The sequence below is a fragment of the Tamandua tetradactyla genome, chromosome 3 (assembly GCF_023851605.1).
Source record: "Tamandua tetradactyla isolate mTamTet1 chromosome 3, mTamTet1.pri, whole genome shotgun sequence".
NCBI classification, from domain to species: domain Eukaryota; kingdom Metazoa; phylum Chordata; class Mammalia; order Pilosa; family Myrmecophagidae; genus Tamandua; species Tamandua tetradactyla.
This window is the reverse complement of record NC_135329.1, coordinates 97,707,473-97,779,561: the sequence shown is the minus strand read 5'-3', so window position 1 is coordinate 97,779,561 and position 72,089 is coordinate 97,707,473. Positions and strand designations below refer to the sequence as shown.

Sequence of the window (72,089 nt, the reverse complement as noted above, 5' to 3'; positions counted from 1 at the left end):
GGTTGTCAGCTTTACATGATAACCTCTACAATTAAATATAATTAATACTAACCACCATTCCTTTCGCTGAAGCTTTCCTAGTTATCTCTTGGTTTGATGCAGTTTCTCCTGTATATATCCCTCCATAAAATCTGGGGAGCACAGTATTCTCCACATTTTTACAGGTTCAAAACTTTTCTTCTATAGCCTTGATACAGAAAAATCTCCCAGGAGAGGAAAGTCCATGTCTTTTTGTGATTCGCATATCCCCAGAACATTATATGGAGCCTTACACAAAGTAGACAATCAACAAATATGAGCTGAATGAAAGTTTGAATGATGGCATAGATCACTGCAGTACAGTCATTATTATAACTTCTGCAATGCATATTTTCTTCAGCATTCAGGATCCTGAAATATAGAAAGTTGAACACTGTACATTACTAGTTTTCTTTTTAAATCATAATGTCATCATGGCATGTGCCTTCATCCTTGCAGGCAACTAATATCTCTGAAATTCCCACATGAATCATAATGCAACAATTATCCTTTGTTATTGCAGAGGCCTTAACTAAGTGCATGTCCTTGATCATAGCTATCTTCCTCTTACAAGAAGGGTGGTTTTCCTGTTTTAGTGTATTCTCTCATTTAAGAAAAAGAGATAAAGCAGTACAAAATAGACCCACAGGTGAAATATTTGTCACCTCATGGCATTTGGATTTTCATTTCTCACCAAAGACATGCCCAACTCCCAGCTACAATGCTTTGGAGTTGTTTTCAAGGGAACTTGAGTATTGCACATGAGGAACAAGAAATATGGGAGCAAGTGCTGACACATAAAAATAGTGGGTCAGGAGGAAGTTCAGGGAAAAGAAAGTATGGCACACAATTGACTTTTCTGTTGGATCCAAATTGAAGAGAAGTCTAAAGAAACAGCAGTAATATCTCGCTTACTCAGAAGACTGGAAGGAGGGCCAGGAAAATTAGAAAGATTAGTCTATCAGATCGTCCCATCAATTACAGACCCCACCCTGGCTCACTGAGGAAACAAATCTTATGGCACAGAATTTCCTCTGTAAGAGGTCACGGAAAGAGAAAAATATTTATTAAGCATCTGTGGTGTTTTGGACACTGTGTTGGAGCTTTCATATGAATTTGATTTCTTGTGATTTCAAAAACTTATTTCCATTTTCTACATGAGGAAACCGAGATGCACAAAAAGTAATTAACCTGCCTAAGATCACACAGCTATCAACTGCTGGCAAAGCTGAGACTTAAACTCGTTTTGTGTGATAAAAAAAACAACACTTTCACTGCTCCCCATTTCCAATGAGATAATTGAGCCCAATAAAATTAGGAGGTTAGAACTGAGGATGAATACTATAATATAGAGATGTTCATGCACTAGAGAGGAGGAACAATGCTCCAGTGTAAGGAGACCATGGCTACCTCTTCAGGGTCCCAGCACTTCCATCATAGCCGAGCCAGGGCAGAAATTTCTAAGGCAATGTATCAACAGCTGAGTCAGCACAATTTAAAGCACAGAACCTAGAGATTTTAATATTTACATGTGTTTTACATCTGAGCTGTGAGGCCCTTTGCTCAAGATAAATCTGATAAGGAAAATATGCAGTACAGCTGTCCTAACTATCAAATTTTTACGTGCTTCCTCAGCATACATCTTCCTTTGGCTCAGTCACTTGCCTCTACACTGACTTTTGGCCAAGTCAATAAGCAGCTTTCTAGACTTGGGACATAAACTCCCCCAGAGCCCAAACCTGCCTTACAGCCACCATTCCATACCTCATCCAAAGTCCACAGTTGCCCCCAAATGTTAAGCCAGCCATCCCCACCATCCTCAGACACCCAGTCCCTTTCTCTTTTCACACATTTTTGCTTTCAACCTTGAAACCTGTGAGAAATTTACTAACTTTTACCCTAGGACCGCAATAAAGGCACAAACCCATGAGCTCCTCTTGCTCTGCATGTCTGCTTCCCACCCTCCAATTGAGCCTCCCCCACCACACCCAATGTACTTCCTGTGGACCCTTCATGCCCCACTCACCATCTCTGACGGTGAGTTACTCTATGAGTAACAAACTATCTCTTCTCTTGCATTGTGGTCTGGGTTTCTCATTGTGTTGCACCTGACCTCCACTGGGACCCACATTTTAAAAACAACTTAACTAACTGGAAACAACAGAATAAGATTGGAGATTGGAGATCCCGGAGCAAGGCCACCTAGATCCACCATTCATTAGCTATGTGACTTTAGCAAGCAAGTTAAGGTCTTTGCCCCTTACTTTCTTCTTATGTAAGTTTTGGACTACTATATTACCTAAATATAGGGTTGTGAAGATTAAACTAAATTAAATGAAATTAACACCAATGAAATAGGCAGATCTGATCTTGGCACATATTAAGTACCTAATAAGTGTTATCTGTTATTTTTGAAAGAAAGTTGGATAGGCCCAGGATCCTGAACAATGACAATTCCTGGGCACACTTTACAGAACCCGTTAAGGCTCCACAAAGCACAATGATATTGCAACTGAGACGTTAGGATTTAACAAATGATTAGGACTACTGAATCATTACATAAGTATTTCATTTTACCTTCTAGTAAATTGGAATAGCTACAAGGAAATATGTGAGCTTATTGAACTGTAATCCAGTTGCTTTGATCTTTGATAGTGACTGTGTAACTATATAGCTTTCATCTTGTGACCTTGTGATTATAAAAACCTGGTGACCAACCCTCACTTGTAGACCTCCTTTTTTTTTTCACTTTAGAAACTTCTAATCACAAGGACAACCCCCCTAATGCTAATAGAGGAAATTAAATCAACTCAGAAGTAAACATTGACTTCCATCACTGACCTAGTCTTCTGTATTTGTAAATTGTTTCTGCCCATATTTATTATTGAGATAGAAATAACCCCATCTCTCCTTGTTTGAATCCATAAAAACCTTGAACTCTTTAGACTGAAAAAGACAGATTTTTAGTTCAATAAGCCATCTGCTCTCCTGCTTTGCACCTAGCAATACATTCTTTCTCTCTTTGAAACCCTGGTGTCTTAGGAACTGGTCATTTGAGCATATTAGGCAAAGAACCTACCACTTTTGACTGGTATCAATATAACATTGTTTTCCATCTTCTCATTTACAGAGGACGAAACCAAGTAAAGAGGATGAATACTTATACAGAAGCATATTGCAATTTATTCACAAACTACAGTAGAATCCAGTTCTCTGGACTTCATATCAAGAATGTCCCTCTGTTTCATATTTTTATCTCCTACTATTATACTTTTCATATTACATTTTCTAAACATAGTTTATGCACACATTTACTATAGTAGCATACCATATGCAAACTGTCCTACAATATTTTAATTGTTAATTTCACATATTAGAAAAAAGAAAACCAATTTATAGAAATAGAATTCCAATCAATATGAGTTTGATAAGTCAGAAAAGCCCAAGAATTTACAGTAACAGAAACAACCTAACCCAACTTGACACCTCGCTGCTATCAGGCTGTTTATCATCATTTATTCTATGTATTAAACTCTGGAACATACATCAAATTCCTGAAACAGTCAGGCATAACAGCAACAGAATAGTAAAAGCTCTATCTATATTCATGTGTCCAAACTGAGAGAGTTTCTTAAATACTTAGTGGAAAGATCCAGGGCACTAGGGTCAGGTCATTTTACTAGTAAATTTTTATCAAACCATAAAACAACAAAATGATCTCTCATGTTAAAAATTATTGTCAAAGGTATAAAAATATGAGATTAAGAAGAAATAGAATAAAAAGATTAAAACAAGAAAAATATGTCAACTGCTACAGCATAAATAAAATCATTACCATATAATCTTAGCTTTCATTAAATTTATTCAGGTATTCTTTGATGCTCTTAAAAAAAAGTTCTGTACTTTCTTCTTAAATGGCCTACACAAATTTGTAAGATTTATTCTGAACATCTGTGTATTTTTATGAGATTCTAAGATTAATATCCTAATTAAAATACTACTAAACATAATGCAGCATACTAAAATTCATGACCAAGTAGAGCATACCTCAGAGTGTCAGTGATGGTTCAACATCAGAAAAATCTATTAGCGATTACAAATTCAGAGAGTAAAGGGGGAAAATCATGTAATCTTCTCAATAGACACAGGTAAAAGCATTTGATAAAATGCAACAGTCATTCATGGTACAAATCTAAATAAATTAAGAATGAAATAGTTATTCTTTATCTTGGCAAGAGACATCAAAATCATTTAGTAGCTATTATACTTAATAGTGAAACTCCAAAACAAACCCATTAAAGTTAGGAAAGAAATAAACATATGCTCTACCGTACTGCAAATCAATATTATACCAGAGGTCTTGGCCAATGCATAAGTCAAAAGAAAGGAAGAGGGAGACAAAGCAATTTAAAAGGAAGAATAAAAGTATCAATATTTGCAAATTTATGATTATTGCTGTAACAAATCCAAGGGAATCTACAGATTAAACATTAATAACAATTTAGCACAATTGCTAGATGCACAAAAACCAATAACATCCTTATATTACTATCAAATAAGATTAATTAGATGTAATTTATACTAACCATGTATTAAAAAATAATATTAAACAACACCTTAAGTTGCAGAGTGGCAAACATAATAGCCTATGATTCTAAAAGGATTGAAAACACATATTTTATTGGGGTCATATACATAGAAAGTTTAAAGTATAAAAGCATCCATGGATATGATGGCCAACAAAATAGGCAAGTGCTGACCCACAGAATAGAAAGATGGGAAGGAAATAGAAGCAGAGAGCAATTGTTTCTGTAAAATTTTTGTTAAAAAATGGAATTTCTGGGAAGATTGTGGTGTAGGGGAAGCTAGATTCAACCCTGTTCAATAGAACAAGATAGGGGATGGGGAAAAAATGACTGGGACTGCAGCCCTGTGTGTGAGTGACTAAAGAGGGTCTTCAATATTTCATAGGGAGCAGAGAAGCAGGGAGATTGGGATGGGGAGAGCAGGGTGGGTCTGATTGTCCATGACCCACTCCAGGTCAGGTGGTGGCATGTGGAGAAGTACAGATCTGAGGGAGCAGCTGTCCCTCTGTTCTAGCCTACCCAGCTACTACTGGCTAGTGAAACTTCCCTGTACAACTCCCAAACAGCAGTGCGCTTCGAAAGCCTAGAGGCGGGCCTCGCCATTCACCGTGAAAATGACCTCAGGCCCTGGGATCAGTTGTCCAGCCAGATGGCATGAATAGCCATCCTGTCAGGCAGGGTGAACAGCAGATCCCCTGGATGCTGGGCACTGCAATCAGCTGCTGTGCCAGGCATGGCAGTTGCCTCCCAATCCCGCACACCAAGACAAGATGTCTCACCACTGTGCACCAGGAGTTAGCCCTCCTGCCACATATGCCATCTTCCCAACCTGGCAAATTCCCTATACCTCAGTTTAAAAATATATTTATTTTTTCTACATTTATTATTATCATTATTTTATTCACCTATTTTATATTTTTTAATTTACTTTTATTTTTTTAATTTTCTCTCTTCTGTGGGCACGAGTCAGAGTTTATTCCCAATATATCTTGGGGTGTCTTCTTCTGACATGGGGGCCTACTACTAATGAGGTGGGGTTTTTTTAATTTTTATTTTTTGGATGCCTGGGTAGGGAGTTGAACCTGGGTCTCCCACATGGAGGGTGGGCATTCTGCCACTGAATTACCAGTGTAACCCTGCCTAGATTTTAATAGACCCTCAAAAAGAATTGTACCACCTACTTGAGATCCGGGCCTTTATTTGGTGCAGAATTACTGACAAGCCAAGTGCAAAAGGAACCTTCAACACAAAATTAAATAATACAAAACTTCGTATGAGTAAAGGTAACCAACTTGCAAAACAACCTTATTAATATAATCATATGCCCCAAACACAAGAAAATACCACAAAGCACAAGGAGATCCAGGCAGAAATGGCCAAGCCAGATGACCAAGTCAAAACAACAGAGGGGGCACAGAATATAGAACTACTCAAGGATATTTACAATGAAATAAAGGATATCAGGAAGATACTAGAAGGGCATAAACAAGAATTCAAAAGATTAAATAGAAAACTGGCAGTGCTCAAGGAGATGAAAGATAAAGTACATCAAATTAGAAATATACTACAGACACATGAAGGCAGATTTGAAGAAGCAGAAGGAAGAATAAGTGAGCTGGAAGACAGAATGTTTGAATTAGAGCGTACAAAAGAACAAATGACAAGAAAAATGGAAAAATGGAACTGGATCTCAGGGAAATCATGGACAATAAAAGTATCCAAATACAAGAAAAATCAGTGGCCAATAAATAGTAGAGAAGAGTAAAGGACTGGACAGATTAGTTGAAGATACAATTGGAGAAAGCTCAATCTTTATAAAAGATATAAATATGCAAATCAAAGATTCACAACAAATCTTAAAGAGAATAAATCCAAATAGACAAGACAAATACTAAATAAAATGTCAAGTTTTGAAGAGATGCAGAAAGTCCTGAAAGCTGCATGAGAAAAGCAATCTGCTACATACAAGGAAAAACAGGTAAGACTGAGTTCAGACTGCTCATCAGGCACCATGAAGGCAAGAAGGCAGTCATATGATATATTTGAGATCCTGAACAAGAAAAGCTTCTAGCCATGAATTCTTTATCCAGCCAAGTTGTCATTCAAAACAGAAGGGGAAATTAAAATTTTCAAACACAAACAAAGACTGAGAGAACTAGTAAACAAGAAACCTTCCTCATAAGAAATACTAAAGGGAGTCCTGTGAGGTGGAAAAATAAACAAAAAAAACACAGAAGAGGAAGGTCTGGAGGAGGGCATAGACTTGGAGAGCACTAGTAAGGGTAATTTAAAGGATAAAAAGAGAAAGTGAGAAAGGAATATGTAAATAAGACAGATTAAAAACTAAAGGATAAGATGGTAGATTCAAGAACTGCTTTTCCAGTAATCACTTTGAACATTAATGAACTAAACTCACCAAATAAAAGATAGATTGACAGAATGAATTTAAAAATATGCTCCATCTATACACTGTTTACAATAGATGCATCTTTGACACAAGGGCACAAATAGATTGAAAATGAAAGGATGGAAAAAGATGTCCTATGCAAGCTGTAATCAAAAGAAAGCAGGAGTAGCTATACTCCTATCAGACAAAATAGACTTTAAATGTAAAGAGACCATAAGAGAAAAAGAAGGACAACACATATTAAAAAAGGGACAATTCACCAAGATGAAATAACAATCATAAATATTTATGCCCCCAATCAAGCAGTTCCAAACTACATGAGGCAAACACTGACAAAACTGAAGGGAGCTAAAGAAGTTTCAACAATAACAGTGTGAGACTTCAATACACCACTCTCTTCTACAGATACCACAATCATGCAGAGGATCAACCAGAACTAGAGAATCTAAACAATGTGATAAATGAATTAAACCTAATGGATACCTGTAGATCATTATACTCCAAAACACCAGGTTATACATTCATCTCTAGTGCACATGGACTATTCTCAAGGATAGATCATATACTGGGACATACAACAGGTCTTTGTGAATTTAAAATGATTGAAATTATTCAAAGCACTTTCTCTGACCACAATGGAATGAAATTGGAAATTAATGATTACCAAAGAACCATGGCTTTCACAAATATTGAAAATTAAGCAGCACACTCTTAATCAGTGGGTCAAAGAAGAAACTACTAGAGAAATTGGTAAATATGTGGAGATGAATGATAATGAGAATATAACACATCAGAACTTATGGGATGCAGGAAAAGTAGTGTTGAGAGGGAAATTTATTGCCCTAAATACCCATACAGAAAAAAACAAGAGGGCAGTGCGATGGTGGCTCTGTGGCAGAATTCTCGCCTGTCATGCTGGAGATCCAGGTTAGATTCCCAGTGCCTGCACATGCAAAAAAAAAAAAACAAAAAAAAAACCACAAGATGGAGCAAAAATTGAGGATTTTACCTCTCATCTGGAGAAATTAGAGAAAGAACATCAAACTAACCCTAAAGCAAATAGAAAAAAACAAAGAGCAAAGATTAAAGTAGAAATAAATGAACTAGAGAATAACAAAATAATGGAAAGAATCAACAAAACCAAAAGTTGGCTCTTTGAAAAAATCTATAAAATTGATGGACCCTGTGGAAGTTAGATTTAGGTGTCAACTTGGCCAGGTGACAGTGCCTAGTTCTATTGTTGTGGACATGAGCCAATGATACATGAACCTCACCTGTTGCTGATTACATCTGCAGTCGGCTAGGAGGCGTGCCTGCTGCTGTGAATGATGTTTGACTTAATTGGCTGGTGATTAAAGGAGAGAGCAGACCATAGCACAGCCCAAGCAGCTCAGCATACCTCATCTCAGCACTCACAGCTAAAGCCCAGGCCTTTGGAGATGCAGAAAGGAATCACCATGGGGACAGTTGTTGGAACCCAGAGGCCTGGAGAGAAGGCCAGCAGAGATTACCCTGAGCCTTCTGACATAAGAAAGAACCTCAGATGAAAGTTAGCTTCCTTTCCTCTGAAGAACTAGCAAAATAAATCCCCTTTTATTAAAAGCCAATCCATCTCTGATGTGTTGCATTCTGGCAGCTAGCAAACTAGAACAGATTTAGTACTGAGAGTGGGGTGCTGCTGTGGTTTGCAAATACCAGCTGGTTGGAACGTTTTTGTTTTTGAATAGCTAAGGGGAAAATTTTGGAGGAACTGTGAAGAGAATGATGCAGAAGTCCTGGAGTGTTTGAAGAGACTGTTGGTGTAAATGGAACCACTGCCAATCTGGATAAAGGGGGACACCAAGGGACAAATTGGAGTTTGCAGAGTGAAAACCATGGAAGCTCAGGTCTGAAGCCAAGAAACCTCAGCCAGGAGAGGGGACCCACCCATATACATGGAGTGGGTAAGTTTACACTGAAGCGTGAGGATGAGTCTCCCACCTTGTTGCAGTGGAAGAGTTATGCAGCCTCAGGCCTTGGAGAAGGTAGAGCATGCCCCTTGGGGACTGGGGAGACCCTGACTGACACCACATGGAGGGGTTCAGCGTGTGCCCTGGAAATGGCAGAGAGCCCGGGGTGGCCCTAATGCTTGAAGAGAGTGGAGCTGAGAAAAAGGTGGTCTCTTCAATGTTCCCCGAGGTTGATTTGGAAAGAGGCAGGCCACTGCATAGGCCCTTGGAAAGGGTGGAACTGCCTCTTTCTAAAGCTGAAGGATAAATGACTTTCAGACTTTGAAATCCAATGGTGTTTGCCCTGCAGGTTTTCTTTCCAATTTCTCCCTATGGATCCTGTGACTGTCCCTCCTTTGCATATTGGCACCAGGCAACTTGTTTTGAGATTCACAGGTCCACAGCCAGAAGAGAATTTTTTTTTCACCTTAATATTGTGTGTAGTTGCCAAGTTGACAAGGGGTGGACATGTGGTAGTTAGATTCAGGTGTCAACTTGGCTAGGTGAAGGTACCTAGTTCTATTGCTGTGAACATGAGCCAATGGTACATGAACCTCATCTGTTGCTGATTACCTCTGCAGTTGGCTAGGAGGTGTGCCTGCTGCTATGAATGATGTTTGACTTAATTGGCTGATGAGTAAAGGAGAGAGCAGACCATAGCACAGCCCAAGCAGCTCAGCATATCTCATCTCAGCACTCACAGCTCAGCCAGGCCTTTGGAGATGCAGAAAGAAATCACCGCGGGGACAACTGTTAGAACCCAGAGGCCTGGAGAGAAGGCCAGCAGAGATTACCCTGAGCCTTCTGACATAAGAAAGAACCTCAGATGAAAGTTAGCTGCCTTTCCTCTGAAGAACTAACAAAATAAATCCCTTTTTATTAAAAGCCAATCCATCTCTGATGTGTTACATTCCAGCAGCTAGCAAACTAGAACAGACCTCTAGCTAGATTGACAAAGAAAAGAGAGAGAATGCAAATAAACAAAATAAAAAATGAGAGGGGTATTGTTAGTATGAATCCTAAAGGAACAAAAAAAATTCTAAGAGGACACTGAACAACTATATGTGAACAAATGAGACAACTTAGAGGGAATGGAAAAATTCCTAGAAACACACAAATTACCTATATTAATTCAAGTAAAAATAGAAGATCTTAAAAAAATAATCAGTCATAAAGAATCTTTCCACAAAGAAAAGCCCAGGATGAGACAGTTTCACATGGGGAATCTTATTAAACATTTCAAAAAGGCTAGCATCAATGCTGCTCAAACGCTTCCAAAAACTTTGAGGAAAGAGAAATGCTACTGTGTTGGTTTGAATCTTGTGTACCCCTAAAAATGCAAGTTCTTAAGTCCTCATTCAATATTGCTGGGTGGGAGCTTTTGTATTGTTTCCATGGAGATATGACTCACCCAACTGTGGATGATAAGTTTTGATTAGATGGTTTCTGTGGACATGTGTCTCCAGCCATTCAAGGTGGGATTGCTTATTGGAGCCCTTTAAAAGGGAACCATTTTGGAAAAAACCTGAGAGCCAGAAGAGCCCACACAGCCAAAGACCTTTGGAGATGAAGACGGAAAATACCCCCAGGGGAGCTTCATGAAACAAAAAGCCAGGAGAGAAAGCTAGCAGACATTGCCATATTCCCATGTGCCCTTCCAGGTGAGAGAGAAACCTTGAGTTTCATCGGCCTTCCTTAAGTGAAGGTAATCTCTTGTTGGTGCCTTAATTTGGGCATTTTCATAGCCTTGCCTTAGTTTCGACATTTTCACAGCCTTGGAACTTGCAACTTAATAAATTCCCGTTTTTAAAAGGTTTTCCATTTCTGGTATATCACATTCCAGCAGCTTGCAAACTAGAACAGCTACCAAACTCATTTTATGAAGCTAATATCACTTTAATACCAATACCAGAAAAAGATGCTACAAGAAAGGAAAACCACAGACCAATCTCCCTAATGAACATAGATGTAAAAATTATCAACAAAATGGTAGCAAATTGAATCCAATGACACAAGAAAGAATTGTACATCACAAACAAATGAGGCTTATACCAAAAATGCAAAGGTACTTCAACACAAGAACATTAATCAATGTAATGAAGCACATTAACAAATTGAAAAAGAAAAATCTCATGATCATATTGATTGATGCTGAAAAAGCTTTTGGTAAAATCAGCAACCTTTCCTGATAAAAACATTTCAAAAGGGGTGCAGGGGTGGTTCAGCAGTAGAATGCTCGTGTTCCACACAGAAGACCCAGGTTCAATTCCCAGACCATGCACCTCCTCCCACAGGAAAAAAAAAAACATTTCAAAAGCTAGGAATCAAAGGAAATTTCCTCAGTATCATCAAAGGCATATGTGAAAAACCCATAGCCAACATCATGTTTATCAGTGAGAGACTGAACACATTCCCCCTAAGATGGGGAATGAGACAAGGATGCTCATTGTCATCACTATATTCAACATTGTACTAAAAGTCCTAGCTGATGCAATTAGACAGGAGAAATTAATAAAAGGTATCCAAAGTGGAAAGGAAGAAGCAAAATTTCATTATTTTCAGATGCTAGGATCCTATACTTGGAAAATCCTGAGAAATCTATGGCAGAGCTACTTGAGCTAGTAAACAAGTTGAACAAAGTGGTAAACACAAGATTAATGTAAAAATCATTAATGTTTCTATATACAGTAATGAACTATCTGAGGAGACAATTAAAGAAAGAATTTCATTCAAAATAGCGACCAAATGAATCATGTATCTAAGAATAACCCTAACCAGGGAAGTCAAGGATTTGTACATAGAAAACTACAAGGCATTGTTAAAAGAAATGTAAAATGACCTAAATAGATGGAAAACATTTCATGCTCATGGATGGGAAGGTTAATGTCATTAATAAAGTCAATTTTACTCAAATTGATCTACTGCTTTAATGCAATACCAATCAAAATCACAACAACCTACTTTGAAAACTTGGAAAAGCTAGTCACAAAATTTTTTGGAAGGGAAAGAGACCCATAATAGCTAAAAATATCATAAAAATGAAGAGTGAAGTGGGAGGACTATCACTTCCTGACTTCAAAGTTTATCATAAAGACACAGTGGTCAAAACAGCATGGTACTGGTACAAAGAAGTAGTGACCAATAAAATAGAATGCAGGGTGGGCCACGGTGGTTCAGCAGGCAAGAATGCTCACCTGCCATGCCAGAGGACCTGGGTTCAATTCCCGGTGACTGCCCATGTTAAAAAAAAAGAGAAGTAAAATAGAATGCAGAGTGTGAAGATAGACCACCAATTCTACAATTGATCTTTCAAAATGCCTCCAAATCCAATGAACTGGGACAGAATGGTTTTTTCAATAAATGGGATGGGAGAATTGGATATCAGTAGCCAAGAGAATGAAAGAGAACGCTACTTTACACACTATAAAAGAAAACTAATTCAAAATGGATTAAAGACCTAAATGTAAGAGCCAGTACCATAAAAATTCTAGAAGAAAATGCAGAGAAACATCTTCAAGATCTAGTAATAGGAGGTAGATTCTTAAAATTTACACCTAAAGCACAAGCAGCAAAAGAAAAAATAGACAAATGGGAATTCCTTAAGATTAAGAATTGTGTCTTAAAGGATTTTGCCAAAAAAGGGGAAGAGGCAGCCAGCTCAATAGGAGATATATGGAAACCGCATATTGGGTAAAGGCTTGATATCCTACCTACATAAGGAAATTATACAACTCAACAAGAAAAGAACAAACAACCCAATTATAAAATGGGCAGAGAATATGAATAGACACTTTTCTGAAGACAAAATATAGATGGCTAAGAAGCACATGAAAAGATCCTCATCTTCATCAGCTATCAGCTATAAGAGAAATGTAAATTAAGACAACAATGGGTGATCACTGCAGACCTATAAGAATGGCTGCTATTAAACAAAGAGAAAACTACACATGTTGGAGAGGATGTGGAGAAATTGGAACACTTACTCATTTTTTATGGCAATGTGTAATGGTGCAGCCACTGTGGAAGACAGATTGTGGTTCCTCAGAAACAAATATTCAGTTTCCCTATGACCTGGCAATACCAATACTCAGTATATACTCAGAAGAGCTAAGGGCAGTAACACAAAAAAACAGACATTTGCACACCGATGTTCATACCGATGATATTCACAACTGCCAAAAGACAGAACCATTCCAAGTGCCCATCAATAGAAGAGTAGATAAACAAAATATGGTATATACACATGATGGAATATCATGCAGCAGTAAGATGAAATGAGGTCCCAAAGCAATGACAACATGGATGACCCCTGAGGACATAATGCTGAATGAAATAAATCAGACACAAAGTGACAGTTACTGTATTTTTGCTATTATGACTCTAATAAAGGTAATCTCACAGATTACACTGTACAGTAGAGCAGACTTAGAGGTACACAGAAGCCAGAGTTGGGAGAAAGGCTACCCAATGAGGTTGAACTTAAATACAAGGAAACAAAGAGAAGTGATGGTAACTAATCAGTGAGGTTATAAGTAACATTGCCATATTGAAGGTGAATATAACTGAAAGGGAATGTATAGTGCCATGTATCCCACTGATTAAATCTACAATTATAAATAAGTTCTCACATGAACTATTTCAAAGGTTTGATATTGGACAAAAAGTGAACAGTTAAGGGGTACAGGGGGAAACTAAAATTGATGCTGTTTTAGTTTGTTAAAGCTGCCAGAATGCAGTATATCAGGAATAGAATGTCTTTTAAAAAGGGAATTCGTTAAGTTGCAAGTTTACCATTCTAAGACCATGGAAATGTCCAGATTAAGACACCAACAAGAGGTTACTTTCACTCAGGAAAAGCTGATGCTGTCCTGAACACCTCCGTCAGTTGGGAAGGCAGTTGGCTGACATCTGCTGGGGTCTTTGCCTTCTGGACACCTCTTGTAATTTGGGAAAGCACATGGCAGTATCTGCTAGCTTTCTCTCCCAGTTTCTTGTTTCATGAGGCTTCCCCAGGGGCATTTTCCTTCTTCATCTCCAAAAGTCTCTGACTGTGTGGGCTCTGTTGGCACTAAAGTTTTTTCCAAAATGGCTCTCTCTGAAAGGACTTCAGTAAGCAACCCCACCTTGAATAGGTGGAGACACATCTCCATGGAAACCATGGCAAGTGCTGGCCTATCTGTTGCTGTGAGGACATTTCATAGAATTAAATCATGATCATGTTGGCTACAGCCACAGCTGATTCCATCTGTAGTCAGCCAAGAGGAGTGTCTTCTGCAATGAGTGATGTTTAATCTAATCACTGGGAGCCTTTTATGGAGGATTCAGAAGAGACAGGCTCTCTTCCTGCTTTGGTCAGTGAGCCTCTCCTGAGGAGTTCATCCAGACCCTCCGTTGGAATCATCAGTTTCACAGCCTGCCCTATGGATTTTGGACTCTATGTTCCCATAGTTATGTGAGACACTTTTATAAATTTTATATTTGCGAGTGTTTCCTGTGGACTCTGTTTTTCTAGAGAACCCTAACTAATATAAAAAGCATGGTTTTTCTGTAACTACCTGTTGAAGTATATTTTGAAAATTACTACTTTTTCTTTCTTTTCCTTGCATATAAGCTGGGAAGCAGAATTGCAAACTGTGATACATTTTTGTGATGGAATATGGTGCAGCTACAAAAAGGAAGGATGTCAACAGGCAGGCAATGAATTGACTAAACCTTGGGGACAATGTGTTGTGTTAAATAAGCCAGAAACAAAATGTTAAGGTCTTTTTCAGAAAAATACTTATAAGAAAATTGGAGCCTAGATTGTAAGCCTTAGTAGTAGCCACATGTAGTCTGAAGATGTAAATGTATTTCTATATTCTGAGACACTGAGCTATATGTATCAGCTGGTATTCCCCTGGAACTTTGAGTAGCTCTGTGACATCTAAATGGAGTGCTACAACCCTGAAAGCTAGCACAGCTATATATAATAACAGTTAAATTAACCAAAAAAGAGATCAGGCCCCAATTAGAGATAAAAATGAAGCCAATCTGGCTGGGACTAAGGTAAATCAGAGTACAGGTAGAAGATGATAATGTATATACTCTAGACCTTCACCTACTATATGAAACCAAAGGCAAAGAGGTTCATTGTGTCTAGAACCTAAATTTTCTAAAGCACATAATCTAAAGCATCCTGTCTAGATAGCTCATTTAAGCAATGAACTTAAATGAATGGGATTGAGGCCTTGTAATGCTGTATAGCTTAATGTAATACCCCGATACAACCCAGAGTACTTTGAGTAGATAATTAAAAAGTATTGGCAGAGTCCCTTGAGGGTCCAAGGAAAAAAAAATATGGAACTATTGAACTTTCCCATGTGGGAAACCTTCATACCCTCTCAACCATTGGGGACTCCCAAGAAAATAGACCAAGCCCTTGATTTTGAGGCTTGTTCTTATGAAATTTATTTCTGTAGAGGAGAAGTTAAGACTACCTATAATAAGGCCTAAGAGTTGCTTCCAGGAAACCCCTTTTGTTGCTCAGATGTGGCCTCTCTCTCTCTCTAAGCCAAACTCTGCAAGGAAAATCAATACTATCCCCCCATAGGGAACATGACATTCAGGGGTGAAAATCTCCTTGAAGACATGTGACATGACTCCCAGGGATGAGTCTGGCCCTGGAACCCTGAGATCGAGAACACCTTCATGACCAAAAGGAAAAGTGTAATCAAATAAGGCCTCAGTGGTTAAAAGGGATCAAATAGAGTCAAAAGACTATTCTGGAAGCTGCTCTAATGCAACCTTCAGTTAGATAGTACTAATTGCCATTGTTTGCTAACCCCCAACCAACATCACTCTTGTTAATTCTTAAGAACACCTAGGGCTCAAACTGAGACTATAAAAGTTTCATAAACTAAGTTTGCTTCCCTGGAACCTATAATTTTCAGAGTCCCTAGGCCAGGTTATCCTGAAACTCAGAGAGACCAGCATTTCCAAAATTATCAACTAATTATATCCTCCTATTCTTAGGTGTCAATACCCTCTTTCAACATGAAAAAGTCAGACTGGGCATTGCCTAAAAACCCTTATAGATTGGGAAAGCAATCAAAGGAGAAGGAACAGTTATAACAGAGAAAATATGATTCAACAAATGAGTATGACTGCTGAATCACTATATTGCTATTTCTTTTAACCTTCAGTGTTTTGGAGCAGCTAGAAGGCAAAATCTGAAATAGTGGAATGGTAACCCATATCAAACTCTGTAATCTGTTCTGTAACTACTTGTTGAAGTATATTATAAAAATTATTACTTTTTCTTTCTTTTCCTTGTATATATGCTATGTTATACAATTAAAAAAATTTTGAAGTACCTAAGAAGAAAGGTGTAAAGCTGCCTGTGATAGCTATAGAATCATAACCAGCTCCTTAAAGCAGGTACTCTTCCTTAGTGGTACTTAACCACCTACTCACTGATAACTTATTTTAAAAAGAAACATTTTCTTCTGCCCTAGCCAATGCATCAGACAGGAATTAAAACCTAATTTGAAGTAAAAAAAAATGTTCATTAAAAAATGGAACAAATGTGACAAGATTTATCCCATCATCTCTGGGAGCCATGTCACATGTTGTGTTGTCAGTGAGAATTTCACCCGTGAATGTCATGTTCCACATGGGGTGATAGTATTGATTTTTCTTGCAGAGTTGGGCTTAGAGAGGGAGAGAGAGGCCACATCTGAGCAACAAAAGGGGTTTCCTGGAAGCAACTCTTAGGCCTTATTATAGGTAGTCTTAACTTCTCCACTACAGAAATAATTGTCATAAGGACAAGCCTCAAAATCAAGGGCTTGGCCTATTTTCTTGGGAGACCCCAATGGTTGAGAAGATACCCAGCATTTCCCACATGGAAAATTTTAATAATTCCATATTTTTGGGAACAAATATGATAAGATTTGATAAAGCTAACTATTATGGTTTGCTAAAGTTGCCAGAATGCAATATTCTAGAAATGGGTCAGCTTTTATAAAGGGGATTTATGAAGTTTTACAGTTCTAAACTGTTCAAACTAAAGCATCCAGAGAAATTCCTTGACTCAAGAAAGGCCAATCTGGGAAGGCACATGGCAGGCCTCTGCTGGTCCTATGGCTTCTGGTTTCAAACAGCTTCCATGGGGGAATTTTCTTTCTGTATCTCCAAACATCTCTATGTTCACTCTGAAGCAACTGTTCTCCAAGTGTCTGAGCTTCCTCCAAAATGTTTCCCCTTTTAAAGGACTCCAGTAAACTAATCAAGACCCACCTTGAATGAGTAAAGTCACGTCTCCACCTAATCAAAAGGTCACATTCACAACTGAGTGGGTCAATCTCCATGGAAACAATCTAATCAAAGGTTTCCACCCATCCTACAACATTGAATCAGGATTAAAAGAACAGTGGCTGCCCCCAGAGATTGGATCAGGAAAAAGCACATGGCTCCTCTGGGGAACATAATACCTTCAAACTGGCACACTGGGTGAGGGTAAACCTGATTTCACATTACTCACTTCTGTAATTCTCATATATTTATAATATGTAATATGTTCAAATGTTTTTACTGCCAAGAAATAAACAAGCAGAATAATACTATAAGAGAAAATGTGTGTTAAATTTTTAAGGGCATTACCTCTCAACATAGGTGAACGTACTGCAAATTTCTGCTAGCATGAGGGATATTTGCTTCTCTCTTTCCAGGCAATGGCAATCTACAGCTTTAGAAAATGGCACAAAGTACAGAGGTATCCCTACTCTGCCAGTAATTCATTTGCCAGAGCTGCTGGAGAAACCCGCAGGCCAGCACAGCTGCCAGAGCAGGTAAGATCTGTGGTGCATCTGGGATCCCTTTCCTCTCTGGCCATGGATTATTGCTTCTCTTTTCTTCCCCAGAGGAAAACAAAAGAACAACAGATCCAATGCTGGATGGAGACAAATGATTTCATCACTTAGAAAATAAATGGCTTTCACTAAATATTTTCTTTTCTACTTTTGCGTTGTTGTCATCCCTGCTGTACTCAGAACTTGTCTTGCATTGAGCACTGCGAGTTTCTGAATATTTGGAGAAGATGGAGTACATGTCCTTTATCTCCCATTGTTTAATAGAAATGCTGCAGGCCAATTCATTTTGTCTCTACAGTGATCTATCAAGGAGACACAAAGTTACCTTCTCACAGTCTTTACTGTGTGACCTTCTAAGCAAAATGTCTCTTCGCTTGGGGTATAAAAGAACCCAAACCAGACCCCCTGAGAGAGCAGAATATAATATGTGACATTATCCTCAAGAGCTCTCAAAACATCTACTGGATAAAGCAAGTTAGGAAGGCAGAACCTGCAGAGCATTCCTGAGGATGCTAATAATGAGATGCAAGGTCTCAAACCCCTAAGGGCAAAGCTCACATCAAAATGACTAACAGATGATCAATTGATAGATTTCTATTGTCCTCATATTGTAATAGTGTAAACTTACCCTAAATCAGTTCAACATTGAGCCCTCCCTTTTTAAGGGAAGAAAAAACTCAATTTCTATCTGATCAGGGGTCCTCACCCCCTAGGCTTATATAAATACCCATGGCATTTAACTAAGATGGGAAGGGGTCTAGCCCTTATGTTTCAGTGGCAGGTGGCATCATTGCTGTGCCTTCAGCCACTTAGGGCATCCTGCCCCCAGTACCTTCCACTTTCTGTGCTCTGATGTCTTTGGCTGGCTCAGAGATGACCTCCTGGCCACAGATTAGGGCACCCAGAGGTCCAGGCTACTCTTTCATACCCCTTTGCACCATACAGTCATCCCATTTTCCCTTGGAAATCCTAGAACCCCAGCCCCCCTCCCAGTTCTAGGAAATATCTATTTCTCCCTTCTGGATTGAGCCATTTCTAATACCTGACTCTCTTTCTCCCTCCACTGACTACAAAAAGCATGGGTGATGATGAAGGGATTCTTATGAGTGCCAGGAAAATTCTAGTTTTGGTTCTAAAACACATAGGCATATAAAATGGTCAGAAGCACAGTGTAAATGTCAGCATCTATATGTTTCAGGCTCTATTTCACTAAAATGAGATGCTTTGATAAAATCAGTTCTTTATAAATTGGGATCCTTAGAAGACTAGTATTCACTGCAGTGCCTTGCAGCTGCTTTGGGAGTCCAGGGTGGTCTAGTAGATGGGGGTCGGAGGTCCCTCCCTTATTTCTTATCCCTGCTGTACTCAGTTGCTCCTTTTGAAGCAGAGCACTTTTGCTTCATTAACACCATTTATGTAAGTTTCATTGGTAAATGGAGTACTTTTCCTTTATCTCTCACTGTTTAATAGATGGGATAGATGTGCAGACAAATCTAGATTAATTGCCCTCTATAAGTCATTAATGCCAGAACGTACTATATGCTGTTAAAATATTCTTGGTGCTATAACATGTGGAAGTTTGTGTAGATTTTTGGCTCCTGGTCTTTATCACACCTCCAAGTTTCATTGTCAGTCCTGAATGTAAGACATAATATTTTCACCTCTAGAGTTTTATCTTATAAGCACTGCCAAATTTGTTTGTATAGACTTTAGGTGTCATGGAAGATTATCCGATATACCTCCTGAAAGTATTGAATGAAGTTGAGAAAAAAAGCTGTAATTGTACCCCTATTTTCATTTACACTGCAATAAAAGGCCAAAAAGCTAATAGAATAAAACTGGGTTGTGACAGTGTATCTGCCACTGTACAGCCGTCCCATCAAATAAAGCAGCAGTGATTCACTGATAGCCAACCGTACCATCTTCATCTATTTTTATCTGTGGCTTCAGCTTGCTGCCTATTTTCTACAGAACCCTATGAAAAAAGAAAAAATTCCCAGCAACAAGCCCAACCAGTTTCACTGGCTTATAGAGCACTGCCACACTTTATATTAGCCACATTTCATGAGAAAGAAAGTCTGTACCATTCAGAGAGCTGCCTATTCTACCATCCATCATATATGTTGGATGTTAATTTTTATAGATTTGAAATAAACAGTAGTTTATAGACTGCCCCATAGAAAACCCCTTTGGGGATTTTCTAATAAAAGTAGTACAGCAAAAGTTCACACCATGCCAGAAGATCAGTTGTCACAATTTAATGATCATTCATGTGCCCCTAGATAAGGTGTAATGAGATTAGGAAGAAATCTGGATATAGAGGCCTAAGGATGCTAAATTTTACACCTCTGGATTTCTGATAATAAGTATATAGGATGTGCTGTTTCACTTTATGCTGATATGTTACATGGTTTTTATGGATTTCTGGTTTATATTCCTCTGGAAAGTGGATAGCTCTCGAGCTTCTTCACTCAAAAGAGACCTGCTCTGCCTACTGGGTAATGAGAGAAAGCCAGCCAATTTGGAATCCTTTAGAACTGCTGCCTCAAGGCCACTTCTTTATTCTGCATTTAAAAGACAATGGTTTGGTGGAATCCAACAAAATTAGTCTATCTGATTCTTCTCCTTATTCAGATTCTTTTAAATGTAATTGATGGGTATTTCAGAAGATCATGGAAAAAACATTAGTAAAAGGGTGTATGTTTTATTTTTTGTTTTGTTTTTTACTGTCCCATTATTCCCTATAAGTTACATTGCTAAGCAGTATTTAAATTTTATCATCGTTGTATCATTTGGATTTCTTTGGGAATCCAAAATGTCTATCAGTTTGGGTTACATCCAATTAGGGGTTGCTATTTCTTGCTGGACAGGCAGCGAGAGGTTAGCAAGCCATACAGGTGCAGTGGCTCCATGATGCTACCAGGAAACCAGGGGCCTTCTTTCTGTAGAGCAGCCTTTAGAGTGCCTCTCATCCTATAGTGACAAGATTCTAATCCATATGCATTTGTGTTCCGGGAAAGCAGCTGGGGATAAAGGAAAAAGGTGAAATGTGTGGGACAGCCAAATCAGGAAATAATAGCTTTCCTGGAATCTCTACTCAACCAATCCATCTTAATTGCTAGAATTAGATCACTGGGCCATCTCCAGCTGCAAGGGAGTCTGAAGAGGTAAGTTTTTAGGGTGTAACTGGATACACTGGGTGGATTTTGGTTGGAAATAAGAGTTTAAATGTTGGGTAAGCTAATAGCAGTGTCTACTTATTCCCTTCCTCCCATATATGAAATATAGCCTTCTCTCCAGAGGAGACAAACCCAAGTCCCACCCAGTTTCTGAATACTGTTCAAAGTGCAGATATCAGGGTGATATGTAATCCTCTCTGCCTGGACAAGAGGAGGCTCCTCATGGTCTCTTGAGGTTGAAGAATAAAAGACAAGTAATCTGCTCCCAACATACTCCGTACACATTGGTGAAAAAGGAGTTGGATAACAACCATAACTATTCCCACTTGGAAAATGGGAAATGAGAAACAAACATTCCTCTTGGACAGAAATAGTGGGGACTCCAGGATGTGGAGCTGGGATTAGTTCCCTGCTTAGTCAGTCTGACTGGCTCCATTTTACAATGTAGGCAAATCTCCCTCATTCGTTGTCTACCACTATCCTGTTTCTGATATCTGGATGGGATACTTTTAGTATGTTAAACTCCAAGGCAACATCTAAGATGAGAGTTAGAGAAAATATCCCTATAAGGGACTTCAGAGATTAGGGACTTCATAGACTTCTTTCTAAGGGTTGAGTTGAGAGGCTCATCAGTCATTGGATTTAGAGCTCACCCTAATTCAGTATTACCTCATCTAAGTTTAACTGATTACATCTGCAAAGATTCCATTTCCAAATAAGGTAACATTCTGAAATTCCAGGTGAGCATGAATTTTGAAGATTCCAGGTGGACATGAATTTTGAAGAGAGATATTATACTCCTACCTTAGTCTTCTCTACTTCAGGCTGAACACCCTGAATACCTTCAAGTCTTTTTAAATTATTATAATTCCAAGGTCTCCACCATTTACCATCTGGGTCAATCAATCTCCTTGAGTTTCTTCAAAAGCATCTATAAATTCACATTGTGAACCAGAGATGGGTAATTTTATTAATTTTGAGCAAAACTGCCTAACAAAAACACAAAACTTTAAAAAAGGATTAATTACAAACTTTCATATACAAGAAACAGTGTGATTTTTGTCCAATTGATCATTTTTCCTGGTGAACAAATGCCTACCTCCTGTATCCTTTATTTGGTGATCCAAGATGGGAAAGATATTACATCTGAAATCATCTGCACTGTCCTGATGCTGACTTTTATACTCCATTGGGTGCTTTTTAGATTGTATTTTACTACCTATGTCAAAGACCAATACTGGTCAAGACTTATTGCCCACCAATGAGCTGTAAAGAGACTGGTGAAAAGGGCATTGGATGCTACTGAAAACATAGATCACACTCTATCAGGGCAAAAACGCCCCTAGCCCAGGACTTTATTAGCATTAGAGTTTCATTACTGCCCTTTCTGCTCTGCTCCAGAGCCTCCCATTGCAAGCCAGTCTTTGGAGCTTCAAGGATTCCAGAAGTAAGAGAATACTGTAAATATGTCTGCCCTTAAAACAGCAGAGCCATGACCACATCTCAATGAATATAATCCAAAGTTTTTGTTCCTGGGCACAGGGCCCTTGCTAAATACTATGGGAGAATGACACAATATTTATTTAATTTCTAACATATAGTGGACAAGATACTGTCCCTCATTGGCAGTGTAATGAAATGATGAAAAACAACATAAAAAAGTAAGGAGTGATATAGACAGAAGTTGAGATGAGTGCTCAATATCTGAGATAAACATACTTGGATTAAAATCTTCAATCTACTACTTACTAACAAATTATGACCTTGGCCAATTTACTTAATCTCTCTAAACTTAAAGTTATTCATCTAGAAACTGGGTATAACAAATCTATATATTTTATAGAGTTCTTGTTGGGGGTTGAATTGTGTCTCCCACAAAAGATATTTTCAATCCCAAGCCCAGTTCCTGTGGATATGAACCCATTTGTAAATGGGACCTTTGAAGAAGTTGTTATTCATCAAGTGTGGCCAAACTGAATAAGGGAGGACCTTAATCTAATATGGCTGAATTTCTTATAAGCAAAGGAAATTGGACTCAGAAGTAGAAGCAGAGTTAGAAGACAACAGAGAATGAGGCAGATTAGGCCATGTGACTGAGGCTTAAATGCAAGTCAAGGAACCTCAAAGAATGCAACAGAACAACACTGAATGCTACAGACTCTAGGGAAAAGGGCAGCCTGTAGAAACAGCCTCCAAAACCATGAGATAATTGTTGTTTAAGTCAACCTGTCCTGTAGTATTCATCACAGAAGCCCTGGCAAGTTGACACTTGTGAGGGCTAAGTGAAGAAAGGCATGCAGTATGGTCAGCACAATGTCTGGTATTTTAATCTTTCCATTTGTATCAGTTGCTTCTATGATAACAGTGCAAAACAGAGCAAAACAATTTTGAAAAATAAGAATAAAGTTAGCACTCACACTACCCATTTTCAACACTTCTTATGATGTCAAAATAATCAAGGCAGATGCACTAGAGTAACTTTCCAGAAACCTACAACCTCCAGATGGAGGTCCAGATAAGTCTTGAAACCTAGCCCAGCCTCTCTAGAACATCAGATAGTTCCATCTCCTTATCCAATATTAGTGGTAGACACTTCCAATATGAAAAAGTTAGAATTGCCATAGCCCAAACACTCCTAAGGGAGGGACAGAAAGATCAAAGGTGATGGTAGAGTTATATAGAGGAGATAGAATTTAACAAATGAATATGAATGCTGAATCATTAAATTGATATCTCTTTTAATCTCCAGTATTTTAGAGTAGCAAGAAGTAAAAACCTAAAATTGTGGAATTGTAACCCATGTCAAACTCTGAAATACACTCTACAACTAATTTTGGTGCTGTGCTTTGAAATTTGTAGCTTTTTTGTATACATGTTATTTCCCAGAAAAAAAGGAGGAAAAAAGTCAATTGTGATGATAAAATAATATTTAAGCCCTCTAGCCTCCTATATTCTGGAGCAGCTAGAAGGAAAATCTGATAGGATCATGTGGTAGCCCATGACAAACGTGGGATCTGTTCTGTAACTACTTGTTGAAGAGTGCTTTGAAAACTATTGCTTTTTTATTTCTTTGCTTTGTATATATCTTATACAATAAAAAAGTTAAAAATAAAAAATAATAATCAAGGCAGTTTGGTGTCAACATAAGGATAGACACAAAGATCAACAGAATAGAATAGAGAGCCCAGATACATACTTATGTTTACAAGGTTAACTGATTTTGACAAAAATTCTAAGGTAATCCAATGGGGAAAGAATAGTCTTTTGAATAAATAATACTGGGCAACTGGACATCCAAAAAACAAAGCAAGATTAACAAACAAAAGATTTTCAATAAGTATCTCATATGACATGCAAAAGTTAACTTGACTTATAACATAAACCTAAATTTAATAGAAAAATATAAAAATCAAGAGAAAAATCACAGGAGAAAAATCTTTGTGACCTTGTATTACATAAAAATTCCTTAGGACAAAAGAGCAAAATTTATAAATTAAAAAAAAAAAGAGGTAAACTGAAATTTATCAAAATTGTAAACTTCTTCTCTTCAACAAAGACTGTTAAGAAAATGAAAATACAGCCATGACTAGCAGAAAATATTTGCAATGCACAAATCTAAAAAAGGACTATATTCAGACATTAAAGAATTCTTCCAATTCAATAATAAGGAAAACAACCGAACTGTTTAAAAAATGGGAAAATATTTGAAGTGATACTTTACCTAAAAAAAAAAAACATGAAGGGCAAATAAGCACATGAAAATACAGCCAATATGATTAGTCATTAGGAAAATGCACATTAAAACCACAGCAAGATACCACTACACAACCACTAGAATTCCTAAAATTTAAAAACCTGAAAAATACCAAGTGTTGGCAATAATGTGGAGAAATTGTAACACATATATTATCAGTGGAGATGTAAAATAGAACTGCTTTGGAAGACAATTTGGGCAATTTCTTATAAAGTTAAATATATACATACCATACAACCCAAAATTCTTACTCCCAGGTTTTTACCCAAGAAAAATGAAAACATGTCTACATAAAGACCTGTACATAAATGTTCATCTAAAATAACATTCATAATATCAAAAAAATGGAAACAACACAAATGTTCATCAACTTCTGGATGGATGAACCAATTGTGGTATATTTATATAATGGAATAATACTCAGCACTACAAAGGAATAAACTGGTGGGTGATACATGCAATAAAGTGGATAAATATCAAAAGCATTGTGCTAAGTGAAAGAAGCTAGGTACAGAATACTACATGTTGTATGCTTTTGTTTTATGGCATTCTAGAAAAGGCAAAACTCTAGATAAAGAAAATAGATCAGTAGTTGCCTAAAGCTACTGTTGTGGAGAAGAAATTGACTGAAAGGATACAGGGGATATTCTGAAGATAATGAAAAAGTTGTATATTTTAATTATGATGTAGGTTATATAACTGTACATATTTATCAAACACATCAAATCCACACTTAAAAGAGGGTAAATTTTATTGCATGTAAGTTATACCTCAATAAAAATAGTTCATCAAAATTATACAAGAGACATTATAAGGCATTTTTTTATTTATCATCAAAGGAGACAGAAAATTAAAGTACATAATGACCAGAAAGTTGAAAGGCATCTTGTCCAACAACCTCGTTTTACAGTGCAGATACATAAGTTTAGAAAGTAGAATTGTTTACTAGTTGATTACCCACAAATTGACCTTTATTCTCTTGGAGGGTTTTTAAACCTAACACAGTTGCTAGAGAAATGAAATGCCAACTTCCAGCAACTAAGTAAATGTGCAGCATCCCCATTACTCCTACAGAAAATTATGAGTATGTTTTAGTGGTTGGATAGGAACTGGGGAGCAGGCATGTAAATAAGGAATTGGTAAAAGGAAATTCTACTTAGTCCCAGAAGACTTTCTTTACAGTGATTTCAGGGGCTACCATACAAGGGAGACAACCTGGTGAAAACCTGGACAGCTGACGTGGGCACACCAAAATGGATAAATTATATGAAAAAAAAGATACTTGGGGTTAGTAGAGTATGAATAAGAAAACACAGAATTATGAAAGTCAGAGTCTTGTAAGGAAAATGACTTTGGAAGTAAAGGTGTGGCCCTTGGTCCTATTCTGAATCAAAAGGGAAATATTTTTCTCAACTTCATCACAGGATTCTCTCCGTTAAGAGGTCTGAAAACTGTCATTTGACTGGCCTATAACTAGGGAGGCACATGATGGAGTGCTTTCTTGATTAGAAAAATGAGATGAATAGTTTGAGAAGAATTAGTACTTAATGAACCCACTATGAGTGGGGTGATGGGGGGTAAGCATGTAAAGAAGGACTAGGTCAAGTCCTGGCCCTGACAGTTAACCTATGCAAACTTCTGAGCCTTATCTCAATGGTAAAAGAAAAAGAGGTGAGATAGTGATACCAGAGATACATCTAATAATGGACTGATTACAGGAACAGCAGAGCCTTCTATAAATGGTACATTGGGATGACGTTCTAGTTTGCTAACTGCCAGAATGCAACACACCAGAGATGAATTGGCTTTTAATAAAAGGGGATTTATTTCATTAGTTCTTCAGAGGAAAGGCAGCTAACTTTCCACTGAGGTTCTTTCTCACGTGGGAAAACACAGAATGGTCTCTGCTGGCCTTCTCTCCAGGCCTCTGGGTTCCAACAGCTTACCCCAGGATGATTTCTTTCTGCATCTCCAAAGGCCTGGGCTGAGCTTTGAGTTCAGAGATGAGGTATGCTGAGCTGCTTGGGCTGTGCTACATTGAGCTCTCTTATTTAAGCACCAGCCAATTAAATCAAACATCATTCATTGCAGCAGGCATGCCTCCTAGCTGACCGCAGGTGTAATGAGCAACAAATGAGGTTTACGTATCATTGGCTCACATCCACAGCAACATAACTAGGCGCCTTCACCTGGCCAAATTGACAACTGAATCTAACTACCACAGATGATGATAATGTGAATACTTGTAACCTGTTCTCCTTGAATGGAGCAAAAAATATCCCAGAAAGTGGCTATTTGAATGGATCCTTGTGTAATTCAACTAAGGAATGATTTCAAATAGGTAATCAAAAATTAATGCATGTGTTCAGGTAACTCTCCAATGAGCACTGAAGGTAAAGACAATGGATATACAAAGGAGGAAGTATGTTTGCATAACAAAAGATCAACATGAAATGGTGGCTTAGATCTAAAAATGCAGTGTCCAAGGGGAATAACCCCAAATTGAGTGTATAAGGTTAAAGGAAACCAAATGCCTTTTTAGTCACATTCATAATACAGAAATATTTTTTTTAAATCAGAGATAAGCTCTGTGGAGCCTTTGGCATAATGTCTGTGGATGCTCTAGAATATAGAACTGCTCACTTCCCAAATGGCTGTCTTCCTGTCAAAGTAATAAAGAGGGCATGGGCATCCATAAGATGAACAGAACTTCAAGTTGGGGAAGAAGGGTCTGTTCACCTGACAAGCACGCCCTTTAAAAATGTGGGGAGCAGAATTCTCACCACTGCAACTGAAGGAAAGTATGAGAATCTCATGTGAGAAAGAATGCTGAAGTTCTCTACTAATCAACTGAAGAAGCCTCATGAACAGAAAGTCTTACAAAGAGAACAGAGGGAAACTCATCTCAATTGTATTATTTTGCTACTTTCACACAGAGTGTGACCAAATAACATGAATCTCATATCAAAACTGTAAAAAAATGTACTTTAAAAGAGGGAACTGAAGGACTCAAATAAAGCACAGTCCCTAAAATTGAAGACTTATTTTAGCAACCAAAATTCAATTTAGTTACCAAATTGAATTTTAATAACAGCAATAATTCACATAAAAGTAGTTGGGAATCTTCCTCACAGTAGCCCATCTGATGAGATTGGCCTATGAACAAATACAGTTTCTCATAAAACACACCATCTATCAATAGTTTAAAATTTAAGTTGGAAGCTGAAGCACATAATGACAGATGCAAATGAAGGTGCAAGGTGTTGGTTATCATGGATTCTAGGAGAAAGTGAAACAAGGAGTTCAAATTTACCAGTGCTCTCCAAGTGAGATTGCCTAACAGACCAACAATGCAGTATCTTAGGCACAAAAGGCAACAAATGAAAAAAAATGGGAAAAAAGGCAATGATGACTGTGGGAACGCTGTGCAAATGTCAGATGTGTGTCAGTGTAAAGTGCTCTTTTATATTATTTTCCCTGTCTAAAAATAATCTGCTTGGCAATTAAATTTCTCTTTAGAAACTTGTATTTTAGGGCTTTGACTGGTCAACAATAAATAGTGGCCTGTTTATAATCTGAATAATAAAAAAAAAAGGGAGGGAGGGAGGGAAGGTGGGAGGGTGGGAAGGAGGTAGGTAGGTTAGTTGGTTTTGTTTTGTATGTGAAATGCTGACAAACCCAGAAACTGAAGTGACTCAGCAGTTACAGCATAAAAATGCTGCATAAACTTAACCAAAAAGACCTGCCAGGGTTTCCTAATACCTTTGCTAAAATATTGCATTACTCCAAAATTATTTACCATCTGTCTTACATTATCTTGGTTATAAATAATAATTAAAAAATGAGAAAAAGTGAGTTAAGGTGACATGTGCATGATTCACTTCCTCTCTATAGACCGCTTTCTCTGTTTCTCTGCGTACATGATAGAATAGGGCCACCCCATAACTCCCAAGGTAATAAACCTCAATTCAAGGTTGCAAAGTACACAATAAACTAAAAGCTCTCATCCACATTTCCAAATTCTGCAATTAGTGAATTTGATTATCCCAGCTTAGGTCAAAAGTTCACTCCTGGCCAAATAATTGTGGTCAAAGAGGGCTCATGTAGTACCACAGGGTTGTAGAGAAGGATTGAGAGGAGGAAGTTCCCTGAGGGTGGATTGGTATCACTCCAAGAAAGAGTTTGCATGTCTTCAGGAGTGCAGCAAAATATCCTGTTCATCCACACTTTGCAACCATTAATACATCTATGAATTACCTGAGGATTTTACTAAAACAGATTTGATTCAGTAGATGGGGTGAGACCTGAGGTTCTGCCTTTCTAGGAAGCTCCCAAATTATGTCGATGCTGCTGATCTGCAAAATACACTTGCCCCTCAGTCTAAAGTACCTGTCTTCCTGTTGACTGCACTCAATTAACATTATCACAGGGCTTCCACAGAAGCCCTTCCATCCCCAAGCCCAAATCTCCTCTTGAGAGAGCTTCTGCCACAAGGGGCAGAGCTAGCCAATAGCCCCCAACTGTGGTGCCTTCAGGATTGTCTCAGCTTTCCAGCTGAGGCCAAGTACCACCTGGGCAGCTACCAGCCAAACAGTGAGCTCCCACAGGGCTCTGAGTTCACAATTTAGTTTCACTTCTCTGGGGAGGTCTTTCCCTCCCCATCCTCTTCTGAGTAGTTACCTTTGTCACTGCTGTCATAGAATCATGAAACTCTCCTTTTGTACCATTAGTCTTAACTTGTTACTGTCTACTTGTTTGTTGAATTATCTGACTTAAGCCTGTTCTCCCTTGACAGAATGTGATTATAATTGATAGCAGGCACCATGGCTGGTTTTACTGAATGTTTTATCACCAAAATCTAGCACAGTGCCTACCATTTAATAAGCAACGTTCATTGAATGAAAGAATAGATTGTTTCAGTATAACATGCGTGTCAGCTAACTGATGGCCCACTCAAAAGGTTTAAATTAAGAGAGTTTAAAGCCACATCAATAAAAGAACATAGTAACTTCCAAAAGTAAGATAAGACAGGGAGAGTGCAGGATAGGGTTTGAGAAATAAATACCCTGATCTCTCTGTTCTTGCTTTCTGATTTCTTACTGGGATCTTCTATAGGCTGAATCTTCCTGGAATTTAGAGGGTAAAGGAGACTAAGTAATGAAGTGCATAGAGAACAGCCTCCTGGGGCATGCCACAGGGCAGGGAGGGAAGAAAATTGGTCTGGAGATTGGAACGAAGAATTACCAGCCCAGAGGGCAAATATGGCACATAAAGTATGAACAGGGAACGGTAGCATTGCAAAAGAATAAGAATGACTATGGAGAAGGGTGATCTTCCTGAAGAAGAGAAGAGTCAGAGCACAGACTTATTTTTTATCATTACTTTTTCATACATTTGCATTTTAGAACATGTAAGAAGTTAAAAGCAGGGTTATATACAAAAAATAAATAGTAGTACTTACATTTACAATTACCCATTTGTTTACCTTTACCAGAGATCTTTCTTTATGCTGCTTTGATCCACTCTCTAATCTCCTTTCTTTTCAGTCTGAAAAACTCCCTTTAGCATTGCCTGTAGGGCAAGTCTAGTGGTGACAAAGTCCCTCAGCTTTTGTTTATCTGGGAATGTCTTAATAGTCCCTCTTTTTTAACAGTCTCAATGGGTATAAAACGCTTGGTCAGTAAGTGTTTTCTTCTAGTTATTTAAATATTTTGCCCCACTGCTTTCGTGCCTCACAGTTTCTGAATAGAAATAAGCACTTAATCTTATTGGGGCTCACTTATACATAAAACATTGCCTTTCTCTTGCAGCTTTCAGAAGTCTTTCCCTGTCCTTGACAGTAGACAGTTTGATTACTGTATGTTTGGGCATGGTTCTTTTCAAGTTTATATCATTTGGGGTTTGTTGGACTTCTTGGATACGTATATTTATGCCTTTCATTAAATGTGGGAAGTTTCTGCCGTTATTTCTTTGAATATTTCTCCTACCCCTTTCACTCTTTTTTATCCTTCTGGGACTCCTACAGTGCATATGTGACTTTGGATGGTGGCTGGTTTAAACTGTTGTGTACCCCAGAAAAGCCACGCCCTTTAATTCTCATTCAATATTGCCAGGTGGGATCTTTTTTATTGTTTCCATGGAGACATGATTGACCCAACAGTGGGTGGTAACTTTTGGTTAGATGGTTTCCAAGGAGATGTGTCTCCACCCATTCAAGGTGGGGCTACTTACTGAAGTTCTTAAAGAGGGAACCATTTTGAAAAGAGCTCAATACCAACAGCCTACACAGTCAGAGACACTTGGAGATATGGAAAGAAAATGCCCCTGAGGAAGTTCTATGAAATGAGGAGAGAAAGCCAGCAGATATCACCATGTGCCCTCCCTGCTGGGAAAAAAACCCCAACTTCATCAGCCCTTTCTTTGGAGAGCCTTAATTGGACATTTTCACAGCCTTAGAACTTTAAACTTGTAAGTTAATAAATTATCTTTTTTAAAAGCCATTCCATTTCTGGTATATTGCATTCTGGCAGCTTTTACAAACTAAAACAGATGCTGTCCCACAAGCCCTTAGGCTACATTCACTTCTTTTCTGTTCTTTTTTTATTTTTCTGCTCTTCAGCATGAATCATTTCAATTGTTTTGTCTTCAAGTTCACCAATTCTTTCTTCTGACAGCTCCAATCTCCTGTGAAACCTTGTAGGTAATTTTTCATTTCAGTTATTGTGGTCTTTAAAAACAATATTTCTGTTTGTATGATTTTTAAAAATTTCTCTTTATTGAGATTCCTCTATTATTGATTCATCATTTTCCTGATATTCTTTCATTCTTTTTCTATGTTTCCCTTTTCTTCCTTGAGTATATTGAGGTCATTATTTTAAAAGTCTTTCTCTGGTATGTTCAAAGTCTGATCTTCATCACTGATGTTTTCAGAATTTTAACTTGTTCCTTTGGATGGGCCATCATTTCATTTCTTTGTTTGAAGCCTTTTGTGGCAGTGTACATTTTAATATTTTGATTCTGGGATTTAGCCCCTGATCTGGCTGCTCTTCAAGCTTGTATCCAGCTAGTGATATAACAGAGATTTCCTTGAGTGCCAGGAGCTAACAAATCAAGCAAAACAAAGCACAAGAAAAACCAAAAAAAATGCCACAACACCTTTCTCAGTCTTTCAGAATTGACTCTGCATCAGCTGTGCTCTCCTTCAGAGTTTAGCTCTTCCATCAAGAAGATCACCCCAAAGCAAAAGTGAAACTTGGGTCCTCTCTATCTTTTCTGAGCCTGTATCTTTTTAAAAATGTGGTCATATCATTTTTAATGCAATTTTAATGAAGTATACTCACACATCATATAATCCACCGACAGTATCCTCATACACCACATGGCTCACAGTATCATCATACACCACAATCAATTTTAGAATTCTTTCATTACTCCAAAAACATAAATAAAAGTAAAAGAGAAAACTCAAAACATCTCATACCTCTTTTCCATACATTTTATTTTTAATACTTTCAGTCACACATCATACAATCCACCCTAAGTGTATAATCAATGGCTCTTGGTATAGTCATATAGTTATGCATTTACCACTACAGTTAATATGAGAAAATTCTCACTTCTTTTGAAGCAAAAAATCCCACATCCCTTAAATCCTGCTATTATTAACATTTTTAGTTTTGGCATAGTACTTTTGTTACAACTGATGCAAGAATGTTACATGTTACTTCTAACTTTAGACTTAGTTTTTATTAATCATATTTTTTCCAATATTCCAACCCATTATTAACATCTTGTAATAGTGACTTATGTCTGTTCTAGTTCATGTAAGGACGTTCTTCTCTTTATACAATTAACCACCATCATTGTTAATAGATTTCAGTAAGTTACACAGTCCCAGTTTTTATCCTCTAGCTTTTCTCTGACAACATACATGACTCTAGCCTTCCTCTTTCAACCATATTCATACTCAGTTTTGTTAATTGCACCTACAGTTTGTGCTATGCTCACACAGTACTGTGCTATTCATGCTCAATTGATTTTTAATCCAATTTTATTGAGATATATTCACACACCAAGCAATTCACCCAAAGTATACAATCAGTGGCTCACAGTATCAGCATACAGTTGTGCAGTCATCACCACAATCAATTTTAGAACATTTTCATTACTCCAAAAACAAAAATCAAAGTGAAAGTAAAAAAGAACTCCCAAAGCATCCTATACCCCTTATCCTCCCATAAATAAAAATTTATTTATTTGTCTTTATTTTATAACTCATCTGCCCATACACTGGATAAAGGGAGTGTCAGTCACAAGGTTTTCACAATCACACAGTCACACACTAAAAGTTATATAGTTATACAATCATCATCGAGAATATAGTCTACTGGATTACAGTTCAACAGTTTCAGTTGTTTCCTTCTAGCTATTCTAATACACTAGAAATTAAAAAGGAGTATCTACATAACGCATAAGAAAAACCTCCAGAATGACCTCTCGACTTTATTTGAAATATCTTAGCCACAGAAACTTTGTTTTGTTTCATTTATTGCCCCCCTTTTCATGAAGAAATTATTCTCCATTGCATGAAGGCAGGCCCAGGCATATCTCTGGGAGTCATGAACCACGAAGTGGGAAGGGTAGTGAGTTTATTTGCAGAGTAGCTGAAACTTCATCTTGTCCTGACCTTGTGCTTATTTGTTCTGGGCTTGTGTTTATTTGTCATAGACTTGTCATGTTAGGAATTCCCCTGTTTAAAGGAATTCAAATATCCCCTCTACTCTCTATAAAATATAACCACCACCACCACCACTCATGCCCTATTTTATGTCTTAAAGCTGGTAATCTTTTGCCCCAGACTTCTTTGACTTAGTTGTTTCTTAATTCTGTCCACAAAATGCTTCTGCCTGCAAGGCAAGTTCTGGGAGGGGGAGCCAGAGAAGAGTTTCCTGGTTCAGTCTTTCAGGCTGCCACATGACAGACTAGAACTCACATACAGGCATCTTAATATGCTTATAGGGGTGACTCTGATCTTTCTAGAACAGAGACAAGACCCACAATGTGAGTGCAATTTGGCTCCATACCACACTGGGGGTGGGGGGGGTGGGGGTGGAGTGGGACCAAAAGTGCTATCGTGAGCTTCTGCTGCTGTTTTTAAAACTGTGTTTTTCTGGGTTTGTACTCTCCCAGTTATCACAACCCTTTAACTATTTTCCAGAATTTTGAGGAAGAGGACTCCGACATTTTTTCCTAGTTGTTCAAAGATTCTGTGGAGGTATGGCACCCTAAAACATCTCATTACACCATCTTGGTCAACCAGAATCTCTCAATATCTTTTTTCCTGTATGCTTCCAAATACCTTTTGATATATAATTTTTCCATTATTTTCTTTGTATTTTTACTACATGCTAATAATACTGTACCTGTAATTTTATATTGATTTTTGCTGAATATTATCTGCATTACAGTCTTTATAACCATTGTTTTTGAGATTGCTTAACATTATATTTTAAACTTTTTATTAGTTAATTTCAAAAGTTCCCAACAAAAAACAGCACAATTCACCCATGTGCTTCAACAATTATCAACATTCTCCTGCCCTATTATTAATAATTGAATGGTTATCTTTTCTGCATTGGCTTGCAATTTTAAATAATTTTGTGAAGAACAGTGCTTAAAGCTTAAACTGAATTTGAATCATCTCCTTGACATAGATACCCAGAAGCAGGATTTTTTAACTAGCCCATCCTATCTTTATGAACACTTACAGAGGGTATTTGTAACTCCCTCAAAGTCAGAGTTAACCAAGGGTTCATTGGTCCTATTTACACTCAGGCTTTGACCCACCAAGGATAAGATTTCCTCTCTTTGATTGTTTTATGGATGAGTAATAACCCAAAGTGGTCTCCAAAGCTTGGCATCAAGGTTGTGTTTACAGCATGGACGAGTCTTTTGAGCTTGCTTTTTAAATATCACTTAGATTTTTGCTGTGACTGGCTGGAAATATGAAGAACACAGATCAGAGTCATGTCAAAGTTGCAAATAAGTTCTTTGTACAGTTTAACCAGAGAACAGTTTGAATGCAGGCACTTTTTTTTTTTCTCTTTCTCCCCTAAGCCCTTCTTGACAACACAACAAATGATAATCTGAAATCAAACACGACACTCTACCTGCAGGACCCAACTCTGACAGATGGAGCTGTGTTTAAATAGCTTCATGTTGCCAGTTCCAATAAAGGAAAAGTACACAAATGCCTAGGCCTAACGGGAACACAGAAAGTGCTCTGAATTTGAAAAGGAGTCAGGTAAGCATAATGGTGTTGAGAATCTTCAGATCCCTCATAAGCACACAGCAACTTTTCCTGTGAGGTTAACTGAAATAGCCATAGCTGTGGTTGGTGGCTAACTCAGCATGGGTGGGTGGCAAGGCATTTGGGGATGCCAAGGGCTTTCACTGAGCTCAGATGGGGGGCGTGAGGGAAAAACCTGCCAGATTTTTTATCCATGTGGGGCTGGTGGGTATGTAACAGCTGTTTTTGTTATCTGAGAATGAGGCATTCTGAGGCTGTGGGGCTGCTCTAGGCTTAATGAATTTGGGGTTTTGTTGAAAACAGGTACTCATGACATTCCAGTAGAGAATGAGGCCTCAAAAGGCTCCAGAAAGAAAAACAGCTTCTTGCTTGAATGTTTGATTTGGCTCCAATGGGGCTGCAGTCATGTATCAAGTTGAAAGACATACAAAATGCTTTGTAAAAAAAAAAAAAAGCCTTTTGTCCCCAACTTTATTTGAATTGGTTCCAGTGCCATCTGGAAAGAATGTTAAATTTGGTCTCATTGATAATATACACTAAAAAGCCTTGTTTCACTGCCTGTAGCCTTTTTAACCCTCATCTTCCAGAAACCAGCCATATCTATTCCATAGCACCCATGCCTATCTTGGATGTTTCACTGCTTATGGTTGACTTCATCCCTTTATCCTTCAGTTATACTGTAGAATCATTATGTACCACTGTCTCGGTCTTCAAAACCCATTGATATATTGATACTCAAAATATTTATTGTTAAATATTATTGTCGCATTCTGTGGGCATCACTTGGGTTGCAGAGATGAATAGGATAGATTTTTAAGGTGCTCACAGGAGGTGTAGGAGACATTAAATAAATAATTACACTATAATGTGAAAGGCCAAGAAAGATGTAAGGGAAGTAACTACCTTTATATTATGGAAGCTGCACAGGAGGTCTTGGGGAGAGTCAACAGCTGATCTGCAAGGGAAAAACAGTCAATAAATAGCTAATATTTATGGAGAACCAAAGATGTGCCAGATATTAAACCAGCCAGTTCAATTTACTTTATTTAATATAACAACCCCTACACGTTAGATACTGTAAATTCCAATGTCAGATAAGAAAACTAAGCACAGAGAGATAACAAGCTAAAGACACACAGCCAGAGAGGGTCAGAATATAGACATGAGTCTAAATTTTTCTGACTTCAAAGCCATGCTCTACACCACACTGTTACAGACAAAAGAAAGTGACAGAGATGTATATGGGCAGAGACATGGAATTGCCTTCACCAACTTTTCCCAGAAATACCTTCTGTTCCCAGGCCAGACTCTATCCTGATATTTTTCCCTGCTTTCTCAGTCACTTGATTATGGCAAACAAACAACATTCTCCCAACACACTTCCATTCCTTCCCAAAACACTTTCCTTAGAGAAAACACCAAGACATATCTCAAAAACACAGATTCCTATAAAAGAAAAACAAAAAAGTGAACAACAAACAACAACCCCACAAAAACGTCTGAAGGGTATCCAGTTACCTCTAGAATTTTGACCACTTTTCTATGACTATGTTCATGGCAACCTAGTATCAAAGCATGATTTGTGAATTTTTTGAGAGCCCACTGCTGCACTTGATTAATCAAAAGAACACCTTTACTAATTTGATCACGGCTTTGCATGGGCACATGGAATGTTTTTGAAGAATAAAATGAATTTAAATTTTTATAACCTGTGACAGATATACCAAATACAACACCCAATTCCCTCCAGCCAGAAGCCAAGAGGATAGGGACTTTGATGCAATATCAGATTGCCAACCCAAAGACCACAGCTATTGACTAATTTTTTTTCCATTATTTTAGTTGCATATGCTAACATAATTTTTTCAGTAATTGTCAGATTGAGCAGGAAGAAAATCAGTAAGTTTATAATTGACCTGACAGCACTATCAAATTAATTTTATATCATTGACATGTATAGAATATTTCATACAACAGTTGAGTCTTCTCCAGTTTTCATGGAATGTTCGTCAAGAGAGACGACATTTTGTTACATATAATATTCTTATCAAATTCTAAAACTAGAAATCATATGAAGTCTGTTCACAGATCATAATGTAATTAAACTAGAAACCAATGAATGAAAGGGGGCTGGAAAATCTCAAAATATTTGTAGATTAAACAGCACCCTTCAAAAAATTAACTATATATTGATCAGCTGAAGAGAACCTCTCTGTCCACCTTTGAGCATATCCTGTGTATTTTTGTTTGATTGGTTTTAAGGGAATTATTGATCAAATTCACTTGACCAAAGGACATAGGAATGCATGTTGGTTTGATTGCTCTTCAGGTCTAATAACTTGAACTGAAGGATCCCAGTACATTTTTTTAAACATTTTTTATTGTGAAATATAACATATACCCAGAAAAGTGATAAATCCAAAATATAATTTAACAAGTAATTATACAGCAAATTTCAAAGTACTGTATGAGTTACAGTTCTACAATTTCATCTATTTCTTCTGGCTATTCTAATACACCAGAAAATAAAAAGAAATACCTATAAAATGAGTCAGTAATTATAATCCTTTGTCAAATCCTAACTTCTCTATTACAACTCCTTCCTCTCATTTGATCATTCTCTCAATCTTCTGGAATATTTTGGCAATGACCATTCTAACTCATTCATATTGAAAAGGGGTGTTGAATTATGAGGTATGGAAATGCAACTGGTTGACATTCTGGGAGAGACTGGTAACTCTAAGTTTCAGGACTTACCTGGCATAGGAACAGTCTGGAGGTTTTAAATTTGTGGAAAATAAAATTAATAAGTAAAACTTTCATGCTCTGGGTTTTTTTTTTAAGGCTTTCAGGAATATTGTTGGTTGGGGCTTGGCATACCATGGCACTTTGTAAAATCTGGCTAAAGCTTGCATGAGAGCACGTCCAGTATATCCTTTCAACTCTATTTGAAATCTCTTAGCCACTGAAATATTATTTGTTACATTTCTTTTCCCCCTTTTGGTCAAGCAGGCATTCTCAAATCCACATCAGGGCCAGGCTCATCACTGGAGTTATTTCCCATGTTGCAAAAAGACCTACATCTCTGAAAGTCATGTCCCACATAAAGGGGTGAGTAATGAGTCTATTTGCAGAGTTTGGCTTAGAGAGAGGCCACATCTGACTAACAAAAGAGGTTCTCTTGAGTTTACTCTTAGGTGTATTTATAAGTAGGCTTAGCTTCTCCATTACAGAAATAAATTTCATAAGGGCCAGCCTCAAGATCAAGGGCTTGGTTTATTAAATTGGGAGTCCTTAATGCTTGAGAGAATATCAGGAATTTCCCAGTGGGGAAGTTGAATAGTTTCTCATTTTTTCTCCAGCCCCTCAAGGGACTTTGAAAATACTTTTTTATTATCTGTCAAAAATACTCTGGACTATATGATGGTATTACAGTAAACTATACAGAATCATCAGATCTTATTCCCTATTCTAGGCTCCATATATTTAGATTGTTTAAATAAACTGGCCAGACTGGTTAAGTTAGATAGCGTGCTACAGAAAATTTAAATTTGGGGCCAAATAAACGTCTCTTCCTTTGGTCTCAAATAAAAGTTGAAGTTTTAAAATACAGACAATATCATCCTTTACCTTGTATTCTGATTTATTTTATTCTCAACCATATCAGCTTAATTCATATTCTAATTAAAGTCTGATTTCTTTTTCATGTTCTTTAGCAGTTACTGTATAGGGTAATGCTGGCTTTCAGAGCTGTAGAACTCTAACTCTGTGTCTTACTTGCCACACAAGTATTAAAGATCCAGGGAACTAACAAGTTATACACAAAGAGCACAGCATCTCAGGATTCAGAAATTACACTTAAAACTCAGGAATAAATGTGACTACTCTAAGAGCTTACATCTAACCCTAGCTTTTTAAAAGAGACCATACAACATTTATCCTTTTGTTTCTGGCTTATTTTGCTCAATATACTGTCCTCAAGGTTCATTCATGTTGTTGTATGCCTCATGACTTCATTCCTTTTTATAGCTGCACAATATTCCATTGTATGTATATCTCATAGCTCGCCCTTCCACTCCTCAGTCTTTACCCATTCGGCCACCTCCATTCATTAGCTATCATGAACAATGCCGCTATACATATCAGAGTTCAAATGTCTATTCACATCTCTGCTTTCAGTTCTTCTGAGTATATTCCTAGTAGTGGGATTGCCTAATCCTTTGGTGATCCTATATTTAGCCTCCTGTGGCTCCATTACCCTCCAGAGGGGCTGCACATTCTACTTCCCTACCGACACTGAATAGTAAGCCCTCTTTCCATATCTCTTCTGTAGCACTTGAGTCCTTCTATTGGTTTACTTATTTCGACTATGCATATTTTTTAGATATATTCATAGTCACATACTAGGTACTCTATATGAAGTATTCGATGTCTCACAACATGCTAACTTTGCTGTACAATGATCCTCAGTCTCAATTTTGACAATTCGCAAATATTTTCTCCCATTGTGATGGCTATCTCTACACCTTTCTGGCAAAGTCCTTTGAAGCACAGAATTGTTCAATCTGGAGGAGTTCCCATTTACTATTTTTTCTTTTGTTTCTTGTGGGTGTAAAGTCTAAGAAGCTACCTCCTATTAGTAGATTGTGGAGATGTTTTCCTATATTTTCTTCTAGGAGTTTGATAGTACTGGATCTTATGTTTAGGTCTTTAATCCACCGTGAGTTAATTTTTGTATAGGATGTGAAGTAAGGGTCTTCTTTCGTTCCTTTGGATATTAATATCCAGTTCTCCCAATCCCGTTTATTGAAGAGACTATTCTTTCCCCATTTAGTGGATTTGGGGGTCTTGTCAAAAATCAATTGACCATACATTTGGGAGTCTATTTCCAAATTCTCACTTTGTTTCATTGACCAATATGTCTATCTTTGTGCCTGTACCATGCTATTTTTAAAAAACATTTTCATCAAGAAATCTTCAACACATACAGTCCATACATGGTATATAATCAATGGCTCATAATATCATCAAACATAGTTGTGTATTAATTACCATGATCACTTATAGAACATTTGTGTCACTCCAGAAAAAGAAAACTCATACATCACATACACCTTACTCCTCCCTCTCACTGACCACTAGTGTGTCTATCTTTTATTTCTTTTTCTTCCCTAATTGCTCTAAGTAGAACTTCTAGCACAATGTTGAATAATAGTTCTGACATTGTGCATCCTTGCCTTATTCCAGATCTCAGGGGGAAGGTTTTCAGTCTCTCATCATTGGGTATGATGCTGACTGCGGGTTTTTCGTATATGCCCTTTATGTTATTGAGGACATTTCCTTTGAGTTTTAGATTTTTTATTTTATTTATTTTTTTTTAACATGGGCAGGCACCGGGAATCAAACCCAGGTCCTCAGACATGGCAGGCAAGCACTCTTACCTGCTGAGCCACCATGGCCTGCCCTGAGTTTTAGCTTTTAAAGTGTTTTTATTATAAAAGGATGCACAATTGTGTCAAATGCTTTTTCAGCATTAATTGAGATGAGCCTTTGATTTTTCCCCTTTGATTTGTTGCTGTGTTTTATTATACTGTTTGATTTCCTTGTGTTGGAACATCTTTGCATATCTGGAATGAACCCCACTTGGTCATGGTGTATAATTCTTTTAATGTGCCTTTGGATTCAATTTGCGAGCATTTTGTTGATAATTTTGCATCTGTATTCATTAGGGACATTGGCCTGTGTTTTTCCTTTCTTGTAGTATCTTTATCTGGTTTTGATATTTGGGTGATGTTAGCTTCATATAGGAGTTAGGTAATCTTCCTTTTCCTCAATTTTTTGGACGAGCTTGAGCAGGAATGGTGTTAGCTCTTTTGGAAAGTTTGGAGTAAAATTTCCCTGTGAAGCCATCTGGCCTTGGGATTTTCTTTGTAGGGAGTTTTTTTTTATGATTGAATGAATCTCTTTACTTCTGATTGGTTTGTTGAGATCTTCTATTTCTTCTCCTGTCAGTGTAGCTTGTTTGTGTGTTTCCACGAATTTGTCCATTTCCTCTAAGTTGTTTAGATTGTTGGCATATACTTGTTCATGGTACCTTCTTATGATTTTTTCTTCATTTCTTCAAGGTCCATGGTAATGGCCTCTCTCTCATTTCTGATTTTATTTGTTTGCATCCTCTATTTTACTTTATCAGCCTAGCTAAGGGTCCATTGATTTTAAAGATTTTCTCAAAGAACCAACTTTTTATTTCATTGATTCTCATTATTGTTTTTTGCTTTTCAATTAATTTATTTCTGCTTTAATCTTTGTTATTTCTCTTCTTTTATTGGCATTGGGGATAGTTTGCTGTTCTTTTTCTAGTTCCTCTGGGTAAACAGTTAAGTCCTCAACTTTTGTTTTTCTTTATTTTAATATAGGGATTTAAGAGTAATAAATTTCCCTCTCAGCACTACCTTTGCAGCATCCCATCAGTTTTAATATGTTGTTTTCTCATTTTCTTTCATCTCCAGATATTTGCAAATTGCTATTGCAATTTCTTCCTTTATCCACTTTGAAGTGTGCTATTTAACCTTCATATATTTGTGAGAGTTCTGGTTCTTTGGTGGTTATTGATTTCCAGCTTTATTCTATTGCAGTCTGAGAAAGTACTTTGAATAATTTCAGTCCTTTTAGTTTTATTAAGGCTTGTTTAGTGCCCCCATATATAATCTATTCTGGAGAATGTTCTATGACCACTTAGAAGAATATATAGCCTGGTGTTTGGGGGTGAAACGATCTATAGTTATCTGTTAGATATAATTAATTTATCACATTGTTTAGGTGCTCTACTTCATTATTGATCCTCTCTGGTTGTTCTAGCTGTAGAAGAGAGTAGGATATTAGTTAGGGTTCTCTAGAGAAATGTAATCAACAAGAAACACTCACAAATATAAAATTTATGAAAGTGTCTCATATAACTGTGGGAATGCAGAGTCCAAAAACTGCAGGATGGGCTGTGAAGCCAATGATTCCGATGGAGGGTCTGGATGAACTTCACAGGAGAGGCTCACCGGCCAAAGCAGGAAGAGAGTCTATCTCTTCTGAATCCTCCATAAAAGGCTCCCAGTGATTAGATTAAACATCACTCACTGCAGAAGATAATCCCCTTGGCTGACTACAAATGGAATCAGTTGTGGATGCAGCTGACATGATCATGGTTAAATTCTGTGAAATGTCTTCATAGAAACAGACAGGGCAGTACTTGCCCAACCAGACAAACAGGTACCACCACTTGGCCAACTTGACACATGAACCAGACCATGACAGTCCACCCCTTGTCAACTTGGCAGCTGCGCATACCACCTTAAACCATACTTAATTTCTAAATAAAAAACAATAAAGCACACATTTTTTTCTTTCACCTAATAATACTCAACTATCCTGCATATAACTGGAAACACATTAAATCTCTCCAGAATAGGGTGCAAATCCTTGGGTAATATTCACTCTTAAACTTGATATCTTACAACTTAAATAGTGTAACATGAATAAAACAGCATTACAGTCCTCATTTCTGACCATGTGGTCGTAGTTCATATTTATCACTACCTTCTTCAACTACCCATTCCATGTTCCCTTTACCCTCAGCAAACACTTCAGCTGGCCATAGTTCTTTGCCTGGTGTGGTGACCCTAAACTTCATTCCTGAAGTTTCAAAATTGGTAGTGCTGCCTAGATTAGGTAGTTGCAGGTTTCCATTGATTTTAATCACAGTGCATGATAGTACAAAAAGGCGCCCAAGGGGATCTCCTATATTCCAAGAAAAACTCTTCTTTACCTCCATTGTGTAGTTGCAGTCCTATTCCCCCCCTGATAGGGTCAATCACCCAAGCTAGTAATGTAATCCCCTTCTTGGCTTGTGGTCCAGGGGCATGAGTAGCCCAAAGTGACCAGGTGGCAGTCTTACATTCCAGTTCAATGGAATCATTGTTTCTCCTGGTGGAAGCACTTACCCTTTTGGAACTAAAACTTGTAGACCAGCAGAGCTCAGGGTTGCAGGGACAGAAAGCAAAAAATGTCCTACTGGATCACTAGGGGTAATAGTGAGCGGTACCATTTCCATTTCCACACCTTGGTTCCTGGACCAATGGGTCCTGGATATGGGAGAAATAGCAGACTATGATTCAGAGAATATACAGCTTCACGGAGAACATTTTTATCCCAGCCCTTCATGGTGTTGCCACCTAGTTGGCACCATAATTGAGTTTTCAAAAGGTCTTTCCACCTTTCCAACAATACAGCTGCTTCTGGATGATGGGGATCATGGTAAGACCACAGAATTCCATGAGTATGTGCCTATTCCCACACTTCATTTGCTGTGAAGTGTGGTCATTGATCACAAGCAATGCTGTGTGGAATACCATGATGATGAATAAGGCATTCTCTGAGCCCATGGATGGTAGTTTTGGCAGAAGCATTGCCTGCAGGGAAAGCAAACCCATATCCAGAGTATGTGTCTATTCCATTTAGAACAAATTTCTGCCCCTTCCATGAAGGTAGTGGTCCAATGTATCAACCTGCCACCATGTAGCCACCTGGTCACCTCAGGGAATGGTGCCATATTGGGGGCTGAGTGTGGGTCTCTGCCGTTGGCAGATTGGACACTCAGCAGTGGCTACAGCCAAGTCAGCCTTGGTGAGTGAAAGTCCATGTTGCTGACTCCATGCATAATCTACATCCCTACCACCAGGATCGCTTTGTTCATGAGCCCATTGGGCAATAACAGGAGTTATTGGGAAAGAGGCTGACTGGTATCCACAGAATAGGTCATCTTATCCACTTGATTTTTAAAACCTTTTTCTGCTGAAGTCACCCTCTGGTGTGCATTCACATGGGACGCAAGTATGTTCATGTTTTTAGCCCACTCATAAAGGTCTATCCACATACTTCTTCCTCAATTACATTCTTTCCAAGTCCCTGACCATCCAACCAAACCATTAGCAACAGCCCATGAGTCAGTATACAAATGCACCTCTGGCCAGTTTTCCTTCCAAGCAAAATGAACAGCCAGGTGTACTGCTTGAAATTCTGCCCACTGGGAGGATTTCCCCACACCACTGTCCTTCAAGGACACCCCAGAAGGAGGTTGTAGTGCTGCAGCTGTCCACTTTCAAGTGGTACCTGCATACCAGGCCTGAGTTTTCTCTTCCTCAGCCAATTCACTGTAAGGAATTCCTCAAGAAGCCACAGCTCTTGTCTGGGAAAGGGAAGGTAATGTGGCAGGAGTGGAGGCCGTGGCATTTGGGCCAGTTCCTCATGTAACTTACTTGTGCCTTCAGGACCTGCTCTGGCCCTATCTCATATATACCATTTCCATTTTATGATGGAGTGCTGCTGTACATGCCCAACTTTATAGCTTGGTATGTCAGACAACACCCAGCTAATGATAGGCAACTCAGGTCTCATGGTAACTTGATGGCCCAAGGTTAGGCATTCAGTCTCTACCAAGGCTCAGGATTATAATAGCTATAATGACCAAAGCTATGTGACTGACTGATGAGTAAGTGATTAGGGATTTTATATTTGTGAATATTTCCTGTTGATTCGGGATTCTTTAGAGAATCCTAACTGATACAACTTGGTACCAGGAGTGGTTCTTAAGAAAAAGAATCTTAAAAATGTGTTTTTATGAATGGTTTTCTAAACTGGCCAAAAGCTGTTTCTCAAAAGAAGAGCAGTTATCTGCAGCAGATGGTAAGGCTTTGCTCTAAAATCCTAAGGGTCTGCATTGTGATTCCACTATAGGGGCCTGCCAAAGGCTCCAAACAGCATCTCTATTTGACGCTGACACTTCCAGCACCATTGGCTCTGCTGGATCATAGGGTCCAAGTGGCAGAGCAGCTTGTATAGCAGCCTGGTCACAGAGCCTCCTCTTGTTCCAGTCCCTGCTCAAAATTAGCAGCTTTTCTGGTCACTCAATAAATCGGCCAGAGTAGCACATCCAAATGAGGAATATGTTGTCGCCATAATCCAAAGACCAACAAGACATTGTGCCTCCTTTTCGGTCATAGGAGGGGCCAGATGTAGCAACTTATCCTTCACTTTAGAAGGGATATCTCGATATGCCCCACACCACTGGACACTTAGAAATTTCACTGAGATGGAAGGCCCCTGTATTTTGGTTGGATTTATCTCCCATGTTCTGACAGGCAAATGCATTACCAGTAAGTCTAGAGTAGTTGCTGCTTCTTTCTCACTAAGTCCAATCATAATGATATCAATATAATGGACTAGTGTGATGTCTTGTGGAAGGGAGAAATGATTAAAGTCCCCGCAGACAAGGTTATGACATAGGGCTGGAGAGTTGGTATACCCCTGAGGTAGGACAGAGAAAGTATATTGCTGACCTTTCCACTTGAAAGCAAACTGTTTCTGGTGGTCCTTACTAACAGCTATTGAATAGAAAGCGTTTGCCAGATCAATAGCTGCATACCAGGTACCAGGGGATGTATTGATTTGCTCAAGCAATGATGCCACATCTGGAACAGCAGCTGCAATTGAAGTTATCACCCAGTTGAGCTTATGATAATCCACTGTCATCCTCCAAGGCCCATCTGTTTTCTGCACAGGTCAAATAGGAGAGTTGAATGAGGAGGTGTTGGGAATCATCACCCCTGTATCTTTAAACTCCTTAACAGTGGCAGTAATCTCTGCAATCCCTCTAGGAATCAGATATTGCTTCTGATTTATTATTTTGTTAGGTCCGGTCAGTTCTAGGGTCTTCCACTTGGCTTTTCCCAACTTAATAGCCCTCACTGCATGAGTTAGAGAGCCAATGTAGGGATTCTGCCAGTTGCTCAGTATGCCTATTACAATTATGCATTCTGAAACTGGGAAAATGACTACAGAATGGGTCCAGAGGCCCACTGGACCCACTGTGAGATGGATATGAGCTAAAACTCCATCAATCACCTGGCCTCCATAAGCCCCACTCTGAGTAGAGAACCAGAGTGATGTTTTGAGTCCCCTGGAATTAATGTCACTTCTGAACCAGTGTCTAATAACCCCTGAAATATCTGATCATTTTCTTTTCTCCAATCCAAGTATGCTGGTAAAAGGCTATTGGTCTCCTTGGGGAAGGTTTGGAGGAAGAGAAACAGTTTAGATTTGTGGCAGTGTAACAGAGTTCTCCTCCAAAGGTACCTGGCCTCCCCTTCATTCAAGGGGCTCTCTGTCTGTAAACTGTCAAAGTCTGGAAATTTTTTAAGGGGCTGTGACTCTGTGTTTTTGTAATTCAGGTTAGACTTCTGTTCACTTGACCTAGAGCTCTTTTGTTTATTCAGCTCTAACAAGAATTTGGTAGACTGCCTATCCATTGTATTTGTAGGTACCCCATGATCTACTAGCCAATGCCACAAATCTCTGCAAGTCAGATTATTTTGACTCCTTCTTTGAGTTTGCTGTCTATGATAATAGCCACGTCCACCCTGTCTTTGGCGATTAAGTGCTGACACCTTGCTTCTGCCAACTCGGGATCCAGTCATCCCCATTATGTTTAAGGATTCCAGTTCAGTGACAGCAGTTCCTACAGTAATATCTGACCTACAGAGAAGTGCAACTACAGAGATCTTCAGGGATGATGGCGCTAGTCTCACAAATTTATTTCTCACTGTTCTGGTAAAAGGTGCATCCTCTGGACATTCCTGGGATGTAAGAGCCCCTCTAACATTCCAGTCTGTCTAAGCCTCTGGATCCCCTCATCTGCATTATACCAGGGCAGTTCTGGCATTTCAACCTCAGATAATGTCAGCCACATTTTGATCCATGTTTCAACCAACCATCCAAACAAACAGTTAACACCTTTTCTAACCCCTGAAGCTATAACATTGAATGCAGAATCTCTGTTTAGTGGGCCCATATCAATAAATTCAGCCTGATCCTGCCTTATATTCCTCCCACCATTATCCCACACCCTTAAAATCCATTGCCACACATATTCCCCTGATTTCTGTCTATACAAATTAGAAAACTCACACAGTTCTTTCGGAGTATAACGTACCTCCTCATGTGAAATACTTTGTACCTCATCTTTAGTTAGGGGCCTGTTGAGACTTTAGTCTAGTTATAGGTCTGGAAGAAATGAGGGGTGGTGGAGGTGGGTCCTGAAAAGAATTAGAAATATCTTCCAAGCCATCTGCCTCAGGGCATTCATTTCCAGTTTCATCTGGTGAAACAGGATTAATCACTGTAGCCCTAATCCCTTCAGGTGGAGTCTCCTCAAAGCAGACTGGATGTGGGGCAGCTATATCCTCAGGGCAGACTATTACAAGGTTATCTAGAGAAGACTCGGCATGACCTAGGGTTTCAACCTCATCCCCGACATCATTGTCAATCCATATGTCGCCATCCCATTTTTCAGGGTCCCACTCCTCTCCAATCAATGCCCTCACTTTAACAGCAGACACCATGCAAGATTGAGATTTCAGTTACATTGTAAAGTTGCTACTCTAACAATAAGATTCTGAGTCTGGTTTTCAGAGATCTCAAGTCTACAGCTACAGGAAATAAGATTTTCCTTCAGGACACTCATAGAAACATCTACATCTGTCAGATGGCGCTTAAGCTTCTCATTTGAAGCCGTAAGCCTATCCCTTTCACTCATTAATGTATACGGTGTATCTAACAACAACTAGCCAACACCTCAATACTTACTATTTCCACAAAACTCTGTAAATGTATCAAAAACAGTATCCACCAGAGCCTGGCTTCATACAAGCAAAGCATCAGAAGAATCAAAGGGTGATATTTTGACTATCTCTTTTGTCAATTCACTCCATGGATTAGCAATGTCATTCTAATTATGGGAATCAGAGTACTTAGTGTGTTTGAGTCCAGTCAGTTTAGAAAACCATCTATAAAAATGCATGTTTAAGATTCTGTTTCTTAAGAACCACTCCTGGTACCAAGTTGTATTAGTTAGATTCTCTAGAGAAACTGAAGCAACAGGATATATTCACAAATATAAAATTTATAAAAGTGTCTCACAGAACCATGGGAACATAGAGTTCAAAATCTGTAGGGTAGGCTGTGAAGCTGATGATTCTGATGGAGGGTATGGATGAACTCCACAGGAGAGGCTTGCTGGCTGAAGCGGGAAGAGAACCTGTCTCTTCTGAATCCTCCTTAAAAGTCTTCCAGTGATTAGTTAAGAATTACTCTTTAAAGAGGACACTCCCCTTGGCTGATTACAAATGGAATCAGCTGAGGATGTAGTCAGTGTGATCATGCTTTAATTATATGAAACGTCCTCATAGCAACAGACAGGCCAGCATTTGCCCAACCAGACAAACAGGTACCACCACCTGGCCAAGTTGACACATGAACCAAAACCTGACCATGAACCCATTGTAATTCAACATTGTGTTGGAAGTTCTAGCCAGAGCAATTAGACAAGAAAAAGAAATACAACACATCAAAACTGGAATGAAAGAAGTAAAACTCTTACTGTTACAGATGATATGATACTGTATGTCAAAAACCCCCAAAAAAATCCACAGCAAAACTACTACAGCTAATAAATGAGTGCGGCAAAGTGGCAAGTAACAAGATCAACACTTAAAAATCTGTAATGTCTCTATATTCTAGTAATGAACAATCTGAGGGGGAAATCATGGGGAAAAAATTCCATTTACAATTGCAAGCAAAAGAATAAAATATTTAGGAATAAATTTAACTAAGGATACAAAAGACCTATACAAAGAAAACTACATGAAATTGCTAAAAGAAATCACAGAATATCTAAATAAATGGAAGGGCATATCTGTGTTCTTGGATTGGAGCACTAAATATACATACGATGTCAATTCTGCCTAAATTGATTTATAAATTCAATGCAATACCAATTAAAATCCCCAAAATTTATATTTCAAAAATAAAAAAAAAACCAATAACCAAATTTATCTGGAAGGCAGGGTGCCCCAAATAGCTAAAAATATCCTGAGAAAGAAAAATGGAGTCAGAGGTCTCACAGTACCTGATGTTAAGGCATATTACAAACCTACAGTGGTCAAAACAGCATGGTACTGGCATAAAGGTAGATAAATTGACCGATGTACTCAAATAGAGTTTTCAGATATAGACCCTCTCATTTATGGATAATTGATCTTTGATAGGGCAGTCAAGCCAACTCACCTGGGACAGAACAGTCTGTTCAATAAATGGTACCTAGAGAACTGGATACTCACATGCTAAAGAATGAAAGAGCATCCATATCTCACACCCTATACAAAAATTAACTCAAAATGGATCAAAGACCTAAACATTAGATCTAAGACCATAAAACTTTCAGAAGAAAATGTAGGGAAATATCTACTAAATCTTATAAGAGGAGGCAGTCTCCTAGATCTTATACCCAAAGCATGAGCATTGAAGAAATAAATAAATAAATGGGAACTCCTCAAAATTAAACACTTTTGTGCATCAAAGAACTTTGTCAAGAAAGTAAAAAGATAGCCTATACAATGGGAGACAATATTTGGACACAATATATCAGATAAAGACCTAGTATTCACAATATATAAAAAAATTGTTCAACTCAACAACAAAAAGACAAACAACCCAATTATAAAATGGGTAAAAGACATGAACAGACACTTCTCAGAAGAGGAAATACAAATGGCCAAAAGGCACATGAAAAGATGCTTAACTTCCCTGGCTATTAGGGAAATGCAAATCAAAACCTCAATGAGATATCATCTCACACCCACCAGAATGGCCATTATCAATAAAACAGGAACTGACAAGTGCTTGAGAGGATGTGGAGAAAGAGGCACACTTATCCACTGTTGGTGGGAATATAAAATGGTAAAACTGCTGTGGAAGGCAATTTGTTGATTCCTCAGGAAGCTAAGTATAGAATTGCCATATGATCTGGTAATATCATTGTTAGGTATCTACTCAGATGACATGACACAAATGAACATTTGCACACCAATGTTTATAGCAGCATTATTTACAGTTGCCAAGACATGGAACAACCAAAATGTCCATCAACAGATGAGTGGCTAAACAAGCTAGGGCATATACATACAATGGAATATTATGGAGCTGTAAGACAGAATAAAGTTATGAAGTATGTAACACATGGATGGACCTTGAGGATATTATGCTGAGTGAGATTAGCCAGAAATGAAAGGACAAAAACTGTATGGTCTCACTGATATGAACTAACACTAGTGAATGAACTTGGAGCATTTCAGTTAAGAACACAGATCATCAGGAGGTAGAAATAAGGTAGATATTGGGTAATTGAAACTGAAGGGATACAGATTGTGCAACAGGAGTGATTTTAAAAATTCAGAAATGGATACCACAATGCTACCTAACTGTAATACAATAATGTTAGTACGCTGAATGAAGCTGAATGTTAGAATGATAGACGGAGGAGGACTGAGGGCACAAATGAAATCAGAAGAAAAAATGGATGATAACGACTGAGATGGTATAATCTAGGAATGCCTAGAGTACACAATGATGGTGACTAGATGTACAAATTAAAAAATGTTTTTGCATGAGGAAGAACAAAGAATGTCAATATTGTGGGATGTTGAAAATAGATGGTAATTCATATTTTAAAACTTTAACTTATGTGTGAGACTAAAGCAAAAAGCTTATTTCACATAAAATTTATATTTTGACTAGTGCATTTCCTAATGTAACTTATGTGGACAGTTTAATTGGACACCATAAGTACATGAAACCTTGAGTAGGGCATGAAATTGTGTAGGTTTGTTCACAATGAGGCCCCAATAAATCCCAGAATGATTTGAACAGTGAATAAAAAGTATTTGCAAATTCCCCTTGGCGGAATGGAGAGAAAGGGAGAATATTCAACTTCCCCATGTGGAGAATTACTGATATTCTCACAAGTAGTGGGGACAAACAAAGCAATAAGCCAAGCCCTCAATCTTGGGGTTTGTTCATATGAAACTTATCCCCACAAAGGATAGCCTAAGCCTACTTAAAATTAGGCCTAAGGGTCACCCCCAGAGAAACTCTTGTTGCTCAGATATGGCCTCTCTCTCTCTCTCTCTCTCTCAGCCAACACAAGTAAACTCACCACTCTCCCCCTCTGTATATGGGACATGACTCCCAGGGGTGTAAACTTTCCTGGCAATGTGGGACAAAAATCCTAGGATAGGCTAGTACTCAGCATCAAGGGATTGAGAAAACCTTCTTGACCAAAAAGGGGAAGAGAGAAATGAAACAGAATAAAGTGTCAATGGCTGAGAGATTTCAAACAGAGTCAACAGGTTATCCTGGAGGTTATTCTTAGGCATTATATAGATACCACCTTCTTGGTTAAGGTATATTGGAGAAGCTGGAGGAAAGTGCCTAAAACTGTACAGCTGTGTTCCAGTAGCCATGTTTCTTGAAGATGATTATATAATTATATAGCTTTTGCAATGTGACTGTGTGGTTTTGAAAACCTTGTGTCTACTGTTCCTTTTATCTATGGTATGGACAGATGAGTAAAACATATGGATTAAAAATAAATAAACAATAGGGGGAACAAGTGTTAAAATAAATTTATTGGATTGGAATGCTAGTGTTCAATGAAACGGAATGGTAAGAGGTAGAGAAAAAATAGGGGAAACAAAGGCTAAAATATTTTGGGTAGATGGAAATACTACAGTCAATGAGAGGGAGGAGTAACTGGTGTGGTAGGTATGAGCTTTTTCTCTTTTTTCATTTTATTTCTTTTTCTGAATTGATGCAAATGTTCTAAGAAATTATCATGGTGATGATATTGTGAAATTTTGATTATATACCAAGGATGGAATGATCATATGGTAAAAATGTTCATGTTTTTATGTTGTTATGTTTAAAAAAACTTTAAAAATTTTTTTTAAAAAAGGAAACCATCAGCGCTACCCCAGCAACAGCAGAGGTAAATAATGGGATGAGGGACAAGAGATACAAGGAGGTTTAGATTTCTTATTTGGTGAAGGTGTGTTTATTGGTTTTCTTTATCTTAGGAACAATGAAATTATCTAAAATTTAGAATGTTGATGGACTGTGGACTTTGGGCCCTATGCATGATACCCAATGGATGCAGGTGGTTGAAGGTTGCACTGATGGAGAAGTAGATTGGCAAATGATGGTGTATACTTATGAATGAAGGTTGTGCTGCTTCAAAAAGGAACAACATTGCAAGGCATGCAACGATATGAATGAACATGTGGGACATTTGGTGAGTCAAAACAAGCCAGTGACAAAAGAACAAGAATGGTATGGTCACCTTTAGAGAATGCTTATAAGAAAACAGGGGAATAGATTGTAAGCTTTTAGAACATGCACATTAAATCTGGAGTGGTAATTATTATTTCTGGATTTTGAGAGGGTGAGTCAGATATATATATACATAACCTGATATTTAGAGATAAGAACGAAACTGAACAGATTGGGGTTAAAGTAATTCAAAGAATAGGCTAAGGAAGACAGTGCTATATTTTAGAACCCCACATACTCTTTGAGACAAGTGGAAGAAAGGTTTATTTGGTCTGGAACGGAAATTTTCTGTTGTGCATAATCTAACTCAACCTATCTGCATAGCTCATTCGAACAACTGAAACACAGGGAGCCCAGAATGACAAAGAGGACCTTTAGTCCCTTATAGTTTATTGTAATGCCTGGATACATCCTAGAGAATATTAAGCAGATAATCAAAAATTATTGGCAAAGTCCCCCGAGGGAGGGCAGAAAGAATATGGAAGTATTATACCTTACCATCAGGGAATCCCCTGATACTGTGTCAAACCTTAGGAACATCCAAATCAATAGGCCATGCCCTTGATCATGAAGCTTACTCTTCTGAAGCTTATGTAGGTAGCAGAGATGATTAGACTACTGTGCTGGTTTGAAATGATGCATGTACCCTAGAAAAGCCATGTTTTAATCCTAATCCCATTTTGTAAAGGCAGCTGTTTCTTCTAATCCCTATTCAGTATTGTATGTTTGAAACTGTAATTAGATCATCTCCCTGGAGGTGTGATTTAATCAAGAGTGGTCCTCAAGCTGGATGAGGTAGAGGCATGTCTCCACCCATTTGGATGGGTCTTGATTAGTTTCTGAAGTCCTATAAAAGAAGAAATATTTTGGAGAGAGAGATATTTCTGAGAGAGTAAAGAATGAACTAGCCATGAGAAGCAGAGTCCACCAGCCAGTGACCTTTGGAGATAAAGAAGGAAAATGCCTCCTGGGAGCTCCATGAAACAGGAAGCTAGGAAAATAAGCTAGCAGATGATGCCATGTTCGCCCATGCAGATGAGAGAGAAGCACTGACTGTGTTTGCCATGTGCCTTCTCACTTGAGAGAGAAAACCTGAACTTCATCGGCCTTCTTGAACGTATCTTTCCCTAGATGCCTTAGATTGGACATTTATATAGACTTTTATAATTGGGACATTTTCTCAGCCTTAAAACTATAAACTAGCAACTTATTAAATTCTCTTTTTTAAAAGCCATTCTGTTCCTGGTATATGGCATTATGGCAGCTAGCAAATTAGAACAACTACCCAAAGGCGTGCCTAAGACTTACTTCTGGAGGACCTCTTTTGTTGCTCAGGTGTGGCCTCAGTGTCTCTAAGCCCAACTCTTCAAGTTACATCCTTGCCTTCCCCCTTATGTGGGACAAGACATCTAGTGGTAAAAGTCTCCCTGGTGACATGGGAGATGATTCCCGAGGATGAATCCAGACCTGGCCCTGTGGGATCATCAACTCTATCATGATCAAAAGGGGGAGAAGGAGTATAAGTGATAAAGTATCAGTGGCAGAGAGAGTTCATATAGAGTCAAGAGGCTACTCTGGAGGTTGCTCTTATGCAAGCTTCAGTTAGACCTTTCTATCTATCATAACCTGCCAACTCTTAAGCCATTCCAGTCAATCCTAAAGAACACCTAGGGTAATATATAAGATTGCACAAGGGTTCCATGCACTAGAGTAACTTTCCAGAAATCTACAACCTCCAAATTAGTCCCTGGTTCAGATAAGTTCCAAAACCTAACCCAGACTCCAGAATGGATAGTTACATCTGCCTACCTCATATTAGTGACATACCCTTTCAATATGAAATATATAGAGTGGTCATAGCCCAAATACCACTAAAGTGAGGGATGGAAAGATCAAAAGTGATGGTGGAGTTATACAGAGAAGATAGGATTTAACAAATGAATATGAATGCTGAATCATTAAATTGATATCTCTTTTAGTCTCCAGTATTTTAGAGCAGCTAGAGGTAAAAACCTAAAATTGTGGAATTGTAACCCATGTCAAACTCTGAAATATGTTCTACAACTAACTGTGGTACTGTGCTTTGAAATTTATTGCTTTTTTGCATATATGTTATTTTTGACAAAAAAAGAAGGAAAAAAAGTAGATTGATTATTAAAAAAAAAAAATTAAGCCCTCTAGCCTCCTATATTCTGGAGCACCTAAAAGGAAAAATCTGAGAGGATCATATGGTAGCCCATGACAAACTCTGGAATCTGTCCTGTAATTACTTGTTGAAGAATGTTTGAAAGCTATTGCTTTTTTATTTCTTTGCTTTGTATATGTGTTATACTATACAACAAAAAAGTTAGAATAAAAAGATAGTTAAGTGTTGAAAAATCAATAAAAATTCATGAAGCATATGGACTATGCAAGTAGGTGTGGCCAAGCCAAATGATCAAATTAAAAATCTGGAGGTGAAACAGAATTTGGAAAAACTAATCAAAGATATTCATAAAAATCTCCTAAATAACTTCAGTGGCTTGGCTAAAGACATAAAGAATATCAAGAAGGCAATAAAAAGGTATAAAGAAGAATTTCAAAGAATAAATGGAAAAAAATTGCAGTTCTTACAGAAAGAATTGTAATTGTATTGTAGATCAAATTCAAAATATACTAGAGACACACAACAGCAGATTTGAAGAGACAGAGGGCAGACTCAATGAACTAGAGGACAAGGACAATTGAATTCAAACACAGAAAAGAAAAAAATGGTGAAAAAGATGGAAAAAATAGAATTGGATCTAAGGGAAATGGTGGACAACATGGAGTACACAATTATGAAAATAATCTGTGTCCTAGAAAGAGAGAGAAGATTAAAGGGCTAGGAAGATTAGTTAAGGAGATAATGGGTGAAAACTTCCCAACCTTTATAAGGACATAAATATGCAAATCAAAGAAGTCCAACAGACCCCCAAATAGAATGAATCCAAATTGTTTTCCTCTAAGACACATACTAATCAGTCTGCCAAATGTTGAAGAGAAGTAGAAAATTCTGAAAATGGCAAAAGAAAAGTGTTTCACCACATAGCAGGGAAGACATATAAGACTAAGACTGGACTACTCAACAGGCACTGTAAAGGCAAGAAGGCAATGGTATGATATATTTAAGATTCTGAAAAAAAGAAAAATTTTCAGCCAAGAATTCTTTATCCAGCAAAGCTGATGTTCAAAAGTGAGGGAGTGTTTAAAATTTTCACAGACAAAAATGCTGAGAGAATTTGTTAAGAAGAGTCCTGCCCTGTAAGAAATCCTAAAAGGAGTTCTGCAAGCTGGAAAAAAAGACATGAGAGAGAGTCCTGAGGAGGACATAGAATTAAAGAGTACCATTAAGGGTAACTTTAAAAAAGAGAAAGGAAAAAAAATAGACCTGACAAATAAAAACCAAAGCAAGATAGTAGAGTCAAGAACTGTCTTTACAATAATAGTTTTGAATTTTAATGGACTAAACTCCCCAATTAAAGATACACTTTGGCAAAATAAGATTAAAACATATGATCCATCTATATGCTATTTACTAGAGATGCATCTTAGACCCAAGGATATAAATAAAATGAAAGTGAAAAGACAGAAAAAGATATTATATGCAAGCTGTAGCCAAATAACTATACTAATATCAGACAAAACAGACTTTAAATGCATAGATGTCATAAAAGACAAGGAAGGACACCATATTAATAAAAGGCACAATTCACCAAGATGAAATAACGATCATAAATGTTTATCCCAATCAAGGAGCTGCAAAGTACATACGGCAAAATTTGCAAAACTAAAGGGAGTAGTAGATGTACCTAAAATAATAGTAGGAGACTTCAATCACCACTCTGTCATGGTCAGGTTCATTGTGAACTTGGCCAAGTGGTGGCACCTGTTTGTCTGGTTGGGCAAGTGCTGGCCTGTCTGTTTTATGATGAGGATATTTCAAAGAATTAAATCATGATCACGTCACTTGCATCCACAGCTGATTTCATTTGTAATCAGCCAAGGGGAGTATCTTCTTTAATGAGTGATGCTTAATCTAATCACTGGAAGCCTTTTAAGGATTCAGAAGAGACAGATTCTCTTCCTGCTTCAGCCAGCGAGCCTCTCCTATGGAGTTTGTCCAGACCCTTCATTGGAATCATCAGCTTCACAGCCTGTCCTATAGATTTTGGACTCTACGTTCCCATGGTTATATGAGACACTTTAATAAATTTTATATTTACAAATATTTCCTGTTGATGCTGTTTCCCTAGAGATCCCTAACATACAAATGGTGATAGTGGACATCCTTGTCTTGTTCTTGATCTTAGGAGAAAGTTTTCAGTTTTTCCCCATTGAAGATGATGTTAGCTGTGTTTTTTTCACTTATTTCCTTTATCACATTGAGGAAGTTTCTTTCTATTCATATCCTTTGTAGTGTTTTCAACAAGAAAGGATGTGGAACGTTGTCAAATGCCTGATCGTTACCCTGTATCAATCTAGATGATCACGTGATTTTTCTGCTTTGATTGTTGACATGGTGTATTACATTAATTGATTTTCTTATGTTGAATCATCCTTGCATACCTGGCATTGATCCTACCTGATCATGGTGTATAATTCTTTCAGTGTGCTGATGAATTCAATTTCCAAGAATTTTGTCAAGGAGATTTGTGTCTATATGCATTAGAGAGATTGGTCTGTAATTTTCTTTTCTTGTAAAATCTTTGTCTGACTTTCGTATGAGGGTGATGTTGGCTTCATAGAAAGAATTAGGTAGCCTTCCCTCCTCTTCAATTTTTTTGAAGAGTTTGGGCAGGACTGGTATTAATTCTTTCATTAATGTTTAGTAGAATTCACATGTGAAGCCGCCTTGTCCTGGACCTTTTTGTGGGGGAGCTTCTTAACGACTAATTCAATTTCTTAATTTGTCATTGGCTTGTTGAGGTCATCTATTTCTTCTTGAGCTGATGTTGGTTGTTCATGCCTTTCTAGGAAGTTGTCCATTTCATCTACATTGTCGAGTTTATTAGCATAAAGTTGTTCATAGTATCCTCTCATTACCTCCTTTCTTTCTGCAGAGTCAGTGGTTATGTCTCTACCTCTATTTCTGATTTTAATAATTTGCATCCTCTCTCTTCTTCTTTTTGTCAACCTCACTAAGGGTCCATCAATCTTACTGATTTTCTTATGGAAACAACTTCTGGTTTTGTGGATTTGCTTGATTGTTTTCATGTTCTCAGTTTCATTTATTTCTTCTCTAATCTTTGTTATTTCTTTCCTTTTGCTTGCTTTGGGGTTAGTTTGCTGTTCTTTCTCTAGTTCTTCCAAGTAGACAGTTAACGCCTCACTTTTTGCTCTTTCTTCTTTTTTGATATAGGCCTTTCAGGCAATAAATTTCCCTCTTAACACTGCCTTTGCTGCATTCTATAAATTTTAATATGTTGTTTTCCATTTTCATTTGCCTTGAGATATTTACTGATTTCTCTTTTAATTTCTTCATTGACTCACTGGTTGTTTAAGAGTGTGCTGTTAAGCCTCAACATATTTGTGAATTTTCTGGCTCTCTAACCTATTATTGATTTCCAACTTCATTCCTTTATGATCTGAGAAAGTGTTTTGAATGATTTCAATATTTTTAAATTTATTGAGGCTTGCTTTGTGACCTAGCATATGGTCTATCCTTGAGATTGATCCATGAGAACTTGAGAAAAAGGTGTATCCTGCTGTTGTGAGGTGTAATGTTCTATAAATGTCTAAGTCTAGCTCATTTGTTGTGTTATTCAAATTCTCTGTTTCTTTATTGATCCTCTGTCTAGATGTTCTGTCCATTGATGAGAGTGGGGAATTGAAGTTTCCAACTGTTATGGTAGATGTGTCTATTTCTCTTTTCAGTGTTTGCCTCGTATATTTTGGAGCACTCTGGCTCAGTGCATAAATATTTATAATTGTTATGTCTTCTTGTAGAATTGTTCCTTTTACTAATACATAGTGTCCTTCTTTGTCTCTTTTAATTGTTTTATGTTTGAAGTCTAATTTCTTGGATATTAGTATAGGTACTCCTGCTCTTTTCCAATTGTTGTTTGCATGAAACATCTTTTCCCAACCTTTCACTATCAACCTATGTTTATCTCTGGGTCTAAGATGCATCTCCTATAGACAGCATATAGATGGGTCCTGTTTTTTAATCCATTCTGCCAATCTATGTCTTCTGATTGTGGAGTTTAATCCATTAACATTTAGTATTATTACTGTAAGGGCAGTACTTTTTTCTACCATTTTGCCTTTTAGATTTTATTTGTCCTATCTAATTTTTCTTCTTTCTACCTTTACAGAGTCTTCATTTCTATACTCTTCTTCACACCTCTCTCTCCTGTCTTTTTCTATCTGTCTCTAGTGCTCCCTTTAGTATTTCTTGCAAAGCCAGTCTCTTGGTCACAAATATTCTCAGTGATTTTTTGTCAGAAAATGTTTTAATTTCCCCCTCATTTTTGAAGGACATTTTGCTGGATATAGAATTCTTGGTTGGCAGTTTTTCTCTTTTAGTATATTAAATATATCATACCACTGTCTTCTTGCCTCCATAGTTTCTGTTGAGAAATCTATGCATATTCTTATTGGGCTTCCCTTGTATGTGATGGATTGTTTTCATCTTGCTGCTTTCAGGATTCTCTCTTTCTCTTTGACGTCTGACATTCTGATTAGTAAGTGTCTTGGAGTACATCTATTTGGATCTATTCTGTTTGGGGTATGCTGCACTTCTTGGATCTATAATTATAAGTCTTTCCTAAGAATTGGGAAACTTTCAGTGATAATTTCCTCCATTAGTTTTCCTCCTCTTTTTCCCTTCTCTTCTCCTTCTGGGATACCCACAACACATATATTCATGTGCTTCATGCTGTCATTAAATTCCCTAACTCCTTGCTCACATTTTTTCCATTCTTTTCCCTATATTATCTTTTGCTTGTCCGATTTCAGATGTCCCGTCCTCCAGTTCACTAATCCTATCTTCTGCCTCTTGAAATCTAACATTGTAGGTTTCCATTGTTGTTTTTTTTTTATCTCTTCTACTGTGCCTTTCATTCCCATAAATTCTGTGATTTGTTTTTTCAGACTTTCAATTTCTTCTTTTTGTTTGTTCCTTGCCCTTTTTCTATCCTCCCTCAATTCATTGATTTGATTTTTGATGAGGTTTTCCATGTCTGTTCGAACATTTTGAATTGATTGTTTCAACTCCTGTATCTCATTTGAATTACTGGTTTGTGCCTTTGACTGGGCCATATCTTCATTGTTCCTAGTATGAGTTGTTATTTTTTTGCTGGCATCTAGGCATTTAATTTCCTTAATTGTTTATTCTGGAGATTGTTTTCACTTTTTTTTACCTAGGATTTTCTTGCTGGATGACTTTGTTATCTATCTGTTCTTTGACATTCAGTTTAGCTTATTCTAGACCTCTAGCTAAGGTTTTATTTAACAGATCAGAATTTTTCACTTCTTGTTTTCTTGTTTCTTGCCCTGCTTCTATAGTGTATTTCCCCCCCTTAGGTGGATCTACTTAGGGATTATATATCCCCAGTCAGACTTTCCTAGACCAAACTCACCTCCTCTCAGGAGGAAAGAGTTACCTGCATCAGCTTTCCCTGAGGGTGAGACCCTGCAGGTTGAAAGACTTTCCTATGAAGCCTCTGGACTCTGTGTTTTTCCTATCCTGCCCAGTATATGGTGCTTGCTCCCTGTGGGTCCCAGCAGCATAAGGTGATGCAGTACCCTTAACTTCAGCAGACTCTCCCTGCTGGGGTGTGGTTGAGACAGAGCAGAGGTTGTAGGCTGTCTTTAATCACTTCATTTTTCTAGACATTGGTGTCTGAATTCCTTGAAGGAGGGATTCCACCTGAGCTGGTCCCCATCCCTCTCCTGAGGAAGGCACAGCCATCAGACAAACTCTCAAACAAGCTTAATCCTGTCCAAGCCTGGGGCAGTGGATCCTGAGAAGCACTGCAGCTTCCAAAGAGCAGTCAAGTTGTAGAAACACAAAAAGGAAAAGGAAAAAATCCTTTTCATAGCAGGATCCCTATTCCTTGAGTTTGCCAATCAAGAGCTGAAGTTGGTACATTGTTCTGTGTTTCTCCAGGTCCTATGTGACCCTTCATTTCTTTCAGGGCACAGACCCTTTCAAGTATTTGGTGCTTTATGATCCAAAAAGCCTCTCTTTTTTTTCTTTTTCCATCATCCCTACCCCTCTATGCTGGGGCAAAAACCAGCAACCTCAGCTTTTACTTGAGGTTCAGCTGAGGTGGGGGCCTATTTTTAGTAGTCAGAATTTTTTAATTAATTCCACAATTGGAGCTTGGTAGAGCTCAGCCCCTTCCTGTTAGTAAAGTTTCTTTCCTTTCCCTTCCAGGAAGCAGCCTATGGTGGGCGGAGGGTTGCTGGTCACTGTCACTTGGAGGACTCATGGTTCTGGGTGGGATCGCAGCTGGTCCAGCTTGTCCAGAGTAGGGTATGCTGTGTTTCTGGTCACTGAGGTGGCCCCAGGAGTTATTCTGTGCTGTTCCTGGGTATTTACTAGCTGCTCTGGAAGGCGAACTAAATCCCACACTTCACTAAACTGCCATCTTGGCTCCTCTCAATCTGGAAGTCAATGGTTTCCTTTTGAACATAGCTCATGGCATACAATAGTAGTTTTCCCCCTGTACCCTGGGGGTACAATGTACAAACACTCTTTGTACACGAATCATATCTTTGAAATAATTCTTGCAAGAACAAATTCATATTTCTAGTGTCAATCAGTGGGACACATAGGTCTATACAATCCTTTAAAACTTGTTCATCTTCAATATGGTAATATTACTTATAGACTCCCTAGAGAACCACCTTCACTCCTATCTATTCCCTTACATTGGATTTCGACCTCATTAGCTAATGGTTCACCCATCTCCAGCTTCTATGTATCTCTAAGTCCCCTATATCCTATATTATAAGCCTCTGTTATACCTTATGCTGGTCATAAAAGTGGAATTATACAGTGTCTATCATTTTGTGTCTGGCTAATTTCACTCAGCATTATGTCCTCAAGGCTCATCCATCTTGTCTTGTGCTTCAGGGTTCCATTTTGTTTTACTGGTGATAATATTCCATCATATATATATACCACATTTTGTTGATCCACTCGTCTGTTGATGGGTATTTGGTTTGTTTCCACCTTTTGGCAATTGTGAATAATGCTGCTATGAACATTGGTATGCAAATGTCTGTTTGTTTCATTGTTTTCAGCTCTTCTGGGTATATACCAAGTAGTACTATTGCTAGGTCATAGAGCAACTTGATATTTAGTTTCCTAAGGAACCACCAACCAGTCTTCCATAGTGGCTTCACCATTGTACATTCCCATAAGCAGTGCATAAGTGTCCCAATTTCTCCACATCCTCCCCAACATTTATAGTGTGTTAGTTAGATTCTGTTGTCAAATTGGCCAGGTGAGCATACCTAGCCTTGTTGCTGCGGACATAAGCCAATGGGTACGTGAACCTCATCTGTTGCTAATTACATCTCCAGTCGGCTAGGAGGCGTGTCTGCTGTAATGAGTGACACTTGACTTAATTGGCTGGTGCTTAAATGAGAGAGCGCAATGTAGCACAACCTAAGCAGCTCAGCATTCCTCATCTCAGCACTCGCAACTAAGCCCAGGCCTTTGGAGATGCAGAAAGAAGTCACCCTGGGGAAAGTTGTTGGAACCCAGGGGCCTGGAGAGAAGACCAGCAGAGACCATCCTGTGCCTTCCACGTAAGAAAGAACCTCAGTGGAAAGTTAGCTGCCTTTCCTTTGAAGAACTAAAAAAATAAATCCCTTTTTATTAAAAGCCAATCCATCTCTGGTGTGTTGCACTCTGGCAGCTAGCAAACTAGAACATATAGTTTCCTGATTGTTTAATAGCAGCCATTCTTATAGGTGTGAGGTGGTATCTCATTGTAGACTTGATCTGCATTTCCTTTATAGCCAGTGAAAATGAGCATCTATTCATGTGCTTTTGAGCCATCTATATACATTCTTGAGAAGAATGCCTATTAATATATTTATCCCACTTTATAATTGGGCTGTTTTTCTTTTGTTATTAAGTTGTATGATTTCTTTGTATATACAGGAAATTAAACCTTTGTCCGATTTTATATGATTTCCAAATATTTTCTCCCATTGAGTTAGCTGCTTCTTCACCATTTTGACAAAGCCTTTTGAGGTGCAGGAGCATTTGACTTTGAGGAGTTCCCATTTACCTATTTTTTTCTTTTCTTAATTGTGCTTTGGGTGTAAAGTTTAGGAATCTACCTCCTGTTATTAGGTCTTGAAGATTTTTCCTACATTTTCTTTTAGAAGCTTAATGGTCTAGTTCTTATATTTAGGTGTTTGATCCACTTTCAGTTCATTTTTGTGTAGTGTGTAAGATAGGGATCCCTTTCATTCTTTTGGCTATTCCTATTCAGTTCTTTCATGTCCATTAATTGGAAAGACTATTTTGTCCTAGTTCAGAGGATTTGGGGGACTTGCCAAAAATCATTTGACCATAGATGTGGTGGTCTATTTCTGCATTTTCAGTTTGATTTCATTGGTCGTTGCTTCTATCTTTGTTCCAGAATCATGCTGTTTTGACCACTGTGGCTTTATAATAGTTTTTAAAGTCAGGGAGTATTAATCCTCCCACCAATTCTTCTTTTTTAGGAAGCTTTTAGCTATTCAGGGTCTCTTTCCCTTCCAGATGAATTTGGTAGTTAGCTTTTCCAAATCTTTAAAGTAGATTGTAGGAATTTTGATTGGTATTGTGTAGACTCTTTAGATCAATTTGGGGAGAATTGACATCATAACTATGTTTAGCCTTCCTATCCATGAGCAAGGAATGTCTTTCCACCTATTTAGATCTCTTCTGATTTCTTTTAGCATTGTTGTGTAGTTTCTGTGAACAAGTCCTTCACATCCCTAGTTAAATTCATTCCTAAGTACTTGACTCTTTTAGTTGCTATTTTGAATGGAATTTTTCCTCTAACTGCCTCCTCAGTGAGGTCTTTCTTGGGTATAGAAAGGTTATTGATTTTTGCACATTAATTTTATATCCCACCACCTGGTTTTTGGTTTATTAGCTCAAGCAATTTTGCTGTAGATTTCTCAGGATATTCCAAGTATAGTATCATATCATCTGCAAATAATGAGAGTTTTACTTCTTCCTTTCCAGTTTGAATGTCTTTTATTTCTTTATTATTCCTGATTGCTCTAGCTAGAACTTCTAGCACAATGTTGAATAATAGTGGTGAGAGTGGGTGTCCTTGTCTCATTCCTGATCTTAAGGGGAATGCTTTCAGTCTCTCTCCATTAAGTACAATGCTGGGAATCAGTTTTTCATACATTGCCTTTATCACATTGAGGTAGTTACCTTTGATTCCTAACATTTGCTGTTTTTATCAGAAAAATATGCTGAATTTTGCCAAATGTTTTTCAGCATCAATCAATATGATCATGTGATTTTTCCCTTTTGATTTGTTAATGTGCTGTATTACATTAACTGATTTTCTTGTGTTCAACCATCCTTGCATTCCTGGTATAAACGCCACTTGCTTTTCTGCTTCTCTTCAAAATTTGACAGACCAATTAGTATGTGCCTTGGGGAAGACCTGTTTGGATTTATTCTTTTTGGAGTTCTTTGGACTTTCTATATATATATTTCTTTATGCTCTTTATTAGGGTTGGGAAGTTTTCCCCCATTATGTCCTCAAATACACTTCTTAACCCTTTACTCCCCTCTTCTCTTTCTGGGACACCAATGAATCTTATATTTGTGCACTTTGTTTTACCTATCATTTCCCTAAGATAAAATTCATTTTTTTCCACCTTTTTTGCCATTTGCTGTTTTGAGTCTTCAAAGTCAGTTATCCTGTCTTCTATATCACCTGTTCTTTCTTCTGTCTCTTCAAATCTGGTGTTGTGTGCCTCTAGTATGTTTTTTATTTGGTCAATAGTTTTTAATCTCCATGATATCTGTTATTTTTCTATTAATTCTTTCAAATCCTCTTTATATTTTTATACTGTCTTCTTGATCACCTTTATGTCATTTGCTATCCCACTTATTTTATCAAGTAGAATTGTATGAACATCTGTGATTAGTTGTTCCAATGTCTGTATCTCCCCTGGTGTTTTAATTTGGTCATTATGCAGGGTTATATCAATGTGCATTGTTATATGCTTATTGATCTTCTGCTGCCTTTGTGGTATGTAATATCTTGATTAGGAGCTGATTTCTTTCAGTAGTCTAAGGCCTCATGTTTGTGGGGTGCTTGTACAACAAGGAGCAGGGTATGAGGGTGGAGCACCCAGTGCAGTGATTTGTTTCAGGGAAAGTATAGGAGTAGGTTGGGGATGTTACACTGATGCTTGTAAATGTGGGTGCCCAGCAGCCAGGGAGGATGTAGTTGTGCAGGTGCACCAGTCTGGGGATGTAACGCTGGTGTGTGATGGTCTAAGGCATGAGGCCCTTTGCATGCATGTATAGAGTTGTGGCAGCAGGTTGGCATTATGCTTTCATGGCAGATGTGGTCCAGCTGCGCAGGTCAGCACTTTCTCAAAGCTGTGAAGTATGGCTGAGGGCTGTGTGCATGCATGGTTCTAAGACTGCTGTAAAGTGTGGTTCCCAGAGTTAAATGATGTGATTGGGGGCCCATGCACATGCTTGGGCATAGGAGTACCATAAACTGATGTGCAGAGAGAGTTCAGTGGGTATGGGGTGAAGTTGTGTGACACTATGGGCAGGGGGGCAGGGGTAATCTGGGTATGGAGGTTAGTGCCTGCAACTTTTATGTGCTGTCAACAGCCTGTAGGGACCAGGGAGTGGTAGGTAGTGCTCAGGAGAAGTGCAGGAGAGGTGGGCTGGGCTGCATTTGGGGTGGGAGTGTAAGGCAGTTATGTGCAATGAGGGCTGGTGGGGTGGAAGCACCTAGAGCATGGGGAATGGGAGTGGGTGGCAGGGTTCAGGTGCATGGGGTGTGGGGTGAGTCATCAGTCATGGGGCTGCACTGGTGAGGGTAGCACACCCAAGGAATGTGGCCTGGCTTACTTCCTAGTCCCTGGTTCTCATTCGTGCACCTCCTTGGGCTCTGCACCTCTGCGCCAGGCTCCAGACTTCTGCATCTCAGTTCCTCAGCCTCTGCAACTAGGGTCACTCTATGTGGTGCAGAAGGCTCTTCCAGGTCAGCCACACTCTCAAATCACTGCCTCAGTCACCCTCCTGTCCCTTCTCTAAAGTTTCCATGGGGCAAGACTAATCTCATGCTACTCTATTTGGCCACCTTCCCAGAAGTCTAGAACACTTAACTATCTTAATAAGGTTATTTTGAAATTTGATTTCCCTCTCTCATCTAAGATTTTGTAGTTGCTTGAGTTTGCATTGAAGGTCTCCTTTTGCACTTGGTTTGTCAGTAATTCCTTGCCAAACCAAGGCTGAAACCTCAGGCAGGAAGTGCAACACTACCCAAAGATTTGTTAAAGGCTAGGGAAAAAGGCAGTTTGTTGGAGAGCACATTCCTTTTCTTTCCAGCAGATGACACTCTTGAGCCATCTCTTTCCCACAGGTTCCCCTCTCCCTGAGTAGAGCAGCCAACTGGACAGAATCAGACCATGTGCAAATCCAGTCAAAGCTGCAGATCTCATACGTGCTGAATCCCCTTAACCTTGGGGATGCGGGGTAGAGGGTGGGTACTGTGCACCTGGGCATATAATCCACTTGTGGGCATAGATGGGTCTGGTGGTTTCCAAGCTCCTGTGTGGAATGACTTTGGGCTGTGGGACTGAGAACTTCAACCTCCCTGACCACAGCCAACCCAGGAGTGCCTGGCCATGCAGTGCGTTTCGCTCATTTGTACCTGTCTCTCCACCCATGCAAGCCATGAGTACTCCAGGCCTCTGTGGAGAAATGGTAGAGGTTCCATCTTTTTTTTTTTTTTTTTTAATCTCATTTACTCTTTCCTTGGTTATTCTTACTTATTGTAAGAGGTAGTAGGCCCCAGAGTATCTCTTTCATGGACCAGTTGTCAGACTGACCATGGCTCTGCACCCTCCCCTACTCTCAAAAGGGGGACACTCTCCAATATCTGCCAAAAACTCAGGAATGGGGGGTAGGCACTGTGCACTGCAGCAAGGTGTCTTTGTGTATAGTAAACCAAGAGTGCTGTGTAGTTGAGAGGGAAGATCTCCCAAGCTAGCTGCAGAGGTGGGGGTGTGAAAACACGTTGGTCCTTTGGCATCTGCTCTAGCCTACACGTGCAGTGATAGCTGGGTAAACTCACCCTGTCATCTCAATCATAATTTCTCTGTTTTTTTGTCCAAGTTGGCCCTATATCATACAGAAGTCCCTCTCTGGTCACTTGCACCCTGAAACTGTTGTCTTGGTCATTTTCTGTCCTTTCTCTAGTTGTTCCATGGTATAGGGGTGAATCAGCCTATCCTATTTCACTATTTTCCTCTATAGATTTTTAAGTGAACTCAGTTTCTGAAATATTTCACAGGTTTATTGATATTTATTTTACAGGCTGATGCTCTGACCACGTGTGGTTATATTGAACAAAGTTTTATCACTGCAATTAGCCCTGAAACCAAAATGAGTGGTAAGATGTATGTTTTATCATCACATGTCCTTATTAAATGCCTCAATTTTCACAAGTGAATGTCAGCCCAAACCTGGCTCAGCTGGCTATTAAAAGCACATGTATTATATTACATAACGTCCATATGGATCACTTTGGAAAACTGACATATAGGTGCTGACACAACAGGTATGAGGGTGTTGAATTCTTCAGTTCTAACAAGCTCCCAGGAACACTGCTGATTCTCTCACCACACTGAGTGGTGAGGTCAGACACAAGCTGTGCACTGGGTGCCTATCAGAGGGCGTAATTTCTAACATACAGCTACTCAGCTCCCTTTGAGGAGCTAGAGAAATGAAGAATTATGTATACATTGGAAAATGCTCAGTGACTATTACCTATCCCAGCTGAGACTTTGAGAGGTGTTTTCTGTTGTAAACAATGCTTCAGAGCATGTTAATATAATTTGTCATTTAACTCTCACAACTACCTTGAGAAATAGTTACTGTTTACTACATCTTACAGACATGAACCTCAAAGTCAGATGATTTAAGTAACCCACCCCAAATCACTCAGCTCTTAAACAGCAGAACCAAAATTTACATGAAGACTATCATATTTTATTCTGCTTTTTATTTCTGGTTCCATCTTATTTTTTTTACTCTCATTTACTCTTTCCTTGGTTATTCTTACTTGTTTTAATTATATTTTATTACTATATATTATAAACTGTATGTGCTAGCTAAAATACATTATTTCCTCTCTCCTTTAAATTTTCTTATCATAGAAGTGATTCAAATACAAAAGAGTTGAACACAGAGCAATTCATAGAAAGAAAATACTAAAGTACTTCTAATAGTACCACCAAGAGGTAACTCTTCTCAAAATTTTGGGTAACTCTCCTTCCAGTCTTTTCCCCTCTATGCTTATCCTTACCTTATTCTTTGCAATAATGGAATATGATCCTATGCATATGTTTTTTATAATTGCCTTTTTTTCATTTTATCATGTAATTTGATCATATTTCCATATTAATGAACACTGTTCTAGAATGAGTTCGGGGAATTTGTTTAAATGAATATAACTAATCCACTTGACCTATCTCTTATTCTTGGGAATTTGCATTTCTTCATTGTTTTTTTAATTTAAATAACACCACAGATGCCACCAACCTGTTTCTATACACTTTTAGCTGATTTGTTCTCAATTTTTAATTACTGAAATAACACATTAAAGCATTCTTGTAAAACCTTCAACTAAGGCAGATAAAAGAAATTCCCCTTTTGTTCCTGCCTGAATTCCATTTCTCTCCCTGAAGATTCATCTCGATTTGGTGTGTTTTCAGACCTTTTCCCTTTCATAAAGACAGAATGCGCACAGAGGATAGTTCTAGGATTTTTAGTATGAATGGAGATATGCCTTAGGTTTTGGAACATTATTTTAATGGGAAACGTTTCTTATAAGAGACATTGATTGATCAAATGCTAGAACAGCCTTTTTATCTACACTTGCCACCACTGCACTTTGTCTTGTATTAATCTTGGTAAGATTGATGGATAATAAATATTACTCAGTGGTACCTTAAAATTAATTTTAATTATATAAATATAATGAATACATTTTTCTTAACAATTTTAAAACATCATTCTTATCTGTAAAGTTTTCTTGTCTACCCTTTTCCCACAATCCTTCCCCCTTTCACCACCCTCCAGGAATAATCACATTTAAGTGCTCGCATGTGTTATTTTAGAACTCTCTCTAAGCTTATATACACATGTAGATAAACACACCCAACACACACACTCAAACACACCCAAAATATTCACTTCTCTCTTTGTATGAATATGTGTATCTTTATTTAAATAAATTACGTAATCTAAAAATTGCCTTTTGAATTGAAGAAGTTGTAGAACTGCCCGTATGTATGTTGATAACAGTTTCTCAACCTCCTCATCTGTGCTGGTTTGAAACTGTTATATACCGCAGAAAAGCCATGTTATTTTAATCCAGTCTTGTGGGTGCAGACTTTTTGTGAAAAGATCTTTTGATTAGGTTGTTTCCATGGAAATGTGGAAACCTTTTGACTAGATTGTTTCTGTGGAGATGTGGCCCCTCCCATGTATAGTGGGTCATAGTTTACTGGAGTCCTTAAAAGTGCTCACAGAGAGAGAGAGCCAGAGCTCGGAGCCGAAACAGAGGACAGAGAGCTGAAACCAAAACAGAAACATTTGGAGACACTAAGCTAACCCAGAATCTGCCCCACTCAAGCTAAGTGAGGAACCACAGATGCTTAGAATGAAAGCCGCTGGAAACAGGAGCCTAGAGAGCTATTTGGAACCAGACAGCAGATGTCATCATGTCCCTTCTCATATGAAAGAGAAAAAAACCCAGACACTATTGGCCTTTCTTCAGAGTCAAGGTATCTATCTCTAGATGACTTAATTCAGACATTTCCATGGCCTTAGGACTGTAAATTTGTAATGTAATGAATTCCCTGTATAAAAGCCAATCCATTTCTGGTATATTGCATTCCAGCAGCTTTAGCAAACAGAAATAGTATTATTGACATTTTGGGGCTGGATAATCTTTGCCAGGGCAAAAGGGAGCTTGTCCTATGTAGCATCCCTGGCCTCCACCCTCTCTATACCAGTAGCACTCCCTTCCTCCAGTCATGACAACCCAAATACTGACAGTTGTCTCCAGAGGAGTAAAACTGCTCCAGAGTGAGAACCATTGGCATGCACTGCATTATATTTCAAATTATTTGGTCATTTTTTTTGTTACAAGCAATATTACGTGAGAATCCTTTTAAAAGAGAACAAATCTCTTGATAAGCAGTATAGCAAAATTGTCAAGAGTACATTTCCTGGAACAAGAATATCTGGGTTCAAATCCTAGGTCCCAAATTTGTAAAATGGAGATACTGGTAGAAACTGTCTCATAGAGCATTTGCAAGCATTAAAGGCATTTAAGCATGTGATGCACTTGGCACAGTGGAAGCAATTGGTCAATAAATGCTATCTATCATTGTATGTCTCCTTATGCACATGTACAAGTGTTTTTCAAAGGCATAAACTGAAAAATAAAATAGCTGAGTCATAAGAGATGCATATTTTTAATTTTAAGAAATATTGCAAAATCTCCTCCTAGAGGAATAGTAATTTATGCTATCATCAATAATGTATGATAGAGTTAGCTCCTCATGCACTTGCCAGTAATTTTATATCATACTTTCATAATTTTTCTAATCTGGTGGAAGAAAAATCATATTTCATTTTTGTTGTAATTTGAATATCCATAATTACTAGGGGTTTTAAGCAACCTTTCATATATTTCTGGGTCACCTGAATTTCCCCATCTGCAAATTGTCTATGTCTTTTGCTTTTTTCTATTTCTTATCATTTTCTTAATGATGTAGAGTTCTTCAAACATTTTGATTAATTACTGTTGCATATATTAAAGTTTTTTTTCAGCTTGGCATTTTATTTTTAACTTTAGTATGATGATTTTTTGGAATACAGAGATGTTAAATTTCAAAGCAAATTCATTAATGTTTTCCCCTTTTGGCTTTTGCATTTTGGGTCCAATTTGAAAATAAGGAAAGTTATAAACAAATTGTCAATAGATTGAAAACTATATATCTTTACAGTCCAGAGGAAATTAGAAATAGAAAATGATAAGATGGAAGGAGGTAATGCAAGAAGACACACAAAATCACGAAGGAAATGAACAACCATTGACAGATCTCCAGCATGCGCTAGGGCTTACATGCATATTCAGTCCATTCCACTGACAATTGATTGTTTGACATTTCAAGAGAAAAGAGAAAATCTAAAATGAAGACACCATCACTCTAAACTGACAATTGGGAACATTCACTGTGGGAGCAAAGCTTAGGAATGTTTAATTACTGGTATTGGCAATAAACCCTGATATATTCTGCACATTCTGTTTGAATACTGAATTCTCTTGAACTATATTTATATCAAAAGTGGTTGGAAAAAATTTTAGTGACTGCATTATCTGAGAAATGGAATATTTCAAGAACTCTGAATCTCAATGAAGCAAAATTATGAGATTATACTGTTTCTGCATCATCCTCATGGCTATGGTAAATACCACCTCCCCTTTTTCTGGATCCCTGGCCCCTATCATTCCAGAAAAGGAATCTTGGATAAGGCAGAGAAAGCTGAGAAAAAGTGACTTAGACTGTTAACACAACAATGCACTACAGTATGCCAAGTGGTAATCCATATCCCTGATCTGATATTTTGATCATCTCATCTGAGGTTGGGTCTGAAAGGTAATCTTTCTTCTAGCCCTTCCAGCCAGAAACAAGATCTGGATTTCTAACCATCCCTCTCACCAACACTATACCTCAATGAGTGAAAAGATTGTTGTTTGTACATTAGTGAGGTTAGTGGCTGAGAAAGAGGAAACAGGTTGCAGTGGGCAGAGGGTTAGAAGACCAAGAGGGTGAGAAAAGTAAAGAAGGAGAGGAACTTCCTAATATCACTCTGAGGTGGACTCAGTGTGGACTGATGGGAGATGGAAAGAGAAACATAAAAAACTGTTTCCACCATCCCCTGGACTTGGTGCACATGCTTTGTTGTCTAATAAGACAACTCTCCTGGTGATGGTCTTCTTGTCTAGCATTTGTTATAACATCTTGTAACATACTTGCAGAGGTATGAAGTATTTGCAGAGCCTATGTGAGAAATCACAGTTGAATGCATAAGCAACTCTTTTTTGTTAGGAGTCTGACAGGGGTACAGCCTGCAGTACATAAAGTCGAGCAATAATCTCACCACACAGCAGGTATAGTTCAGAAAAGTCCCTCATTACAGGGATGGGTCTGGCTTGGTGCTGTGGAACTGACAGGGAGGTATAGGTCTAAGAGGAGGGCAATCAGACTGATGAAGTGTAGCATCCCAACTCTTTCCTCCAGCAGCATTAAATTTATGCATTAAAGACAATTCTGTAACTGAGGAGCAGCTTGAACTTCAGAGAAATGTCCCTTAATAATAAGGAAAAGGATGGCATCAAAGGCAGATGTAGCCTACTTTCATGCAACCCCTATAATCTGTAGAGTTGGATATGAATTAACACATTT

At 38.1% G+C, this 72,089-nt stretch overlaps 1 long non-coding RNA gene across 1 annotated transcript; it reads left to right on the top strand.

Moving 5' to 3' along the window:
- Nucleotides 1–33,997: 33,997 nt before the first annotated feature.
- LOC143676255 (uncharacterized) lies at nucleotides 33,998–38,171 on the top strand. Its single transcript, XR_013171953.1, has 3 exons — nucleotides 33,998–34,055; nucleotides 34,898–35,084; nucleotides 38,103–38,171. It is a non-coding gene; the product is annotated as an uncharacterized LOC143676255 (long non-coding RNA).
- Nucleotides 38,172–72,089: the final 33,918 nt, after the last annotated feature.